Source organism: Mirounga leonina, unplaced genomic scaffold (genome assembly GCF_011800145.1).
Source record: "Mirounga leonina isolate KUSES-001 unplaced genomic scaffold, KU_Mleo_1.0 Mir_168, whole genome shotgun sequence".
NCBI lineage: Eukaryota > Metazoa > Chordata > Mammalia > Carnivora > Phocidae > Mirounga > Mirounga leonina.
In genome coordinates, this window is record NW_023270426.1 from 46,327,723 (window position 1) to 46,399,213 (window position 71,491).

A 71,491-nucleotide genomic window follows, 5' to 3' on the forward strand; every position below is an offset into this window, starting at 1 on the left:
GCTGACAGCATATGTAGTGCTTTAGGGCTATTAAAAAGAATGGAGATCTTAATCACAGATCATCCCAGCTGGGGAGGAAAAAAAAGGGGGGGAAGAAGAAGAAGAATAGGAGGAGAAGAAGAAAGTAATTTTTTAAAGAATGAACAATCACTTTCAAATTCTTTTCTCTCCCAACAAAGGACTTAGCCAAGGGCCTGTTTCAAGACCAAACAGAAAGGGGGAAGGGATCATCTTTCTCCATGAACGCAATGGGTAATTCATGAGGCTATGAAAAATACAGCTGCAGTTTTGCCAATAATTTCCTGTGCCTGTGTAAACAGTACCATAGTCTCTGAAGCTTTTTCCCTCCTTCAAAAAGGTAAACTTTTCTTTGCCAATTAGGAGAGACGGAACCATGTACTCGGTCTCCAAATTCTTTTAGAAGAGTATCTTCAGATATTAAAGGCTGTCCTACTTTGGTTACTTCTTCCCTGGAGAGCTGGGTTAGGAACTCGTTCAGTGCAAGTGGCCAGATGTAGTTCGCTGTCATTCCTGGGTAGCTGATGAAGACTGAGAAGGGGGACGAGGGTGACTCCTAGCAGCACCATCCTCCCCCCATCTCCCACCCCCAAGCATTTCCCTCCCTTGTAGTAACTGTTTGCCACTGTTTGAGGAAGATCTGCACCAAAAAGAAAAACAGAAACAATCAGTTGCCATCGAGTACGTTTGGGAAATACTGGACGCTACATCCTCGCTTGGGAAAATCACAAGAGTGAAGAAACTTGTTTAGCTTTAAGTCAGTGTCTTCCCACATTTATGTGACCCAGGAAACTTGTTTCCGCGGAGCTCTAGTTAGGATCTCACTGTCTTATGAAACACCGACGCATAGTTTGGGAAACCCTGTCTCCAGGGCATTCGGCCACCGGCCCGTTGGATCCCCTAGCTTCCTTCCTTCCTGGCATTTCTGTCAGGGTGACTCGGGGTTGTAAAAGGAGGCGCGCACGTTTCCCCACCGTCACAGACCTGGGGACAGGATCTCAGCTCTGGGCGGTCTCTCCCAATTTAAATTCTGAATCCGAGGGGGCCCAAGCAGCTGCCTCCCCTCCCCCAAACCTGCCCTGCTCCGGGAGGGATTCCTATGGAAGAGGAAGTGCACCATTTCCTGCCCTAACAGCGCGTCTGCTCAGGTGGGCCTTTGACCTGCTGAATCGGGGGTCTGTCTCTGGGATTTTTCCAGGACAGAGGAAAAAACTCCTCTTAGAAAAGATTCTTTGTCCTTGAGCCGCACACCTCTAGGGAAAAATGAAAGACGTACACAGTCAGATTTTTGTAGCCTTATTTTCTATCCTATATGGAAATATATGAGGTCCATGAGAAGTACTCTTAAAAAAAAAAAAAAAGCCAAAGCAAAATCCAGTTCAGGAAAAGTAAAAATGTTTATGACAGCTTTTTTCCTTTTAGATATTCTCTTCTATTTTATATCCGGAAACGCACCATCTGCATCTGTTCTTAAGGATTCTCTTTTTGTTTCCCCATCACCACAGATTCTCTTTTTTGGCTAAAATGTCAAACACTATAAACTCGCATGTACCTCTGAACTAACTGTGTAAGAGGAGACCAGTGGAGCTGAGGAAAAGTGCTTTTAGAAAACGGGAAGGTGGGAGGAATTGAGAAGGGGGGATAAATTGGTATCAAAGTTCAACCACGACAAATAAACACATAAATAAATAAGCAAAGCAGCCACTGCTCTGCCTTCATTAGGATATTCCAGGTGCTGGACACGTAGGAAGAGAAGAATGGAGTGAATCAGAGAATGGGTCTGTGAAGGGGGGCAGGGGTTGGGGGTGGAGGGTAGGGGGCATCTGCAAATACTGTATGAAGTTCTGACTCTTCACTCTCACTTACATCATGCAAAATCACTAGACTGCAACCTTCTTTGTGCATCAGTTCCTCATGTGTGTAGTGGAGGCTGGGAATTAATCTTTCTTCTTGGGTCTTTGACTTGTTCCTTTAACCCAAACTCTATCATCCACTCTGTGCTCAGGCCCAAATGCTACCTTCCAGGCTCACACAGATGTCCCAACCCATAGAAGACCCCCGGTGCCACAGTGGAGGAGGGAAGATTGACTGAGTCACTCAACTCAGGAAGACCTTCCTCAAGGCACCTATGAGTGTATGGGATTTATATGGATCAGTCAGGGTTGCACTCAGCTTCAAGTAACCAATTAAGTGGATTCAATACAAAGAAATCTAGAGGGAGGCAGCTGTTGGTTTTGGTCCTGTATCTTAACAAAATCAGTCTGATGTGTGCAATTTTTATGAACTTTCTCTTATGGTCATAAAACGATTGCCTCCATTATAGACATCACATCTGCATTGTCTTTCTTTTCGGGTCTAAGAAAGAAAAGGAAGTAGGTCTAACAATATCTTTTCCTTTCATCAGTAAAGAAATATTTCCCAGAAGCCCCCAACAAGTTTTGACTGAGAGTTCATTGGCCAAAACCATGTGACATAGACATGCCTAGCTTCAAGGGGGGCTGGAAAAGAGGGTATTAAGTTTTCCCAGCCTCCAAAATGGAGGCAACAATAAGATTGAGTAGGTCTGTTGCCTCAGCAAGATTGTCCATGAAAAAAAAAAAAAAAAGATTGTCCATTAATTTTACTACTGCTGGATGCTCATTCCTAAAATCAGATCCAGGGGCCCAGCCTGAGGCTAGTAAGGCTACCTTCGGCCCCTCACTTCACTTGACCACTGATAGTAGAGCTCTGGTATGAGTAGCTAATAACTTTGTTCCCATTTAAAATAAGAGCTTTTAAAGTGGTTTAATTTTTTTCAGGACCACTCATGACTTCCCAAAAGCCTCAAGTGTCTTTGGTTTACATCAAAGTCCTATCTAATTTTCTCCCAAGAGGAAACCTACCACAATAGTAAAGTTGTATATTTCCACAGGGATTTTCCCTAAACTGTTAATGAGTTGTGACTTCCTTATATGTACATGCAGACGAGACTGGTGCACTCCAAGCAGGTAGACAGAATTCGAACCAGATGGTTCAAGGAAAGGAAACTGGATTAGCAGATCATTTCAAACACCTCCATGTGTTGACTGAAATCCATAAGGGGAATGACAAAACATGTACCTTATTTTCTCAACAAACTGTGCACCATATTGAATGTTAAACATTATATTGAGGGAGGTATGGAGCAAGCTCTGTTTTTTCTTTCCTTGTCACTAGAAACATAAGCCTAGTTTTGCCTAATTCATGTATACAGAGGGAAAAAAGAAAAAAAAAAGTAAGAAACGCATGGCTGCTTCATAAACTCATACCATTGATCGACCCCCTGCTAATCCTATAGCAATGGCATTTGAATAAATTGGAGGTGGCAAGGGTGTGTCCAATTTCCATGAGTTCCTGTATGGAAAGCAAATCCCATTTTGCTTGATTTTCCAGTTTAACCAATAAACCATAAGAGTCTCTCATGCTTACCCTTAAACCAACTTCATTGAAACTGGGGCTGATGCAAATTAAGGCACTTTCCAGGATTCAGGCCTCCAATCCCCTACCCCCAGTTTAATTAAAGCCCAATTTGGTTGAGGAGTAAACTGGTATTTACAAATCAGGAGAAAATCTCGTTCCAGTAATTAAAGGGATTTTCTAAATCTTGTCCTCCATGTTAGAACAGCCGTTTTAATAGTTAATTAAAGACTCCTTAACCAGCCTTTGAAGGAAATTTGAAAAAGAAAGATTAGGGACCTGCCACAAAGACATTGCTGACAATGGGGACTGAAATTCTTTGTTAGGCCCTTTAGGGAAAACTAAGGTCTTCATTTACCTAAAACACTTTGGGTATGCAAACTTACCTTTTAACAAAAAGAGATACTTATTTGCCTTTGTACATAAGTATAATCTGAGGGGAGCCCTGCAAATTGTCCAGCTGTTCCACAAATAGAAGCCCACTTGCAATCACCCGCATCCACTGCCATTACAGTTAGGGTGGGGGGAGAGCACAGATGTCTTGTTCCCTTGCTTTCCCAAGCTACAGCTGGTGTGTCAAAATGTCAAACTCCTTACTGAGACCAGGGGGCTCTCCAGGTACAGGGAAGAGGGCAACATTCCTTCCTGGAGATTCTGTGTGCTTCTCCTATTCGAAATGGGTTTAAACTTTTTAGACTGATCCCAACTGACCAACATTTAACCAGCCCTGTGCTAGGTGCTGGGAGGAATACAGTTGAATACAGTGTAGTCCTGGCTGCTCAGGGATTTGACCCTACTTAAGTAGACAAACACTTGCCCATGTAATGCTAATGCAAGACATACAGACACAGAAGATGTGCCAGAGATACAAACAAAGGACAACGTGAGAATGGGGGGGGGGGGAGAGACTGAATGAGACTGAATGAGCAGCCCTCATGAAGGCATGAGTCAAGCTCTTTCTTAATAGGCAGGGAGAAAGCAGCTATCTGGAGAATAACTCTCCCTGACAAGGAGAACAAGGACACAGAGGCAGGAAAGGGCAATGCACATTCCAGAAAGAACCTGGAGGTCCCTGGGGCGGGAGCTTGGGGTTCTCGGGGCCTGGGGTTGGGAGGGGGAAAAGAAAGCATGAGGTTAGCACAGACCATATTGTGGAGGGTTTCCCACCTGGTCAAGAAGTTTCATTCTATGCAAAAAAAAAGGGGGGGGGTTTGGGGGGATGGAAGTAACTGTGGGGGGGGAGCGGAGTGGGCCATAAAGAGACAGGTAAGAGACCAGTTCAGATGATCCTGCTCAACGCTGTGGCAGCAGCCCCCGAAAGTGGGCACTAAGGCAAGAGGTTTTCAAATAGTGGTACTTGCACCCTTTGGGGATCCACAGACTTTCCAGGGGGCACAGATGCTAAATAAAATATTTGAAGCGAATCACTTTCTAGATCCTCAACTCCTATATGTCCTACATGTTCTCTGTGTCCTTTTCTAAAACTGCCTGGGAACCCAAATCACACTTGAAAAAGAAAGACCTGTCCCACTCCTAAGCCAAATCTTTCTGCGATGGGCTACTCATTCATCAAGGCACCTGAGGTGTCTGGGCTTCCTGTCTTGCCCTGTCATCTCACTTCCCTCTGTTAAGAATGAAATTTGACCTTTGAGGGACGTTCTGAATTCAGAATAATCAACACAGTATAGATTAATGACGTTGATCATTCAAATGTTCTTGGAATGTTTCCTAGGATTATCAACTTTTTAAAGATGAAACCCGTAAGTAAAGATTCTATTCAAATTCTTTCTGATTCAAACAGCATTTCAGGAAGTCACCTAAAATCTATTTTATCAAATCTGTCATAAAATATTTCTTTTAATTAGAGTGAGTTCTCATTTCAAATTATAACATGTTTAACGTTTTCTACTTCCTATTTACATATACTGTACTTCTTTAAATCCAGGATGAAAAGTTTTACATGTTTACTAGAGAGTACGTAGGATTCTTTTTTTCTTTGTCTTTCTTTTTTTTGTTTGTTTTTTTGTTTTTTTGTTTTAAGTAGGTGCCACCCCCCAGCATGGAGCCCAACACAGGACTTGAACTCATGACCGTGAGATTGAGACCTGAACCAAGATCAAGAGTCAGACACTTAACTAACCAAGTCACCCAGGCACCCCACGAGTATGTAGTTTTTGAAAAACCTTTTGGGAGTGCCCAAGCAAATGAGTTTTTAAAAACCAGTTTCCTGGGGCGCCTGGGTGGCTCAGTCAGTTAAGCATCTGCCTTCGGCTCAGGTCATGGTCCCAGGGTCCTGGGATCGAGTCCCACATCGGGCTCCCTGCTCAGCGGGAAGCCTGCTTCTCCTTCTCCCTCTCCCCCTGCTTGTGTTCCCTCTCTTACTGTGTCTCTCTCTGTCAAATAAATAAATAAAATCTTTAAAAAAAAAAAAAAAAAAGAATCTCAGTCTCTATAACCTCCCCCAGCCACCACGCCCGAAACATAAACTGAATACCCACAGTATGAGTGCTGTGACCCTGAGCTTTAGTTAGTCCAGTGCTAGAACCCGAACGACCGGGCTCCCACCAGCGATTTAGGCACAACTGGCAAACACGATGTCCTCTGAGAAATAGGTTCTGGAGCAGTACTTCATATCGATCCTGATCATACTAATGTCATGCAGGAGAAGCAGGCATTTGAAGCAAATGTGAGGAAAATGCCAGACCCCTAAAATACCTATGTATTTCTCTATAATATCCAGATGTGCAAATTGGATATTTTTCCTCTTGAATTATCTGGAAATCTGCTTCAGTTCTTAATATCATTTGTATGAATTCGTGCAACTTCTTGTCATAGGACACTTAGATCGTTCCTGATTTGGGCCTTATTCGTGACATAGTCTTCACACCACAAAGTGTGTAGAAAGAAGCAAGTTAGCTAGAGGCATGGACCAGAAGTAGAGACAAGCCCCAGGACAAAGAATTCCTTCCATGTCTCATCACTTAATACTACAGATCAGATCCTATCACCTGTGTCTGTTTCACACGCTGTGGATCTCCAACATAATCCAGAATGCTTACAAGTATTGTCTTCGCCCCTCTTGAACGACATTCTAAAAGTTCACTTGGTTGTCTATATAATGCTCCCAAACACCTCCAATTTAGTTAATTCTCTGAATAAGAGGATGTCTTTTCAATTCCAAAGCTAATAAAATTTCTTGTTTGGTATCAATTTAACAAGATAAACCAGGGATTGACTGAATCTTTGACTTCTCAACAGACTATTTTGCGCCTGATAATGACATACGTCATTGTGCGAAATGGAAAGGCCACGTGGCAAGAGCTGTTCTGCTAGATAAGGAAGAACGCCTGTGTTCTCGCAGCACTCTTGCTCAATACTGAGCTATGTTGAATGCTATAAAAATGAGTTTCCCCAACGAAAAATGTCCTTCAGATGCCAGCTTCGTATCTCCCTTTCCCACCTGTCGTGTCTCTGCACGATGATGTGTGATTCTGACCTAGACTTCCTGTGCCTCAGAGTCCCAAAGAGCAGTGTGAAGGATTTAGCTAATTCTCTAATGCAGGGTAAGCAACATATAATTTCAGAAATGAAATGGAAGCCCCTTTTCAAAAGACTGTGATCATCTATGAACATTCTTTTATTATAACACATCATTACGTTATTTTGTAAATACGTGTTTTCCAAGCCAGCTGTTTTGTCTGCTTAACCAAAACCTCCTCAAGGACATGGGCAGCGTGGGTCTTATTTATTTTCATATCCTAAAGAGCCAGCCCAGAGACTGACCCAAAGTGGACACCCGATAAATATTTGTTAAATGAATGAGTGGAAAATGGAATGAATGAATACTGAAGGAAGGAAGGAATTCAAGACTTGAGTTGCCTTCGGGATGAAGCCATCTGATAAATCTAAGAACCATGTATGATCATGACCTTGTCTGCACCACAGTGTGACAGGCAACAACCAACATTTCTAGGTCTTAGAACCGTGCTGTGCCCTATATGCTCTGAACAGTGGGACTAACATTTGCAGCCCATTCAATACTGAGCTGTCCTAGGCTTAGTTGCACTTTTTGTCCTTTGATATTTAACCTCCCTTTTTTCCAGATACTATTTTATTTCCGGTGATGAGGATCTTGCTTAAATGTGCATCTCTCCCCAATTTATCTTCTCTGTCACTTTTAAGACATGCCAACATTTTCTGTCTTTACTGCCTGTATGTTCTGTATGTTCTTCTTTAGAAAAAAATATGTATATCCTTTTTGTTTCCTTTCTTTTCTATAACTCGTTCCCAAGTCCTCAGGTCTAAAAGCTGAGACCTGAACTTGCCCTGAGTTCCCACGCCACGTCCTCAGCTGGGCTGCCTGGCACTATCTCTAGAACATTCCTAGAATTGCTCCTTGCTGAGATCGAAGCTCATGTGCACACCTTAATCTTGATTTCTCTTGACGGTTCCGACTCTTCCATATATGGCCCACATACCTCCCTATTGTCTAAAGGTCTACGGAGGAAAATCCTGCGTCTGTTCCATATCCAAAAAGTGCCTATATCACTTCCTCGGTTGTCCTCATCTTCTCTGACATTTGGGGACTTTGCTCGGCTAGCTTCCATCTTCAGACCTGATACAGTTCTTCGTTATTTCGTGACAGCCAAGGATCACATGTGGAGCCATGCGTTTTGTTTTTCCCTGGTTCTGGTACTGATGTGATAAAAAGCTGGAGACAAAGTATTGAACCTGACTCTCTCAGTGAGTAGAAAGCAGGGATTTAAAAATATTTGGCGGGCTCCTGGGTGGCTCAGTTGGTTAAGCGACTGCCTTAGGCTCAGGTCATGATCCTGGAGTCCCTGGATCGAGTCCCGCATCGGGCTCCCTGCTCGGCAGGGAGTCTGCTTCTCCCTCTGACCCTCCTCCCTCTCATGCTCTCTGTCTCTCATTCTCTCTGTCTCAAATAAATAAAATAAAATCTTTAAAAAAAAAAAATATTTGGCAACCATCCTACTTTGGAGTGTAGCTCTAAGGCTGAATGAGTCTATAACCATAGTAAAGAATTTATTATTATGGATCTCTATTAGCAGGACTATAATTTTACTGGTGATTGTAACGGAACTCATAATAATATAAAGAAATAAATTAGCAGGCATGGAAGCTTAGAAAAGCTCTATTGTCGTCTTGAAGAATTGTCTACCCACTGTGCTCCCTTCCTTCTCTAAACCCTACTGGATTTTTTTTTTTAGCAAGTATAAAACTACCCCGCAATTAATTCTTACCTTACCATATTCTGTGGGTTAGCTTTGTCCTGAAGAGGTCATAAAACCTTTGGAAATAAGCCTTATGCTTGATTCTTGTCCTGAACATCTGCAGTACCAGCTCCAGGACAGGTCATATAAGTTCTCACCAACACTTTTTTAAAAAAGACTTATTCATTTATTTGAGACAGAGCGTGCGCAAGCGGGGGAAGGGGCAGAGGAAGAGGGAGAGAATCTCAAGCAAACTCCCTGCTCAGTTCCAAAACCAGCACAGGGCAGTGCTAGAACCCACGACCCTGAGATCGTGACCTGAGCTGAAATCAAGAGTCGGAAGCTTAACCCGAGGCTTAAGCCACCCAGTTGCCCTCATGAATACTTTTTGATTAGCAATATAATCTCATCCTAATGATTCCCTTTATCATAGTGAATAAAGGGTGGTTGATGACTTCTAATGAGATTGAAAAGTTGAAAAATTATTAAGTTCAATACCTTTTTTTTTTTTTTTCTGTTTCTGGAAAAGAAATTGCTCCAAACCCTCCCAAAGCCCTGAACGAGTTCCCAACGATCCCTGAGTACATAACAAATTCCCCAAGAGATCTCCCTGCTCCCCAGCCCCCTGTTCTCAGGGGCTGAGACTGAGCAGGAACTGTCTCTTTTCAACTCACCCACATTTTCCTGACCACATTCCTCCCCAGCCTCCTCCCTTTCATAGGCCAACCCCTGAAAATGCCACACTTACCAGAGACAAGAGACCCAGTTGGCGAAACGACCTACACACACACACACACACACACACACACATCTCCACATACTGCTGCCTGACCCTGTCAGAAAGACCCTGTGGTCTTTCTCCTCTTGTCTGCCACTAAAGGGAGGGAGGAATTCGAATTGACTGAGCACCTGCTCTGAGTAAGGGACTCCTGTAGGCTTGCCTTACAGTCTGTGTGTGTGTGTATGTACATGCACATCTCTTTCCAAATCTCTTTCACCCTCCCTCTCTTCCTCACCCATCCCTCCTTCTCTCCCTCAGAGGTGGGTTTGGGAAAGTGATAGGCAGGTTAATGTGTACCAACCAGTCTGGTGGAGGGAGGGAGCCCTGGTTTGTAGCACTGGCAATTGTCATGGTGTAATGAGTCCCCCCCTGGTTGATTTCACATCATGAATGTGACGTCACTGAATGTGGAGGTGAAAAGAGCATACACAGTCAGCTCCAGAGAGCAGGATGGAGTAGGCTCCGCTTTGGGGTAAGAGTAGGTAGCTCTGCAACTCAAAACTCTCTTTCCCCAAGTTTCTGCGAGACCAACTCCAAGATGAAGCATAAATTTGGCTGCTTCTTTTTTCTTTTTTCTTCCGCATCTCACTTCTAAAATTTGATGCGGTTCCCTTGTTGTACATGAAGGTCCAACTATTTACCCCGAAGGGCAGCAGAAAGAATATGCTACGGCAAAATATGCCATCCGCTGCTTGAGTTTCCTTATGGAAAAAGGGCTGCCTTCACGTCCAAAAAGGATTTTTCTCTCGTTTCTTCAATACAAAGCATGCAGGGCAGTTTTAATAAAAAATTACTACATTAAGACCACTCATGCGTATGACTTCCTGACATCGCCAGAAGTGCCAACTAGCCCATGAGCTAAGTATCCTGTAAATTTCCTTTTCTTTCCCAGTGTGGAGGTGAGATCTAATTTGAAAGATTAAAATCTTTGCATGATTACAGTATATGGTAATTGTTAAGCTCTGTAGTTACATGCTCAATAGCTACTAAGTGCAAAGAATTACAGGTGATTTGTGCTTGTCAGGTAAATTCCAAGAATTTTGCTTTTACAAAAGGCAAGGAAATGGAGATGGCAAAAAAATGATGTGCTAAGTGGAGCAAATCCTGGTGGACTTCAGGAAAGAGGGGCTGAGGGGTCTCTGGATTCACAACATGCCTTCTCATGCATTTCTTAGGTTGTGCTAAACTTTATTTACATAAAAGCACTGCTCCGGTGGGTCAAATTATCTAAGGAGCATGTAGCCTAACTTTTGGAGGAGTGCCAAATGTCTGCTCTTCTCACAGTCGAGGAACCAAGCAAACTGTGTCCATCACTTTCAAAGACAAAAAGCCAAGTCCGATCTTCTTGAATTCAATATTAGGGCAATGATATGGTATTATTCATATATACGTGTATATTTGTTTAAGAAAAAATAAGAAGGCTTTTAGTATTTATGCTTCCAAGTCCACCACTGTTTGGTTTTGTGCCAACCATTCTTTCCCTACCTTCATAGACCACACCGGAAAAGGCATTCATTAAACTAATATTTATTCAGCGCCCAGTGCATACCAGGCTTCTGTTCTTGGCACTGGGGACATGATGATAAATAAAAGAGATAAGGTTTCTGCTCTCATGGACTCGGAGTCCAGCAGGAGAGAAAGATTACTAAGACTTACAAGGACTACTTCTGAGTCCTGGGAAAGAGAGCAGTACATTAGGGACAGTCTGGTGTCTATCCCAGTTTAGGTACCAAGGAAAGCATCTATGCAGAAGCAATGCTTAATTTGAGACTTTAAGGATGAGTAGGTATGATTAGCTCAGAAGGGGGGGAAGAGCAAAGCCAGTCATTTCTCCAGGCAAGCAATACAAAAAGAATTTCCAAAGCTATTAATGCCTTTCTTTTACTCCCTCTCTCCCTCCAAACCATAAAGATCCCCAGTGCAGTTTGCTTGTTGTAGCTAAGATATCTTTTATTTTTCTAGTTCTAACTCCTGACGTTACTGGTAGCTGCAGGCATAATTCTAAGAGAACGAGAAATATCAGACCTGATGAACCTGGGCCTTTATGTAGACAGGCAATAGTGAGTCATTAGAAATTAGAACTCAGAACGGCCTGAGAGTGGCTTGTCGCAGCATCCATTCTGTGAAGGTCTCCTGGAGTCTGGTTTCCCTAGCACAGAGAAGGGGACACAGGAGTGAGCCAAAGAAGGAGGGGCCGGTGGACAGGACAGAGTCAGACTGAACTCACAAGGCACAGGATAAATGGCGGTTCCAGAACCATCCAGTCGACCGTAAAGTGTAAGGCAGAATGGGGCGCTTGGGCTCAGTCGTTAGTGTCTGCCTTCAGCTCAGGTCATGATCCCAGGGTCCTGGGATCGAGCCCTGCATTGGGCTCCCTGCTCAGCAGGAAGCCTGCTTCTCCCTCTCCCACTCCCCCTGCTTGTGTTCCCTCTCTTGCTGTCTCTCTCTGTCAAATAAATAAATAAAACCTTAAAAAAAAGGGGGGGGTGGTAATGCAGAATAAACTCCTGTCCTTGGAAGTTCATATATGCGAATGATAACTAGATAATTGTCACTTTTATGTCTGGTGCTTTATAATAATGACACAACTTAAACCATGTTGACACCCAGAATTTTTGAAAAATTCACCCATCTCCCTTAATGTAACATTTTTCATCTGATACTAGAATAGGAGCCTTACCATTTACTTACCTTAGTTTACAATCCTAACATGCTATTAATAATTTTTAAATTTGTACTTTTTGAAGTAGGTTTTGTTTTTTTAAAGAAAATTAGAAAAGTAGGAAAAAAGGAAACATATGACACATGGTCTATATCATCTTCCAAATAAAACCAGAGTTTATATTTGGGTTTTTTTTTTTTCAGCCATTTGTCTTATACGTCATTTTTAGATTTTGCTTTTCCTCCTCCTCCTCCTCCTCCTCCTCCTTCTTATTCTTCTGAGAGAAGGAGAATGTGAGATGCAGAGAGAGAGAGAGAGAATTTTAAGCAGGCTCCATGCCCAATGTGGAGCCCAATGCAGGGCTTGATCTCATGACCCTGAGATCATGACCTGAGCCGAAATCAAGAGTCAGAGGCTTAACTGACTGAGCCACCCAGAAGCCCTTTTCCTTCCTCTTAATATAACTAAATACTCCAGATATGACTCTGAGAGCTGTTTTATTTTTATTTTTATGTTTTTGTCGAAGTGTAGTTGACACACAATGTTACATTAGTCTCAGGTGTACAACATAGCGATCCCACAAGTCTATACTATGCTTTGCTCACCCCTTGTATAGCTACCATCCGTCACCATACATGATCACAGTACTAGTGACTATATTCCCTATGCTGTACCTTTCATCCCCATGAGAGCTGTTTTATTTTTATTTAACATTCTAACAAACGTCTTCTTCTGTTATGACATAACTTTTGGAAACATTACATTTAAGGGCTTCACAGTATCCTATCAAGTTGATATGCCACTGTTCACTGTCCATAAGTCTTTCACTGGACAATCAGGGCCTGATGAGTGTTTGTTTTAATCCGAATCTTTTTTCAATAATGAGGACTATTTCCGGGGTGCCCAGATGGCTCAGTCGGTTGAGTGTCCGATACTTGGTTTCCACTCAGGTTATGATCTCGGGGTTGTGGGACTGAGCCCTGTGTCGGGCTCCACACATGGCACGGAGTCTACTTGAGATTCTCTCTCTCTCTTCCTCTGCCCCTCCTCCTGCTCGCTCTCTCTTTCTAAAAATGAATAAATAAATCTTTTTTTAAAAAAGATAATGAGGATTACTTCCATAGTAAAGATTGAGATGTGGCATAATTGGGTCAAAGGTATCACTATTTAAGGATTCCTAAAATTTGTAGTCTAGATCATGTCTTACAATATTGTACCAATTAATACTCCCGTTGAGTATGTATAAAAGCACTTGTCCTATCACACCTTTGTCAGTTCTCTCTCGTTCTCTTTCTCTGGGTCTTACCTTTTACTAATTTGTTACGGGGAAAAAAAGATGTCTTAATTTGCATTCCTGTGTGATTGATCTTTTTCCCATATTTTTTATTAGTTTTATTTTATCCTTGATATACTGTCTATTCAATGTTCTTTATCCATTTTCAATTAGTCCTCTTTTATGCTTCTGAGGGAAAAAAAATCACTCAGTTTTTGCCTTAAAATTTTTTGACATATAAAACCTTTTCATTTTTTTGCTGTTCTGTACCATGATACATTATATGACTTCCATTTGAGATGCTATTTAAATGCAGTTCCTTTTTGGGACGCCTGGGTGGCTCAGTCGGTTAAGCATCGGCCTTCAGCTCAGGTCATGATCCCAGGGTCCTGGGATCGAGCTCCATGTCCGGCTCCCTGCTCCGCGGGGAGCCTTCTTCTCCCTCTGCCTGCCACTCCCCCTGCTTGTGCTCTCTCTCTCTCTCACAATTAAATAAATAAAATCTTTAAAAAAAATTTTTTTAATATTTGGTTAAGTTATAGGTATCAATTACGTATCATATCCTTGTCCTTAGAAGCAGAGAAAGTTGGTAATTGAACATAAAATAAAAATATTAAGTAATGAGAACTTTTTTTTTTTTTTTTAAAGCAAGCATGTAATTTTTTTAAAGTAACTATTTGGAAGGTTGTGTCTTAATTTCACTGAAAATATCCTTTTAGACTCTTCATTTGTAATTGCCTTCAGAGTTAGTTTTTGAGTCTCCTTCATTTTACCACAAATGGTATCACCCAGGTTGATTACAATTCTTATTCACCTATTTTGATTTAACCTACTTTGAGAGGGTTCCAATGGTAAAGTTTCTGTCATCGCAAGGACTAGAGGAGTGCCATGATGCATCTGTCCATTTCAGTCCATATTCCCAAGAATCTAAGTGCAAATCAAAGACCAAAACTGGGAGGAGGTTTTGGGTAACAGAACATCCTTGTAATAAGCTTATGGCATCTAAAGGTGCCACTTTGACCAAGTCCAGGTTCATCTGCAGACCCTGGTTCCGGTAGAGATCTTCATGAGCAGGTACACTGTATGCAACCAGTACCACCAAATGTGATGGTCCTGCTTCTTGAATGTGCATTTGAAAAGTCCATTGTGAGTCTAACTTGAAGCTCAAATACTCAGAATTGCTTTTATTATGTTTTCAAAAACTAAGAAAAGTTGCATAAAATCAAGATAAACCTGAAATTAGGCTGCATCATATCAGATTTAATAAGGTTTTGCTACAACTAACTGTGTGCACACAATTTTGAGCATTGCTTTTTCTAATGAAATGGAATGAGTCAAGTCTACAAAGGTGTAATGCCATGATTTAGAAAATTATCACACTGCATGCAGTCCTTTGAGTATGGAATGGCACTTAGGTCAATATGCATTTGTTCAGAAATTCCTAAGATGCTCATATTTTGAGGTAGCATCAGCAGCGTGATTGATTACTCATTTAAAAAACACTCTTGGCCTCCCAGCAATAATGAACTAATGTCTTCAGAAGATCAATAATTTTTCTCTCTAATCACAAGAAGAAACCCAGTGCATCAGAAAAGTCATTGGCAAAATTATGAAAAGGTATGGACCAGCTGTTTCTGGCAGCCCATAGAAGAGGGGACAGGACAAAACAGTACGAAATGTTTGCCATATGTTGAGAGATGAGTGGTGATGGAAAATATTCACAAACAAATGACTGACACTTGTCTGTATGTTAGGTGCACAAATAAAACACATCGATCTCCTTAGCATAGACTCTTCTGGATGCAAATTACTCTAAGGCTCCAGCAGTCATTTCCAGAACCTTGTAATTCTTTATACAGACTGAACAATCATTGGTGTCAGCAGTTTTGCTACATAAGCACTTTACAATGAAATCCTAACATCTGAATTAGCATAAAACATTCTGCATAAAATAACTCACATTAAAGACTTTCCTTTTCAATTTCCCAATTGCTATTGCTATTGTCTTATATGTCAACTCAGCCTGGAAATATTTCTCATCTTTTTTTTTTTTTTTTTCCCTTAGAGAGAGAGAATGTACTGGTCTATGAGCAGGGGGAGGGTCAGGGCAGAAGGAGAGAGAATCTTAAGCAGGCTCCACGCCCAGCACAGAGCCCAACGTGGGGCTGGATCTCATGACCCTGAGATCACGACTTGAGCCGAAATCAAGAGTCAGTGATTAACTCACTGAGCCACCTGGGCACCCCTCTCCTTATCTCTAATTCCATTTCCACAGTCCTTATCCTGACATTCCTCATCCTTTCCCTTAGGCAGGCTGCTTCTGCTGTTTGCTGGGGCCAATTGTTTGATGTAGGAGGAAAGGAATACACAGAGTCTACCCCACTAAGGGTCAAATCAAGCTTGTGAGAAAACAACCATTTCCCTTGCTTGTATATAAGCAGGTATAATAGATTTCTCCCCCCCATGAATCCACTGTCTTCTCCTGAAATTCAGCTTTGCCAAAGCAAGAAATGATTGAGGAAACACAGTGGGCAGTAAAAATCCTCCTAAGTAAAGGGAACCCAGGATGCACACAACCCTTTCCGCCTGTTACCCAGTGAGTCAGTTATAGATAAACTAAATTGTGGCTTTGACAATCTGGTTGGGGTTCAAACACTTGAGGGTGACATCCCAGGGCTGATGGGAGAGCCAGGGGGCCAGCACTCAAGGCTGTGGGATCCCAAGTGTGCACAGAGCTGTGCAGTCTCTTTAATTTGGACTGCTTTGTAGAAATAGGGACTTAGCAGAGCTTGCCAGATCTCTTGCTTTAAAACACCTTGAGAAGGGAAAACAATTCTGTTCAGGCTAGAAGCAGAGGACTAATTGAGTTCTCAAAGAAAGGGATATTACTCCTTGGGGAAGTATGGAAATTTGTGTTTTTGATTGGGAGGCACCACTAGCATTTAGTGAGTGGGGCTAGACATGGTAAACACCCTACAAAGTGTGGGGTATGGTCCCCATGACAAAGAATTCTCCCGTATCCATCACTAAGTTCAAATAAATGCCTGATTATGTAAGTGAAAAACTTGATAAAATTATCTGAGCCTCATATCTATTCCATTTAACATATAAACACAAAATATTTTTTTCACAGCTTTAATATACATTGAATTTTCCAAGAATGCAACCACTGTATATAAATACTTGTTGGGAACTTTACCAAGAACTGATCACCTTTTCAGTAAACTTCCAGTGACAGTGTATCGCTCTGCATATGTAATTGTCACCATTCCAGTATAGATACATAATATCCTTACCTAGCCCTTATTCCAAAGTGCCAAATATAAAGAGAAAGTGTTGACAATATTCAGTGGAGTACTGTCTTCTCTTAAGCCCAAACAAATTCATTACAAACAGTTGTAAGTATCGGACCACTTCACAACGTCTTTTAGTTTCATCATGCCAGAAATACATATGCTTTTATTATGAATTGCTTTCCTATTGTTTTTCCTTTCTATTACAGTTTGTGCTGGACCCTGGGTGCTCCCTCCAGGTCCCTGCTGCGGGGCTTCCGCAGCTACTGAAATGTTGACGGCTGACAGCCCATAGCTGAGTGACACCCTTTCCCAGCAGCTCTGGTCTCCAGGGGGCTGACTCCTCCCTAGGAGCTGCCTGAATCCACTAACTGTCGCTGGGGGGGTTAATAAGGCTCTGGTTGGGCACAATTCTTCAGGATCACCCCAGCTCCAGAGCTCCCTGTGGGATCTGCTGTGTCATTTGTGAGATTGCATCCTCTTCCTCTGCCCAATCCTGCTTCCCTCTCTTTCCTACATGGGTTGATCCTGAGAGTATGTCCGATATACTTCTCCTGCCCCCTAACGCCATCTCAGCTTCTGTTTCCTGGTGAACCTGACACAGAGCACTAACGTGGTTTTTGGGCCTTGGGCGCTATGTTATCTGGCAATTTTAATTTAGGGTTAGTAAAGAGGAAAATTATATCTGTAGTAGTAAAAAAAAAAAAAAAAAGAGGCACTGTATCTGATTGGCATGAGAACCTCTGGACTAGGTGATCTCTTCTGGGTCTCTCCACCTTAAGACCCTCTCCTACAAGGCAGAAATACTGCTTGCCCCAGATGAGCTGCAAGTTCCAAAGACCCAAAATGACATCTGATGTGACTGTTTCTCACACATGTGAGGAAAACAGTGGTCCCATACAGCATTGCAGCACCTCCGTACTTTCCTCCATATTGTCCTCCCGCCATACCACGTGTCCCTCAGTAAGTACTTGTTAAATGGGAGACACGGACGCAAGCTGGCAGGGCCTACCCTTCTGACTTTCCTGCTGCCTCCACATCCAAGTGGCTACGTGCATCTTTAGCTCTGAGAGACATCGGCTGCCCAGGAAGATAATAAGCTGGGTCAATAGCACCAGGCACTTTGTCCTCTGAGATGTTTTTTAGATGAAATATGGTTTTAATTTAATTCTTAGTATCATAGTATTGTGGTCCTCCTTTAACTGTCAACTGAAAAAGACCCACACAGCCAGAGCAGAGCTGGAGTGTGTGTGTGTGTGTGTGTGGTGAGAGAGAAAGCGTGCGTGAGCAAGCTTTTGCTGGCCTATGGGACTACAGAGGAGGACAATCCAAAAACAAGACCAGTGAGCACTCATTTGGTCTAACTTTCTGACCAGGCTACCCCAAACCGGTGACTCAAAATCCTCTGAAGGTACTTAGTGTCCCCTTATACGTGCAGTGTTCTTTTTTACTCTGTAAAGCCAGAATGAGGATTATGTACCCGGTTCTTGACTCCATTCAAATCCAGTGTTGATATACTACCTCAGGGTGCCTCAGGCTCATCAACTATCTTAGGCACTGGACGTTCAACACAGAAACACAGACCAGTATCTGTAAGTCTGAACCCAGCGCCTCAGTGCGGGCACGCTTGCTGTCTCCAGGCCTTGGAGGCTGCCTGTCTAGTCACTCAGTAGCCCTTCCTTTTAACTCCTTCACCTGTAATACTGGGATGCTCGTCAGAGTTTCCACCTCTGGTTCCTCCTAGGGGTGTGGTGATAATTAAAGCAATAATGTTTTTCAAGTCCAGAGATATTCCAGATTAAAGACACTGCATAATTGAACACCTTCTGCAGCTAGTGACAGAGGTTGATGTAATTGCAAGCTAGGAAAATCAGATGAAGCCAGGGGTCCCTGCTACGGCACAATGATGCTTGCCTCCCTCTCATGACTTAGAGCCTCCCTGCCACAATATTAAAAAAAAAAAAAAAAAAAAGCCCTAGTCCTCAAGAAAGACATCAGTTTAAGAAAGAAATGCTTTTATCCACTCAACTTTCATTTCATCAGGAAACAAATGGGTACATTTTTATTGCAGTCACTTAATTCAAAGCGAAAAATAGAGTTAAAAAAGAAATGGCTCATCTCTTTGTTCATCACATCATTTGTACTTCAGAGAGAGCTTTTATAAAAATATTCATGTTGCTGTTAAAAGCAGGAAGACTACCCACGGTCTACCAGTTAACCTAGGTGAAGGCTTTGCACGTTCGTTTCCTTCTCTCCCATGTAGGACTGGCATACTGCTCGGCTGCTTGGGGCTTCAGCTCTTAGCCATACATCTTACATCCATGACCACAGGGATCCACAGAGATCCTGGCACATCCCTGGGAGAGGCTGAGCAGCACCCAGGCTCCACACCACAATGGTGGTGTCAAATGCATTGCAAAGGTATCAATAGGGTGGCTTTGAGGTCTGAGCACTTTGCCAACAGACTGCTTCTGTAACATAAATCTTATGAGAGTTCGTATCAAGAAGTTCTGTCCAGGGGCGCCTGGTGGTGCAGTTGGTTTAGCAGTCTGACTTTTGGTTTCGGCTTAGGTTGTGGGATGGAGCCCCACGTCAGGCTCCTCGCTCAGCGTGGAGTCTGCTTGGGATTCTTTCTCTCCCTCTCCCTTTGCCCCTCCCCACTGTGTGCCCGCTCGCATGCTCTCTCTCTCAAATAAATAAATAAATCTTAAAAAAAAAAAAAAGTTCTGTCCATAGCCAAGCCACTGAGACTATATTTGCTGATTGCATCCATTCAAATATGTTTAGAACCTGGATCTAAACTGGCAAAGGACCCAATCGAGGCAGTTAGAAGTAAAGCACAAGCATTTACAGGGCAGCTGGGATTGAGGCGGCCAATAGAATATGAAACAGGAAAGAACAAGGACTGTTTCTGGTTGGATATATCTGCTGATTGAGTAATACATAAGCAAGGCCAGGCCGCCTACTTATTCCTAATGTCCAAATGTCCAACCCCCTCTCAGAGGAAACCAGAACAAGATTCAGAGAACGTTCACAGGGAAAGAACCGAATGACATATTAAGAGAAAAATGCAAGTTGCAGATTAATACGTATAGTATGATTGATCCTCCCCGCTCTACCCCTACACCAAATTCATCAGAAACCAAGCGTGTGTGGTATTAGGGATCAACTACATTTCAATCACACGATTTTAGGGGCCAGCACAAAAACTACACCCATCAAGGTTAACACCCTCTCTGTGGAAAGATGGGTCTCAAATTTCAAACAATTCTTGCTTATCAGCTTTTAAACGTAAGTCATTCTTAAAGGCTTTCAAAAATGTCTTACATAATAAATGGCTTAACTGAGGATCTACCCTGATTCTGATTTTTCAAAAGCTGGGTGGTTACTTCCTAGTGGCAAGCTACCATGCTCTCTTCTGTTTTCCTCTGGGCCTTGGGTGCATTTCTGCGGACCCTCCCATCATAGGTGCCACAGAGAGACCCAAGCCTCACCGCAAAAAATGCTTCTTCAAATTCCCTGGAAAGTATTCCCATCTGGAGTTAGGATTATCCAGTTAAATAACAGTGGAGTGTTCATTACTACTTAAATAAATCTAATTTTTTGAGCTGCGGTATAAAGGGAACAGCCCAAGTTATTTAGATATTTTAATTTTGGTAAAAAAAAAAAAAAGAGGCTTGGAATCATTTGTATCAAGCTGAAACATGAAAACTCTCCAGTCAACTTTCTCTGCATTTAAGAAACTTCTTCTTCATCAGCTGTCATTTCTCCTTCAGTTCAATTCTAAGGATGAATTTGCAGCAAGGCATGTGGCTGTCAGTGATTCTATTTTAGCTCCTCAGTAACACTTCAAGTGGGTGAAGGACAGCACTCTGAGTAGGTTTAACTTGTCTCCTGCTGTTAACATTTCAACAGAAGGGGCTCTTAGTGGGATCGTTTAATAACTCTCAAATTACAAATAACTTTATGACATGAAAAGGGAGGCCCCCAAACGTTTCTTTTCTTTTTTTTTTTTTCCTGTGACTAATTTGGTTTCTTCTCCTTCCTTAAGATGAAGTGAATCACAGAGATGAGCTCAAGGCTGAAAACAATGTGTCAGCTTTTTAATGAGCTCTCATTGTCACCACAGAAAATTAAGCACAGGCCCAGAGTCAAGATTCAAGGTCAACTACCCGCCCCAGACTGATGATCAGCTCTGATCCCATGATATTATGAGAGCTATGTCTCGGGGTAAGGAACCAGTTCAGAGAAAACCTGCATGGAGTGCTAAAAAGGAACTCTGTAGCCAACTTTTTGGTTGGGCCCCAGCTCGGATGACTTTCCGTCATTTCCTATCCTGTCAAGTCTGGCCAAAGGACCCGAAAGCAGGATGCGTACCACAGCCCGCAGTGAAGGCTGATGGGCTCCTTGCGGGCCCTGGCCAACAGCACCAAGAAGATGGCGTCAGTTGCTGTCTTCTCCAAGTCACTGTCCTTTGGTCATCCTCTAAAACTGTATACCAGAAACAGAGAGCTGACCTTGAAGAAAGACACTTGGTGGGGGTCAGGATATATAATAAACTGAAGATGACCAACCCGGGATTCCTGCTGCTTCCAAAGCAAGGAGATGCTTGTAGATGCATTCAATCAGCATACTTCTCCTGAGGAACATTAGAGCAGTTGGGGGGGCAGGGGGGCGAGAATGGGAGGAGAAATAAACTATGGAGCTCAGTGTGCTCCGTACCTACTCAATAACAATGCTCAAAGGTCTCCACTGGAAAATCTTGAATAGATGCAATAGCCGTGCCTTTTTAAAATGATCAGAGAGGGGCTCCTGGCTGGTTCAGTCGGTTAAGCGTCTGCCTTCGGCTCAGGTCATGATCCCAGGGTCCTGGGATCGAGCCCCGCATCGGGCTCCCTGCTCGGCGGGAAGCCTGCTTCTCCCTCTCCCACTCCCCCTGCTTGTGTTCCCTCTCTCACTGTGTCTCTCTCTGTCAAATAAATAAAATCTTTAAAAAAAAATAAAATTATCAGAGAGTGCTAGGCCATTGTGCTGGTACAGAACCACATTATTTTATTTATTTTTTTTTAAAGATTTTATTTATTTATTTGAGAGAGAGAGAATGAGAGAGAGCAAGCACATGAGAGGGGGGAGGGTCAGAGGGAGAAGCAGACTCCCTGCCGAGCAGGGAGCCCGATGCGGGACTCGATCCAGGGACTCCAGGATCATGACCTGAGCCGAAGGCAGTCGCTTAACCAACTGAGCCACCCAGGCGCCCCGAGAACCACATTATTTTAAAATCCACATTAAATGGCTCCCAAATCCTTTTGTTCAAAATTTCCAGATTTAAAAAAAAAAAAAGTTGTTTCTACTAAAGAAACCACTACTTCCTCCTCAGAGAATAAGCTTTTAGAGCTGGTAAGACATTAGCAAATCGCTCATCTGAGCTACAAAGAAAAATAATGGTTTTGTTTTGCTAGCAGGGAGAAGTGCCATTAGCTTTAAGGCTTCGTTATAGATGGCTTGGGGATGATTGCTACTGCTACTAACCAGAGTGTTCTAATTGGAGATGAGCTCATTTACAGGCCAGAGTGAGGAAGTTTTGCCCAGGTGACTTGTAACAAAATGAAATAAGCAGATGTTATGTGGCCTGAAATTACTGCCAAGTTTTCATGAGCTGTTAAATGCTGAGATGCTCTGCAAATTCTGCCTAAAATTGCAGCTTAGTTGTGAACAGAGCAATCATATCACTGTGCTCAGGCAGATCATTGCCAAATGCTAAGAAATTTTCAAAAACGTTTCGGCATCTCCCCAAATATAAAGAAGAAAGTGAAGAAACTGGACCTTTGTAAGGAAGATGCTAAAAGCCGGGCCACTGGGGCCATCACATCTCTTCCCAAAAATCTTCTGTCACCTGCACCTGCACGTGTCCCGCCCCCAGGAAGTCACAGGGCCACAGGGCAGGACGATAGGTGGGCCAGGTTTTCAATCTTAGCCTTCAACGGTAAGTCTCTTGAGTTTGTTTGGATCTCCAAGGGCAGACGTCAGGACGAGAATAGACCAGCAAGAGATGTCTAGAGAGAAAGACTATGCCGAATAAGGACCGGGCCAGAGAAGGAGGTCCTTCCTCCCTCATGTCACAGGGGTCCACCCACACTGTGGTCTGAGCCGTCTCCGGGAGACGGATGCGGAGCGCTCTTCTGAATGCTACTGTTGTCCCGTGGTGATGGCGCTTCCGTGCTGGGCATGAATGAGCTGCTCCGTCTGTCAGCTCTCTTACCTAACCTGCCTTGCAGGTTCTGTTCAGTCCCACAGATCACAGATTCTAATGCTATGTCCATCATAGACTCTCTCATGCCTTTCCATGCCCACCTGCGAACAGGGCTTGTCAGTGCATAAGCCAACCTGGAGAGAGCAGAGATGAGCAGATCTCTCTCTCAGATTCTCTCCCTTTTGCTCCCCCTTGGGGGCTCATGCCTGGCCCCTGGTTTCCAGGTACAATTGTAGCAGCCCCTCTCCTCCTCAAAGGTAGCTCCTTTCCTCCCTGGTTTTGAGAGCTCCTACACTCTCAGTGATGAAGAGAAAGGAGTCATGCCCATCCCTTGTCCTCAGAGGTTAGACAGGATCTACTAATGACAGCTATCACCCTGAGGAACACACCGAATGCCCCATGTCTGAGCACAAGCAGAGCCAACCAAGACACCTCAGGACTCCATGGTTCTCTGCCTTTATCAAGATTCTTGGAGGCCAGGAGAAGCTATGAGTGCCATTTGCAGATGGCAAAAGCAGTCACTGTCCTACATAAATTCCTCCTCACAACCTTCTTTCCAGTTTGCTGGAAGCAAAGGACAGCCCCCAGTGTCTGCCCCGTCCACCGTGCCTCCATAGCCCACCGCACTTCTCTACCCTTAGGGATACTGAGGCTGAAAGGTGCCTCTTCACAGAAAGTTCCAGGAGCTCTGCCCTAGCACTGGCCATCAAGGCCAACCTACTGACACCCAAGAGAAACACTCTGCTTCCCTCTGAGCCATCTATAATCAGCTCTGGTAAAACTTTGTGAAACACCCATTTTTCTTCCGAAATGGTTTGGTTTATCTCTTTGAACATTTCCACACTTGCAGCAAATGGAATTAATTTTTTTTCCCCACGAATGAACCAATTAATGAAGAAATGAATTTCTAGTCACACATGGGCATTTGTACAACCCATTCAGCCATTTACAAAATTAGTTTTCTGTTCCAGAGAAATACCTGAAAAGGGAAATTAAAATATATTACAGTAATTAAATTTTGAATGCTAAGTATTGTGGAGGAAAAACATTGGCAGAAATAAAGTCTCTGAATCAGCGTTTATACTGTGAGTGCAGGTATCATGTACAGATATGTACAGGTATTGGCCAAAATATAGACTGTCATTAAGTTATGACTGAGTTGGTTCCAACACTATGAGTTGTAAGTTGGCAGTTTAGAACAAGGGACACATATTCTCCCCACGGCGATGTTATAATTGGTGGTTGGGTCATGAGTAGCGACTATGATTCCATTTTCTGAGTCTCCATGAGTGGCAGCCTGATTCTGGGTCCTGGGACAACAATATATATACTGTATGCTTTATTAGATTAAACAACTTATTTTATACCCCCAAAAGACTCCTTTTGTTTCTAATGTAATTTTTTGGCATTCAATAAACACTTTTTAGAGCAGTTTTAGGTTCCCATCAAAAATAAGAGCAGAGGGGGGCGCCTGGGTGCCTCAATTGGTTAAGTGACTGCCTTTGTCTCAGGTCATGATCCCAGGGTCCTGGGGTCGAGCGCCACATCGGGCTCCCTGCTCTGTGGGGAGCCTACTTCTCCTTCTCCCTCTGCCCCTCCCCCTGCTTTTGCACTCACTCTCTCTCTCTCTCTCTGTGTCAAATGAATAAATAAAATCTTTAAGAAAAATGAGAGCAGAGGGTAGAGTAGGGTTCCCACCCCCCACACACACAAACACACACACACCCCACCCACATCTGGCACCGCAGTGGTACATCCCTTAGGCGCCTACACTGACCCATTATTATCACCCAAAGTCCACAGCTGCATGAGGATTCACTCTTGGTGCTATACATTCTATGGGTTTTGACAAACATATAATGACAGGTATCCACCTTTGTAGCATCATACAAGATAGTTTCATGGCCTTAAAAGTCTTCCATGTTCTACTTATTCATCCTCCTCTCCTCCCTAATCATAATATTTTAGGAGTAAAATGTTGTCTCTCTCATTCTCCCCCCTGTTACTACTACACATACAGGCTTCCTAACTCCTGGGGTTCTCCTGGGTATGCCTCGGGGTCTGAGTCCCACAGAGGCAAGGCCCCGCCCGCTTCCCTGAGGCAGTTTGTCAGCGCTCCCCACCTGCACCCACCCATCAGACTGGCCCAATTCATATAAATGTGTGAATGACAGCCCCCCAAAAGGGGCCTAGGTATTTTCATTTTGAAAGAGGGTGTTGGCTGACCCCCGACCATCTCCTCAGCAAGTGCACTCTCAGAAAGTACCAGAAAGGGATGTGAAGTGGGCCACCACCCACCAGACACATCTCCCTGGGCGTGTCCTCCACCTTCTTCCTCTTTCTCCCTTCATTTCCTTCACAGTGTACAAATGATTTCAAAATTCCAAGATTCATTCTCTCAGAACTGTTCTCCTGGCAGCAATGCTTTGGCCAGAATGTACGTGGGTGGCTGAGAGGGACCAGGGGTGTTTGCAACTTAGAGCTTGTGTATATATTACTTAGAACCTCAGAGACAGAGGCATTTTATTTATTTATTTATTTATTTTTAAGTCATCTCTGTGCCCAACATGGGCTTGAACTCATGACGTGGAAATCGAGTCACATGCTCCACAGACTGAGCCAGCAGGCACCCCAAGAGACATTTTAGTTCTCACTTTGCAGGTGCCTAGTTTGTGTCCACCGAGGCTGATTTCATCTTCTTTGTGGTTACAGTGTTATGTGGAAACATTCTCTCAGCCTTTCCAGGATATCCAGTAAACAACCCCCCAGTACCATCTAAAAAGTGGCTATAAAATAACTTTTTGTAACAAAACAAATCATTAGATAAGGCAGGAGAAAGACTAGTGAGAGTCTTTGCTGAAATTCCAACTGCCTTTCTTCGATGCAGACCTCCATCTTTCTTCAGATAAAGATTAGGTTGCTAAGGAAACAGGACGAGAGAGAGAGAGAGAGAGAGAGAGAGAGAGAGAAACTTTGTCTCCTTTGGTTCCCCTGGACTCAGAAAGCAAGCTGGGCTGTAAACAGAGCTGGACAAGATTATGGTAGATTTATAATTTACTTAGTCAAATTACTTTTAATTCATAGTCATGCCCCAGCATACATTTTTTCCCTCTGCAAGTTAGGTCTTAAACTTAGTGGTCCAATGTCTGACAAATAACAGAGCTTTAAAATTCATTGTCTATGATTAAACTCAAATGCAGGGCAGATGGCTTGTCTAAGTATGTGTCAGACAGGCAAAGCACTTAAGATTTGTGACAGGCACGACCAGGAATTAACTGCTAAGTTTTTGCATTTATTCATACATTCATGTGCACCATGAATATGGCTATAAAACTTCCTTAAGTGTTCTCGCTTTATTCAAAATATTCCCAAACAAAGCAACTGCTCTCCTTGTGGCAAACCAGATGCCCTAATCTCAACCCCATTAACTCAAAATCCATTTTTCTCATATTCTATGTATTGTGCACGTTTCATTCTATTCCGACATTCAGGATAAAAGAGCATCCTTCTGAAAACCCGGTTTACCCAGAACCCACAGTGTTGGTCCCCACTTCATTTTTATGAACCTTTTTATTGAAATATTTAATTATCTTATTGAACAAACATTTGTCTGTGGAAGTACACAAAGACCAGCCACATGAGAGCGGGCAAAGGCTGTTTATTCAGAGCTCACTATAGCAAGAGAGTCAGCCACTGTCTTTTGGCAGATACTCAAAGGCAGGCTGAGGAGTGGGAAAGCTTTATAGTGGAGAAAAGGGGACGCAGCAGATATGCCCTGACTGGAGGCAGGTGGCGTGGGGAAGCTGTAGGTGGGCTAATTAAAAGTAGGGCATCCTGTGTGATGGTTAGGGGGGCATATTGGGCTGTCTCTGGCTAGTCCTCAGTTGGAAGCAAGGACAAAAATTAGGGAAGTTTTCCATTATCAACCAAAATCCTGGCCATTTTGAGCCATTTATTACATGGGTTATTGTTTCGCTGAACCACTTGCTAGAGAGAGTGGTTTGACTTCCCATGAGTCTGACTTGTAAATTGCAGGCTGGCCACCATAGATTTTGGTCTCCTGGACTGGTTGCTGCAGATCGTGGGTCAGAGTTGTTCTCTTATTGTTATGCTCTGGCTATTGTCCATTGTATATTCAATCTCTCGGTAAATAAAAATTGTACAAATAGAAAAGTACACATAGCGTAAGTGTATGCAGTTCAATGAACTGTCAAATGTAACAACCACCCTGGGGGTGGGGAGCCCATTTATTTTTAAATTCTCCACAATCCTATCTTCAGAACACGGTGTCAAAGAACATTTTGAGTCACAATGTAGAGTCCTTCCATGTGCTTCTTTAGTTCTCATGTCTGAGGGCAGGACTCACCAGCTACAGCTTCCTTGGCTCTTCGAAAGTCAAGGCTTCCTGGACATGATGGACACAGAGAGCCCTGCATTTGCCACAGCCAAGCTCAGCCCTGTGAGTCACTTTTCCTCCACATTCCTGGACAGAGAGGAGCAGGTCGGAGAGCATGCCTTGAAATCCAGGCTCCACCACTCCCTTGGGCAAGTTAGATAATCTCTCAAAACCTGTTTCTTCATCTACAAAATGAGGGTAATAATAGCGCCTACTATCAGGGTTGTTATGAAGACGCAGTTAGGCGATGGGCATGCAGACCTTTACCACAACCCCTTGCATGGAATGGACACTCAGATTTAGCAGATGTATTTCTCCCAGTAGTGTTGAAAAAAACGATGGTTGAAAACTAGTGAGAACCTACTATGTGCCAGGCACGGAGCTTAGTGCTTTCTCTTAAATTTATGGTATTAAATCTATTAGAGAGTATGAATCCGTATTTTATAAATGAAGGAGCTGAGGCTTGGAGAGGTTAAGAAAGCTCTGCACAGGGGCGCCTGGGTGGCTCAGTCGGTTAAGCGTCTGCCTTCAGCCCAGGTCATGATCCTGAGGTCCTGGGATCGAGCCCCACATTGAGCTCCTTGCTCAGTGGGAAGCCTGCTTCTCCCTCTCCCTCTGCCTGCCGCTCTCCCTGCTTGTGCCCTCTCTAATAAATAAATTTAAAAAAAAAAAGCTCTGCCATTTACCAACCTTTGTTGTGAGGACTAAGAAATGATTGTAAAGCACGTAGTCCCAGCACATCGTAATCAATCAACTGGGTTGTGGTTTAAATTTTTTTTTTTAAGATTTTATTTATTAGCGAGAGAGAGAATGAGAGACAGCATGAGAGGGAGGAGGGTCAGAGGGAGAAGCAGGCTCCCTGCCAAGCAGGGAGCCCGATGTGGGACTCGATCCCGGGACTCCGGGATCATGACCTGAGCCGAAGGCAGTCGCTTAACCAACTGAGCCACCCAGGCGCCCTGGGTTGTGGTTTAAAGTGACCCTTTGATCATCCACCAGAAAAGATGCTGTGCAGTTGCCAATCCATCCATCCTTCCTTTCGTCCTTACTAGCAAAATCACATTTCTGTGTGGGTTGACAACGTGTCCCAATGAAAATAGCCCTTTCCTCAGTATCCCTTTATTTCTTTGGAAGTTCATGTGACCCAGTAGTGGCCAAGAGGTTAAGTGTACACCTCCTAGGCGGGTCTTTTAGGAAAACTATTACCGTCCCAAGAAAAGGGAAGAGCTTCATCTGGCACGTACTTATTCCCCTTTGTCCCCATTTTTGCTGACCGGAAAGCCATGAGTACAGCTGCTCTCCTGCAGGCATTCAAACCAAGACCCATGGCCAGGATGGCAAAGCAGGTGCAGCCCCGGACCTCCATGGCCTCGGGGGCGGGGGGGTGCCAGCCCCGGTCTGCCAGCTTCCCAACAGTTTCATCACTGCGGTTAAACCACCATCAGCGCCAGACTCCTCTTGCACGCAACCCAAGGCAATCCAAGCCAATACATGCACCGTTTAGGGCAATCGGAATGTCTGAATGAAATGACATTTCCAAATTAATGAAAATTAAGGATTTGAAGTCACTTCTTTACCCCAATCTGTCTATATGTCCCAACAGAGAGAATAAAAAGAGCTCCAAAGATTGAAAGGCGGATTTCCAATCATCTCTCTAGGAATCATTCTCAACCCTTCTGAAGATCAACATCAAGGCTTTTTCTGAACATCCAAGTCCCATGTGTCAACTCCTAGCTGCTAACTTTCCCCTCTTCCCAGTCATATGGTGTTGTCTATGGTGTCATCAACAGGGTTTCCATGGGTCATCAGCACTGTGCCCATGGGATCTGAAGACTCCAAGGCTTGGCCCTACACCAGACTCACCCAGCACAGAACTGGATGATGCTTCTGTAAAACCTGAGGCATCTGCTTGGCATTTTGGTCCAAGTCCAAAGGCTGTAATTGCATTCTGCCTGCTTGGGGGCTCTCCTAGAGTTCTAATTAGGTAGTATTTATTTTCTATCCAAAAAAAGATTATGCCTGACATCGCTGTACACATTAAAACAGCAAGGGGCCCAACTCAAGTGATAAGGGAGCATCTTAGTGTGACAGAAAATGATCATGAGGCAGGGGTGAGAAGCGTCCTCAGTCTTTACCCGGAGCCAGCCGGGACAGTGGCTTTCAACTTGGAAGAAGCTAAGTGTATCAGAGGGGCTAAACTTGTGGTTTTCTGTGCCATTACAGGGAAATAATACACATATATTCCCACTTACTTTAATGATTTCTAAGGCATGTCAGATGAAAAGGGGATTGAACTCCCGCCCCTCCTCTCACAGCTTTCCTGTCAAAATACAAGCCACATGAGGACGCTAAAAACTAAATTCCTTCTGTATATTACTATGCTGTCTTACCATCGCATGGTATATGACTTTTTATATCCCAAGCTATGAGTAAACCAGAATTGAGGTGTTTTGCTCTGCTTAAAGAAATACCCTACAAGGCCAAAAATTTTAATTATTCAACACGCAAAACCACTTTCCTGAATGTATGTGACTAGATGGTGAAAGAAACACGTTCAGAAAATATTTGAAATGATCCTCCCCTTCCTTAAACTAGAAAAGGCACCAGGTTTCGGTAGATTATGTTGTATTAAAATAAAGACTCACACACACAATGAAGAGAAAATCTCTAATAATTTATTTGACCTTCAGTTTCACATTGTGAAAAAAAAATAACAGTTTTACAAAACCTCAAATATGTAGTAGTAGCAGACAAGCACATATGAACATGAACACTTTACTTCAACTTACAGAGTTTTGTACGTGAACCACATATTCAACAGCCGCGAGGGAGATTATTCAGCTCTAATCACTCTTATTCAGACAGGTGTCAAGCCCAGAGAAAAGGGGGCTCCACAATTATACCAGAAGTGGAAGGCTGCCCTTTGTTATGCGTTTCCACAGCAACCAGTCCACAGAATAAGAAGAACCTTCTCTGTCTTATGCCAAGGTTTTTGTGTGCACTGTGCTGTGAATTGTATTTGCTTCAAAGTGGGGGGACGTTTCACAGGGTGAGAATGGTCAAGTAGTGAGCCCAAATGCCTACATCAATTCAAAGAGTGGGAGTCCAGAAAGTTCCCTGCAGGCTGGGGGCCCACCCTGACCACGGCTCCCTCTGGCTCGCACACAGTAATTAACAGAGGATTCAAGGACAGACCACAACTTTGAAACAGCTGCAGAAAATTCATCCTGCTTGCAGAAGTCACGCAGTGACACACACATCTCGGCAGATTTGCATCATAAACTAGAGAGCCGGAGCTGCTATAATAGAACGCCACCCCCACACCGGCGGAGTACAATTAGACATTTGCATTGCTTAGAACACATCTAGGAGCGAGGAACTGCCTGCTGGATAAGTATTGTGACGCTTCTATTCCAATGGCTCATTTATTTTGGTCCAACTATAGCCCACTTATTCATGGCACGAACGGACATGTACAATTAGTCTAAAGTATGCAGGTAAAGAGAAATGTTAAGGATTTTTATCTGTCACTAGACAATGCAAATACACTCACAATGTAGAAGGTTGTTATCAGTCTTAAGCCCTATTTTCTAAACTACAAGTAATGTGAGAAACATCGATGAAAGCGGTGCGAGTTGCAAACTCTGGTCTTCCCCAGACACCTGTGAGCAAGCACCTAATTGAGTCTAGCACTAATACCTATCACGGCACACGGTTAGTAAACAAGCACTCGAACTAGCAAAGAATGTATTCACAACAGATTCCCAACGATCCCGGAAAACCTCTCAACAGGGGCCACTGCTCATCATTCTTTGGTGTTTCCTGGCCAAATGGGTCACTTTTGCGCACCAAAGAGTTCTTTTTAGAGACTTACCCAAGGGTGAGCACTAAAGTATACATTGTACCGATGTGAATATGGTCTTGGAGAACTCTTAACACTTGCTAAACTGTACATCAAGAAGACAGAACAATGAACCCACCAGGCCAAGCAAATCCGGTGAGTGAATTAATTTACATCTGTGACAACTCAGCTTTTTCCTGTTAACTGTGGGTATGGCAAAGCATTCTCACAGGGTAATAAATAAATAAATAAACTTTGGACAATGCCTTTAACCTGGGCCCTATATACAGAACTATTCCATAGAATTTTCCAGGATTTCAGGATATTACACAAAGGAAAAAAACTGCAAAGCGACTTGGTCCTTTCCAAATTTCAGTAGCTGAGACTGAAGTAGGTGACTCAGATGGGAAGGAACAGGGTAGGGAAGCCTTCCCTCACCCCATGAGCCATCAGCATGACCAGAGCCCATGAAACCCCATTAAAAGTTACTGAGTCTAAGAAAAGTGACCTCCATGCTTTCTCTACCTCTACAATGTAATCTGTTTCTGTCTTATACTCCTTCCCTGTCTTGACATTTACAAAATACCCCCTTCCCAACCCACCCTCCAGTTATACTCCAAATTGTTAACTGCCAAGTTTTCATTTTTGTGCAGCAAAGCACTTCACAACAGCCACAAAATTGTGCAAAACATACAACCATTCACACACATCCATACACGTGAAGACAATTGTAAGCATTGTTTCAGCATGCAGGCATCAAACAATAAATAGCTAAATCTATAACAAATTTTTTAACAGCCAAGGGAAAAGTTTAAAGTCACTTATAAATAGAAAAGAACATCTACCAAATACCTACCAACAATGTCCCCATTGTTCAGAACCTTCCTGGGGAGCACAACCCCTCAGAGATTAGCAGGGAGTCCAGTGGTCCTCACTCAGCAGCCAGCCAAGCCAGCTTCCCTCCTGGCCCCACAGTTGGGCTTTCAATCTCCAACAGCAGCTGGGGTGGAGGCTTCAGGCTTGCTCCTCAGAGAGGTGACAACCATTTCAAATTTTACACATAAATGGTAGAGCCCATGGAAATCAAATGCTGAATGCGGTACAGCAAGGGAAAAGGGCCGGCTTTTCTCTCCCTTTGAGGGGCTGATTAACGCTGACATTAATCCACAATTACAAGACAAGGACTAGATCACAGGTTCATTCATTCATATTTAAACCATGTGCTACTTGCACTGAAAATCCCCTCCCCTCCCCCACCCCCTCCTTCATGTCCAGTTAGAGAATTTACAAGGTGCAGTGCATTGTATCGGAGCCTTGTAGCAACTTCTTTTCCTTTTTCTTTTCTCTCTCTTCATTAAATTTGGCCTCTCCAAAGTAGAAATCGCATTTTGTCTCACCAAGTGATGGAGTGAGCTAAAAGAGAGAGAAAAAAAGGATACTTGTTAGTAGCCTCGAAATTTAAAAAAAGAAAATTAAAATCAGGACAGAGCTGGTCAATACTGCTTCTAAAAGTCTTAATTACATGTTCAGTAGCAAGTGTGCAAAATTTAAGTGCATCCATGTGCGTGCACGGATACAGATGATTGGCTCAACAGAAACGATGGTGTCCAAAGGAAAATCTTCATTCTCTACTACACTGTCAACCAATGTATGTGCAAATGTAAACTTCTACGTCTAGGTGCTGCTATGAGTTGCCACCTTCCGCCTCCAACATTCATACTTCACCTCTGTGGTTAAACAGCCATTGTGAAGCAATCACCAGAGGGTCAAAAAAGATTCCTGTGCAAACCCTCCTTGGCCCATTTACCATAAAGGATTCCAAATTCAATTTATTCGCCATATAGAAGGCAGACATATTAATCCTCTTACTGAAATGCATCTCTGCTATTCATTATGGCAGAAATCAGTCTCGCTTCCTTTCACACGACAACATCGCAGGCCTCCACAGCCCAAGGCTGGAGTTTATTCTCCAAGTTCATCAGTCCACACCTGGGAGATGCCGGCTATGCTATGCAGTTATCATCTGCAGAATCCACCAACGTCGAGCGTCAATATAAATTCAAGGTGCCCTAATCACAAAGCCTGCACATTTCACGGGAGCTGGTGTTTCCCCACATGACCCACCATTTCCATCCCGTATGTCTACTTTGATACAGGGAAACTCTGCAGATGGCTTTTGTCTCTCCAACACTCACCCTATCTGTTCATAGAGCACATTTCCAGCCCTAGCGGAGGAATCTCATCCCTGCTGCTAGAACTCTAAGTGAAGACAAAGGGAATTCAGGAGGGGCCGCTGGTTACTTGCACTGAATTCTTCTTGCTTTTGTGTGTTCAGAAGTCTGATTCATTTCATTAGTTGTTTCTTTTGGCAGTTTCATAACAGTGATTCAAGCTTGCAAGGCATTCCTTAGACTACAGTGTCATTCTCCCACCCCCACCTCCCAGGAACCTATGTATCAACAGTAGGCCAAAAGAATGTATTTTGTAACTGTAATAATACGAAGATTCATGATGGTGCATATGCAAACAGGAGAAAAAAAAAAAAAGAAAAACTCTAAAAAGGGAAGGAACAAAAGCACATGGAGAGCCAAGTGCTGTCAGGTTGGGGCCACACAGCACCATGAAAATGGGAGAGTAATCAAAAGCAATTTCCTTTTTGTCCTTCCCACCCACTGACAGAACGTCAGGAGACAGTTAAAATCCCCCTGGTGAATGAGCTTCTAGACCTTAGGGAAACTTGTTGTTAACGCTGTATTAACTTGGTTAGCACCTACGTTTGGAGATCAAAGAGATGTCCCGGAAGTTTCTGCAGCTTAGGGCTGATACCTGCACAGCACCTCTTTTAAAGTCACCCCATCCAGCTGAAGTGTTTTAACACTGTCTTGTGTGTAGAAAACTTTGGACGTTTAAACCAACATGCTCTCTGTGGGAAACCGCACGAGTGGCTTTGATCAGGTCCACCCCGCCCTTTGCAAAGGCGAAGGAGCATTGTCCAATTCCGTTGTTCTGTGCTCCACTCTGGCTGGCGGCACCCAGGGTGGGGAGGTGGGGTTTCCCATACGACCGAACGCTTTATTTGCTCGGTTCCCGGGGACCGGAAGTCTGGGATTAGGTTCAAACACCCAGGATAGGGCGAATTCAAGTGTTTGCCAACATACTCTGGGCTGCAAAAGGAGGCACCAAAAACGAAGAATTAAGATAACAAGCAGAGAATAATCAAAGAAGCTTCACCTTCCTGCCACACACAAAGCTAATTCCGTGGTGGCTGAGGTCTCAGTTGAAGGAGGAAAGAAACCTCAGAGTATATAGGTCAGACACTGGGTAAGGTATTTTTCGTCCCTTTTCTCCCCTCATTTATCAATTCACCCAAGTCTGAATGTGGATAGAGCTCGGAGAAGCCAAATTCAAATCAGTCATTGGGCAAAGGAGGGATCTGAAGTCCAGAAAGGTCCACAGTCCACAGCTTCGAATCCCGAATCAGAATGCACACATGGTCTCTTCCTGCCTCCGCTTCCTTACCTTGCTCCAAAGGTGCCAGCCCGTCTACCAGTCACCATTTTGTGGTACCACCACCATCACTGGTGATTTTTCTGCCTCTCCTATGCAAATATAGTCGGCTCTGGACTAACACCGAACTTAGTGTACTCTTAATTGATGCTTTTGCCCAGAAGGTTCTTCAAACGTGCTTTAGAGGTGAGTCATGCGCTCATATCGCAGACGAAATAACCACGTTCAGAGCATTTGTTTACTCAGGATTACTGAGATGCCAGCAAGGCTGCAAAAACCAGTTTGGTGTGGGACGCTGTCAGCCCAGTCGCTCCCCACAGGAGGTTTCTGACTGTTGCAGCTCCTTTGAAGGAGTTTCGTCCCAAGGTTACATTCTATTACTAAGAACTGTACTAACTGTTAGAGGCTGGAGGAGACAACCGAACCAATGAAAAAACAAGAAAGATTAATTGTAACAGGGACGCCAATTTTAGCGGTGTCTTAAAATAAGCTGGAAGAGAGGTGGAAAGAAAAGACAAATGAGTCAAAATCCCTCTTTGCTGAGCTCACAAAGACCCCTAGATTCCCCTTTTTTCCCCTCTGAAAGTCCTCTTCCAAAGTGTGAAACACATTAGGGAAAACAGAGCCAAAAGTCTCCAGGTAATGAGCTGGTTTTCATTGTACTTCCTCCAAAGCCTAGTTTTAATTTTATTCCCTTATTATTAGTAATAAGCCCATGAATTACCAAAACAAAGCAACACATCCCACGTGCTCCGTGCTACACTCAGACGTGCTTAAGTGGTTCCTGGGGCCAATACTAAAGATGCTTAATGGCAGCAAAACGGCCATTAGCTCCACGAACACTGAACTGTGTAGGCCTATTAATTATTTGAGCCAAGAGTATTATATACTCTTAAGTACACAAGACGACCATTATGGACTCAGATATATGACACAGAAAGACAACTTTTGTTTGCCCTGACAATAGGGTCAGCCTGTCTGATTAACTCTGAAAGGCTGCAGTGGAAGGCCGTCTAGAGGGCTCAGTGTGCCACGCATCTGACAAATGTATACAATGCAGGTGCACCCTTTTACAAGGATAGACCTTGATTTCCCTCTGAAGTTAATAAATGCCCTAAAGGGGGCTATTTTTTTTTTTCCCCTCAAGGAAAAAATTTTTAAATAAGAAATAAATAATTTGGGAGGGAACAAACTAAACTTAAGCATTCTGTTTTTTACACCCTACTTCATTCCACAAAGGGTTTGAGGCATCTAAATTTGAATATCAACAAATATCTCCTGGGGTGAGATGAATATGAAGCTCAGGTTTCTTAAGGAGCAGTTCAGCATGATGCTCAAGTGCTTCCTCTCTGGAGCCAGAGTGCCTGGGTTGATTTCTTGACCAACTCTTCCACCTACGAAGCTCCATGACCCTGGGCAACTGCCTTAACCTCTGTGTGCTTCAGTTGTTTTCATCTATAAAATGCTCTAGTAATACCTCACGAGGTCGTTGTCAGGATCACATGAAATGATCCATGTGAGACACATGGCCCAGCTCCAGGCGGGCAGGGAGGGCTCAGTAAACATTAGTTGGCATTATTAACCCAGGGCAGGGGTTCTCAACCCAGCTGTAGATCAGAATCACTAGAAAACTTCCAAAGAATGCTGCTGCCTGGGACCCACCCGGACCAAATGCAATCAAATCTCTGGGATGGGCCGTTTTTGAGAAGCTCTTTGGGGGAGTGGGAGGCTCAGTCAAGGCTGAGAACCGTGGGCTTCTGATACGGGGTGGGGAGCTGCAGCTGTGGTCAACACAAGTGCTTTCAGTTCCGGGGTGCCAATCCTCTTAATAGTTTTTGTAGCACTACGTCCATGGGGTGAGCCACATCGATCACGTCTCAGTCCCCACAGGCACTCGCACAGCCAGCTTAATCACACGCTTACTTACAGCCACACTCACCTCTTACCTCATGCTCACCTTCTTGAAGATGTACTGCGTTTAAGAAGGCAGATGCTTCCAGGTGCTGACAAATGCAGTAGGAATCAGCGAGTACGGGACCGTGGTGATGCTGTTCCACACATCTAACGTCGGGTCGTAACAGTCCAGGGTTTTGCAGCGCTGAATGCCGAAGTACCCTCCCACCACGTAGAGCTTGTTTCCGGAGGCCACAGCGTGGCAGCTCATGCGCTTTGCTGTGACGTCTCCCACCTTGGTCCACTGGTAAGTCTCACTGTTGAATTTGTAAGCAGAGCAGGCAGAGAACTCCGTATCTCCCCCCATAATGAAAATCTGGTTACCCAGAACTGCTGCTGCTGTGTAACGCCAGGGCTGGGGACAGGTGGCTGGTACCGTCCACCTGTTTTCACACTGATCGTAACACTGAACCTTAGGGAGCTTGTCATGGCTGACGCTGGTACCTCCGAAGGCGAACAACTTGAGTTTGGCACTCACCACCGCAGCATTGCTAACGCCTTCTCGGAGGGGGGCCACCATGGTCCATTTGTTGGTCGTGGGGTCGTAGTGTTCTACTTGCTTCAGAGAGACTGAGGGGGAGGCTGGGAGACAGCCCGTTGCAGCTGTGTGCCCCCCAACCACATACAGGCAGTGCTTCAGTTCAGCAGAGCCATGGCCGAACCTGGCCACCAGCATGGGGGCAGCTTTGGACCACTCTTCATGCAGGGTATCGTAAACCCAGACATCTTTTGAGACTCCATTTTCAGACCCCCGCCCCCCCGTAATGTACACTTTGCAGCCAATTGCACACGCACTGAACTCTTTTCTTGGGCTGGGGATGTCAGCCTTGGGAATTATTTCTTTGGCCTTCTGGTCCACCAGGTACAGCTTGTCGCACATGAAGGTCTGCCCTCCCAAGAGGAAGAGAGCATGGCCAGTCTTCCGAGGCCGGGCACAGAGGCTGGTTACCACGCCGTCGTTCTGCAGGATCTTTAGTTTGCACCGGATGGCCTCTTCCACAATCTCCTTGCTCTTTCTCTGCTTGGTAATGAGTTCCTCCATGGCCACATTCTCCATGAGATAGATGGCAGGCAGGAGAGCCAGCCTCACTGTCTGCAACAGCTCTGGGAGGTAGCAGTAGCGCTTCTTCAGGTCGTAGCTGATCCAGTTAATTGCAGACTCGTACACAAGCCTTTCATCTTCTGTCTCCAGCTCCTCACTGGACAAGAGCTGCACTACCATGTCCTGGGGCAGCTGGAGGAAATCCTCGTTCTTCCTGATGGTTTGGAAATTGCTGAGGCACATTCTCCAGGAGAGTTCGTACAGCTTCGTGCACTGGTGCGCGTCGGAGAGCAGGAGCATGCCCAGGCAGTTGGTGGGATGCAGGTTCTTTTCCAGGAACTCTGCACACGCGTCCCGGATGTCCTGGAACTCCAGCATGTCGCCGGCTTCCAGAAGCGATTCTGCATTTTCCTCGTTGATGATGACCCGGGAGGAGTACGCATAGTCGAGCAGCAGCTCCAAAACTTCTGGGTGGATGGAGTTGTCGAAGTTGACTTCACTGTCCTGGCTCTCTTTCAGGCCACCGCTGAACATGGCTTCAAAGTAGCGGCTGCAGGCAGCCAGCACCGCTCGGTGACAGGGGAAGGTCCTATTCCCGGCATGGAGAAGGACGTCCGTGAAGAGGCGCTGCTGGCGTAAAAGGTTCAAGTGTGTGAGGACACTGTCGGCGTAGGAAGACTTGTGAAACAGATAGATGTTAATGGAGCCACTGCTGGCCCTGGACTTGCGGTTCTCATGCACACTGACTGACATTTTGTTTCCACTCCTAAAATGAAAACAAAACAAAACAAACCACTGAACGTGATGCTCCCGATGTTCAGAACAGCAGAACAGAGCCACACAAATCGTTGTGAACAGAGAAAACAGAACACTTTGCCCTCAGCCCTGGCGCCTACTGCTCGGAATAATGGATGGCCGAGCCTGTACAAAGTCAGAGACAACCACCTATAAGGAAAGGCATTCACTGTAACACTGCTGGGCTATTAGAACACTGTTTAAAAAAAAAAAAAATCAAGGCTTGCAAGCAGGTTCATCTTGGAAAACCTGACTGCCAACTTTCAGGATACTGAAGTCCTTGAGAACGTAAGCCAGCAAAGCCCAAGACGAGGGAGGTCTCACCCTCATAGCTCCCTGCCCTTGTCCAGCTGATTCACTGCAGGCCACTTAAAATGCTGGGCTTCCAGTTCTCATAACGCCAGGACGGGCACCAGCCTTTATGCCCCAGCAACATAAAGCCATGTGTAAAACAAGTACCTACTAATTAATTCCAGTTAGAATTCCTTTAGTAAGATCCGGTTTCTCTGTGTATCGCAGTAAATGGGCAATGTAACCTTAAAATCATAGGCTTAAGCCACCTTCTTCCACGATTAGATCTTTATTGGAATGTTAACAATTTCTAACCAGACAATTCTACCACGCCCTCAAAGAGTCCTCAAAGAGCACCAATATAAACATTAGCATATATTGATCAGCAGGCTTTTGTGAAAACACAGAACAGATTCTGGCCACAATCACCACCCGTATCTTTCTTGCTCTGGACAGCTTCCAAAACGAGGATTTGCACACATAAAAGGAAGAATATTTTGAGTAGCATACTCATCACTGCTGTTTTTCTTTCTTCCTGCTTTATATCAGTTCCTGGAAAACCAGATGCAGGAACAAAGGATCTATCCATCCCTCTCTTTTGATTCAACAGTGCATCACCAGGACCGTTCTTGTGTACCTGCAAACACGGACAGGTGCACAGGAGTTCAAAACGCAAACCCTGCTTTATGTAAATCAAATGCACTCACACCTGTGTGTGTGTGTTGTGTGTGTGTGTGTATTTTGCCAGCCATTGTTAATTTAGGGCCACCCTAGAATTTATTTGCTGACTAAAGTACTTTCCTCTGTATTACTGAAATTACAGCAAAATCTAATGCTGTCTTTGGCTTTTTTCAGTAAGTAAACCGTAGGTTAAAGACATAGGACATACCTATCACCTATCTTCAAAAACTGAATCACATGCTTTTCATTTTTTTTTTTTCCTTTTTTAATCCTATCCTTCTGTTACTTCAAAAGACTAAAGCCTTCAAGAACCCGCCTGTCAAAGGATTCCTAAGGAAGCTGTTTATGCCAGGAGGGTAAACAACCGTGTAAGTTACAGTATCTGTTCCCAACACAGAACAGTTAGTTTTTACAGGCAGCTGAAGCCTACCGCCTCCTCGTTTCCTTCAACAGTTCAGATATTTTTTTTATGTATATTGCAGTAATTACTAATAAACGCAAAAGAGCCATTTTCCACAGATCCACAGGCTAGCCACCAAGCTGCACTTCCTGCCCAGCCGTGGCACAGCACAGCACACAACAAAGGGCAGGTGCCAACTCTGCCTGGACACACCGGCCACAAAGCCTTAGGAGATGCAACTTGTTTTCTTTCAGTTTTGGAATGTTAACTCTTCACTAGCAGTAAACATGGCTCGGTGGAAGAAAGTTAGTAACAACGTTCTAGGGCTCTGGTGTTAGGACGACAACATTCGGTGTCCACAACAACTTTAGGATAGGACAAAGGGTGAGGAGCCCCCCATGACCCGTACCTCAAGCAAAGCCTTTACAGTCCAATCCATGTGAAGCGATGTCCAGTGCTCTGGAGAACCAACTCCACGCTATGTGAACGCACCAAGTCTCCCAAGCCTTAGAACACACATTAGCATCCCTGATGCTCTACCACTATAGTTGTGAATTAGTACATTCAATCTGAAGTACTTTGAGGAAGGTTTTAAGCTTAAACCTCAAGAGATGCTATGAATACTCTGATGCCTTATATAGAAACTTACAAACATTCCAAATGAGTAGTTCTGCTTTCTTTTTTAAGCAATGCTTCCAAAGCACTCTCAAAAAGCTGCCTTCTCTCAAGCTAAGAGTGAACACACCTCTAGCTGAAGAATGAGGCGCCCTGCACAAGGTACATGACACCGAAGTGCCTGCACACTGAATGGGAATCACACCGGGGCCCAGAACATGTTTCCCTGAGCATTAGATTCCAAACAGGGTAAAACAACATTCTCACGAGGCTCACCCTTAAGAAAACAGTTTGTTTAGAAGACCTTAGGATATAGGATCTGCATCCCTATGCCTCCTGTGTTTATGCGCCTGCATTTTCCAGGCTGCCCCACAAAACCAGAAGGAAGAGGCTAGCCTGTCATCTTGGATACCATCCAGATGGAGAAGCATGTCACAGGCAAAATCCAACATGCTTGCAGCAATACTTGCTTAAAATAAAGGGTAAACTTAAAGACCCAAGGGAAACGACTTACTTTCTGGTTTAAAATTATGCAAACATCAAAATATCAGAAGCCATTTATACAGTCACCAAACACACCTTCAACATAAAACGAATCACCCTTCCACTATTTTTTAAGCCCCCAGAGAAATATTTGCATGCCAAGTAGCCCCCCCCCCCAAAAGCATACATATACTTAACCTGTGTCTACAAAGAAGACCGAGAAAGGGCTGCTATTACCGTGAACATCAAAAGGGCTTCTAGTTACAATAACTTCAGTTCACTTAATGCTCTTTACTCAAGCTCCCTGCTGCCAATACTTTGCGTCCCGTCACATCTCCTTAGGTTTTGAACCTGGTCTCAATGCACTCAAAGGAGAAACGAGGCAGATTTTCTCGAGCATTTACCTTACTGATAACAATGGAACGACATTAGAAGACATTGTTAACAAGGAAACCAACTGACCAGACAGCCCTCTGTAACACTTGCAACGCTCTTCAGCACGCTGGCCGTACCTGTGAGGGCAACACGAAATTACACGCCGAACAAGTTTCAAGGTTCGTCTCCACCACGCCCACCAATTCCTATCCTTTGAAACTCCTAATGTCACACCAAAGGCCAAATACGTGCACGAGAAGAAATTATTTTTCAGAAAGTTTTCATTCATTCCCCGCAGACATTCCACCGCAGGGAACGTGCCGTCACGAAGACGGTGTGTCGCGTGGCCGCGGCGCTCCCCTGTGCCGGGTGGGGTGCAGCGTGGGCCGACAATCCCGGGCGCTCGGCCCCGGGGGCTGCGAAGTGCGAGGCCGAGCGACAGCCACCCCCAGCGAAGCGCCGCTTTTGGTGGAGGAAGGAAACCCCGGCTCGGCTCTCCGATCCCCAGCAGCTGGCCCGCGGGCCGGCGGGCCGGACCAGAGGAGATCCCTCCGGCGCTGGCCAGCGTCTGCACGCTGTGGGAGGGCAGCGGCGGCCCCCGAGGTCTCCGCCCCGAGAACAGTTCCCCCACCTCCGCCCAAGTCGGGGTTCGGGGCTCCGGGGCGAACGCACACCCCCGGCGAACACCCCCCGCAGGCCAAGCTGCCCCGGAGAACCGCGACAGCCTCAACAGGTCCGGGGCGGCGGGGGAAACTTACGGCGGCGGCGACCGGCGTCAGCGCACAACCAGCTGGGTCCTCGCCTAGGTCACCGGGCGGGAGGCGACAAGGCGGACGTCTCAGCCCCGGGGAGCGGCGGCGATTGCCGGGGCGAAAGGAGCGCGCATGGGGCGCCCGCCGGGGAGAGGACAGCGCCTCGCGACCCCCACGCCGCGGACTCCGCTCGCGACCCGCAGAGCGTCTCCCGGAGCGCGTCTCGGGAAGAGAGAGCGAGCCTGCAGCCGCGCAAGGAGGCGGGCTGTGCACTCCGGAGAGGGAGCTAGAAAGCGCTCGAGCGCGCCGGCGGCCGCCTGGCGTCTGGACTCGGTCTCCGCAGCGCCACCGCCGCGCCGCCTCCTCTCCGGCTGCTCAAGCAGTCTGCGCCCAGCGCCCGCGCGCCGGGCTATAAGCGGCGGGGCGAGGCGCGGCGGGAGGGGAGGGGAGGGGAGGGAGGGAGGGAGGAGACGGTGCGGATGTAGAGTGACACTAGGGGAAGGAGGGAGGAAGCGCGTGAATGCCGCCCGCGGAGGAGGAGGAGGAGGAGGAGGAAGGGGAGGAGGAGGCGACGGGGAAGAGCTGGAGAAGAGCGTGTCGGGGGAGTTAATCGAGAGAGGAAGCGGGGGAGGGGGGCTGCGGAGAGTGGAGGGAGACAAAGCGGACACGGTGCCTAAGCCACCAGCAGCTGCAATCCTCAGGGCCCGCGAGTTGAACAAGTTTGGCCGGGTCGGAGTGCCTGCGCCTCTCCGGCCCAGCCCGGTTTAAGGACAGCCCCGGAGCTGAGGGACCCTCGGCGGCGGAGGCGCCCGGCTGTGCGCCCCGCGATGCCGGAGTCCGCGAGATGCTCAGGAAAGGGGAGCGAGGGGGCAGCTGGGTGTCCGCCGCTCGCGCCCTGGGCGGAACACCTGGAGCGAGGACGGGGGCAAGGGCAGGGGCACAAGTTTGGTCACTGCGGGGACACTGCGGGTTGGGCATAGGCGAGCCATCGGGTCTCTCGCTGGCGAGGGGTGCAGACAGACTCCAGCGCCTGGCGTTCCCCCTGCGTCCGCCCTCCGCCCCCCCCCCCCCCGGGGCGGCCCCCCCCGCCCGCCCCCCCCCCCCCCCCCCCGGGTGCGGCACCCGCTGCCGGACTCTGCCCCACGCGGCCGGGAGCAGCGGCTGCGGGGCGCAGTCCCGCGGGGCGCGCACCACGTGCTTGGCAGCCAATCGCGGCCGGCGCTAGATTCAAAGCGAGCCGCTCAAAGGAGCGGCCACGCCGCCCCCTCTCCCTAGCGAGAGAGCCCCAGTCGCCCTCTCGGGCTGGGCCCTTCCTGTCTTTTATCGCTCTGCTGTGTTGGTTTGGGGTTCGGCAAAGAAATGGCCCAGCACCCGGGTTTGAGGCGTTGCGTGCCAGAGGAAAGGAAAGCGATTCGAAAAACAAGCTCGAAGGGCGATGGCTCTTGGCCAGACCCATTTTGATCTTTGCCACTAAGGGCTGTATTTCCACTGGGACCTAAAACGCCTGTTTGGTTTTTATTAGATATTTGGAATAAAATCTATGAATGAACGGTAGAGATCACCGTCCCAGCCTCCTCGTTGTGCAGGTTAGGAAACTGAGACCCAGGGAGATGTGAATTGTCCAGCTCGAGGTCACACGGCCCCTTAGCAGAGGCTCCGCTCTGCAGCTCAAGTAGGGATCCACCGAAGAGTTCTCTCCCTTCCCCAACTCCCCCACCTCCTAGCTTTCCTCTAAACACTAGATGCAGAAATGGTTTAAACAGGTTGAGGGGGTCCACCTAACGCTGCCGGTGTCCAGACACTGCCTCAACCAGGACTGTTGGTTCTTTATTCTAATCCCACTCGCCCCTCCCCAACCTCCCAGCACCCCGCGCCCCGTCCCTCCTGGTATGCGCTTGAGAAATTTCGCTCCCTGCAAGCAAGGAAAGACAGTGCCCTCTGAAGTCCTTTGTTAGCATTAACTCGTCAGCCTCACCGTGAGCCTTTACAAATCTGTTTCATATTTTAATTTGTGATGCAGACTCAGGCCCAGACTGTTAACAAAGCCAGAGACAGCTGGATCAATTCACGGTGAGAATCACGTGCAGCGTTTCTGGGGCTGCCAGGTGAAGAGAGGAGCCCAGCAAGCCGATCCTGTTCCTGAAGGAGGTGTGGATAAAATGAGCCAAGACCAAACGCAGAGCAACGCTGTAGATACCAGAGATGGGTGCTGGAAAGAAGGGAGGTGGAAGTGTGGAGCTAGCGTACATCTGTCTTTTGAAAAACGTGTGTCTGTAGCCTGTGGCAAGGTGTGGAGGCAGCCCATTAGGGCAGCCTCAAAGGCACCTCCTAGAAGTGCTTTGTCAGTCCATGTTGTGGGCTCAAAGTGAGTCCGTTGCTTTGGAAGACCAGACGTGAATGTCTTCCTCTGGGAAAAAATGTTCTGTTTAAACGAAGAGATTAACACTTTTTCTCACTAAGGAGAAGTATTTCTTTCTTACTTTAGTCACTTAGCAAATCTACATGGAACTGTAGGTAGATGATCCTGCCGAGAAATAAAACATGTGGGGGAGCCTGGGTGGCTCAGTTGTTAAGCGTCTGCCTTCGGCTCAGGTCATGATCCCAGGGTCCTGGGATGGAGCCCCGCATCGGGCTCCCTGCTTGGCAGGGAGTCTGCTTCTCCCTCTCCCACTCCCCCTGCTTGTGTTCTCTCTTTTAGGGGCGCCTGCCTTCGGCTCAGGTCATGATCCCAGGGTCCTGGGATGGAGCCCCGCATTGGGCTCCCTGCTTGGCAGGGAGTCTGCTTCTCCCTTTCCCACTCCTCCTGCTTGTGTTCCCTCTTTTAGGGGCGCCTGCCTTCGGCTCAGGTCATGATCCCACGGTCCTGGGATCGAGCCCCGCATCGGGCTCCCTGCTCGGCGGGGAGCCTGCTTCTCTCTCTCTGTGTCTCTCTCTGTTGAAAAAAATAAATAAAATCTTAAATAAAACGTGCACAGCTCGTTTGGTTGACTAGGGATTTTGTCACAGGAAGCCACTGAGTTAGGAACAGGCAAGGCAGTCTGTTTCTGTTGCATCTTCACCACCTGGAAACTGCAGTGTCCTTAACCATGGGGACAGCAACATTTGTTTCTCCTTGCCGGGTACTTTGCTAAGCAGGAGGGGGATCCTCGACGTTGGCTCATCATCCTCGGATGCCATTTCCCTGCTCTGTTCTACCTAATGTTGCCATCTTTCTGGGCTTCAAGAAAAGAGAAGGAAAAAACGTCGTAGCTTTGGGAAATCTTGAACTGTATTCAGTGACCATAGACGTTTGCTTCATCTGCCTCAGGGAGATAAGCAACATGAGGCAGAGGAAAGAAATTAGCTTCTGGAGGGTATAAAAGTGGAAAACATTTTCCTGCCGAGAGAGAGAGGTTGCATTTGGGGGAAAATGTGTGTGCTTTCAATGACCTCCTGCAAACCACACTGGTTTGCTTGAACCAATGTCTGACAAGCTTTCAGGCCTCTGTGCCCTTTCTACTGTTTATTTTACAGCTGCAAGTGATTTGCAAGTTAGCATATTTCTGATCACAGCAACTCAAACTGTTATTACCCCGGCATCTCTCAGCCAAGCCTAAGGGTAATTCTTACCACTCTCCTCACAGGATGAGAAGGTGAGCAAGTCGTGGATGTGTACATGAAGAACTCTCTAGACAGGCCTGTGATCCAACTGGACAAGCGTACACATAGTCGATGTCTGAGTCATAAACAAGTCAGGAAATGCTGTGGGTCTGTGTCGTACGGTGACCACCACCCGACTCAAGATGTTAGCCCATTCCCATAGGCCCCCGGGAGCTGGTCTTCGCCTCTGCCTTGTGACACCAAACCAAGGTCTCATTTTTAATGCTATTAAGAAGCTGTGCCCAAGGCTTTGGCCTTGTTATCTCCCTTAACAACGTTATTTTGTTAGGCTGCAAAATAAGCAGCATGGGGTTAAATGTATTAGCTGCCTTCCAACCTAATTTATCTTCATTCCTTCCTAATTTACACTCGGGCTGAATTAATGAGAATGATTTAATTAACACAGTGCGACCATGGTACCAGGGACAAGACAGCTCGGGGGATTAGACCAAACAGTGGGCTAAGCAGCTGCCATCCTGCCTCCTGTGGTTTCCCCAAAGCCCCACCCGAATTTCAGACATGTTCCCTGCCAGGCTTCCAAGGGTCTTCTTTGTTCTTTGATCCACTTCCTGAATCTGTGTGAGGAAAATGGCACTGCTTTCCTTCCTCGCCTTATTTCTAAGAGGGGCTTCCGGGCTGTGGTCTGTAGAATAAGGATGGCAGAGGGGCCCGGCGCTCACTAGAGAGGTATGCTCTTCCTCCCCCAGTGTCAAGTTTGTGCTGGGAAATGGGACACTGAGCCAGGGACGGGAAGCCCCTGGCTGCACTTGTCTTGGGATCAACACCTGTGGAAGGAAAGGGAGGGAAGCAGGATGGGCAAAGGGAGCTCAGCCGGGATGCGGTCTCAGCTGAGGCCTCGGATGGCCCCCACGGGGAGCCCTGGAGTGGAAATGAGCCTGCAGAGCTGTCCGCAGTCAAAGCGAGAAGGCCAGGTTTTATGTGGCTGCATCAACCAGTTGCTGAGTCCAGGCTACCCAGGAAAGGGACCAGGGCTCGGTCAAGGCGGCACTCTTCCACAGAGTTCTCAGTTCGGAAGAGGGCGGGTGGCTGAGCGCCTTCTGCAGCCAGCGCTCCGGCCGCTGGGGGAAGAAGTCCTTCGGTCTCGCAGGAGGAGTCGAGGGACTTAGCTCAGGGCCCACGTCAACACCACTCCTTGACAGAGATGCAAACCTAGAGAAATGAGACCTCAGCTCTTACTTTCAAAAAAGGGGGATTCTTAAAAATCCGGCTATTTATTAAAAAGACAAGGAAAAATAAAGAGTTAAGACAGTATGCGGAGCTATCAACGTTGTGTAAGTCAGTTGTTTTTCTCCAGGAACAAAGAAGAAGTCTGAACTGATAGTTTCCTAAATTTTGATTTGCTGCCTTCTGCATTTATGTCTTTTCGTGGTATTCATGTTAAACATTTGTTATGATAAACCTTGAGAATATTCCTAAAATTGTATCCAAATTGACACGCTCAGATTTTAAAATTTCAGTTGCTTCCTACATCCATTATATGTGTTTCGTGTATTTTGTGTTACAAAATTACTTTTTAATTTCCAGTTCTAGTTGTTCATGGCTGATCTATACAGATACAATGGACTTTTGTATTATGACTTTTTTTTTTTAAAGATCTAGTTATTTATCTGAGAGTTTGGACGTGTGCACGTGGGGGGAGGGGCAGAGGGAGAGAAGCTCTAGCAGCAGCCTCCACGCTGAGTGGGGGCTTCATCCCACGACCCTGAGATCATGACCTGAGCCCAAACCAAGAGTCGGTCACTCAACCGACTGAGCCCCCCAGGCGCCCCTGTATTATGACTTTTAATAGAAAGTCGTGCGTGAACGTGAATTTGTGTCCTTTCAGAGCTGGGCCGGCCATCCTGTTGAACTCCATTCAGAGTTGTTACAGCGGGGAAATTCACTCTTCCTTTGAGACTCTGTCCATCCCCTCATAGGGCCCCAGGTGACATTGCAGGGGGTAGACAGTTTATTGATGGCTCACAGGACTGCAGAGGGATCCATCTGAGTCACTTTTTTCCTTGGTGTTAGTCTATAAAGTCTGGTCATTAGTGAATCGAGCAACCAGGGCTACGAGCGCTATTTCTACTCTGGGGCTCTTCAGCACAGTGATCTTCACGGTGATAGATTTTAGGGTCAGAATTTTAAAGCAGCATTTTATTATTTTTTTCTCTGATTATAAAAACAATACACGGTAGAAATTTGGGGGAAAGAACAGAAAGGTAAAAGAAAATTAACCGCAAACCCGCCATGTGGAGGTAATGACACTTAGCATATCGGTTCCAGTCTTTCTATATCCACATAGTATCTGATTTTTAGCAGTTAAATGCTTCAGGGCAGGGACTAGAATCCAGCTGGAATTTCTGCTTCTACAGGCCCCAGCTGGGCATTTGAGGGACAAGTATTGTATCTTGGTGCCTTGGTTTCCCGGTTTGCCAAGTGAGGTCAGATGAGCACCTGGCTCCGAGCATTGTTTTGCTGATTAAATAAACTAGCATATGTAAAGCACACAGGACAGTCCCCGGCTTGTGGTGAGTGCTGCGTAAAGCCTGCCTTTCTGATTCCTTCCTAAGCTGTTTAAGGAGAATGGTATTCCTACAACCCTGTAGCTCTGTCCTCTTAACCCTCCTAAGTAAAAGTACCTTGAATCTGTATCAAAGTTCCTATTTCTACATTTGCCCAGCGGCAGTGGCTTAAGGGACACTTCCTGTCTTGAATGAAATTACAGACTCTCTTTGGAGTCAGTATTTGAGGCTCTGCTCTTCTTGCACACCTAGGAACCTGACAGCTCATGCGATAAAACTCAAATTCATGGGATTTGCCTTTGTGCCTCCTTCCATCTCTTACTGATGCTGTCTTCATGTTTTATACTGGGGCCGTCGGTCTGCAATTGATGATGGAGAAACAATTCTTTACTCTCTACTACCTTAAGAAACTAAGCTGCTGCAAAGGGAAGAGTATTGAAGAAGTCACACATTTTAAAAAGAAGCAGCTAGCTATATGTAGAAGAAGGTAGCCTGGCCAACACAGAGCGTGGATGGAATATAGGCTCTTACTTTTTCCTGCCCTGAAGATCCTGTGGGGTGTACTTGGTAAAGCCTCTCTCGTATGTATCAGAATCACACCAGGCTCTGTGGGGTGTGGCTTTTTACAACTCAGAGGCATCTTAAACCATTCCCCACTCCCCCTATTTTCCATAATCTTTGATTGCCCCAAGGCTCTTGGATCTAAACTCTTAATTTGTTCTAAGTAATTACATTAAAGAATTGACCGTTGTTCCAAGCAGTGAAAATGAGGGTTTTGTTTGGCCTATATGCCTTGCTTCCAGGGCAAGATGCCAAGTCCCCGAGCATGCCTGGATATGAAGAAGGGACCAGAAGAAGGGACCTTTGTGGTCCAAGAGCTTGTACCTTCAAATGAATATTAAAAGGATTTTATGGCCCTCTGTGAGCACAGACTTTACTCACTGCATAGAATTCAGCTGGGACAGGAGTCTGGAAGGAAAAAAACAAAAACAAAAACAAGAAGCTGCAAGTTAACATTACCAGTATGAAGAAAGAATGAAAACAGAGAAATGCTGTTGAGCGTGCTGTCTTAAAGTTCCCACTGTTTCTCATGATTTTGAAAATATAACACAAGCAAGGATATAAACTCACATATACACGTGTACACAAATTTCCTTTAGCCTCATGAGTAATTGTGAAAAAGATTCACTATCAAATCCCAAATAAAGTTGAAAGACTTGCTTTCCCTTATCTGAGGATACCTGAAAATATTTAAATATCAGGAGGAAATGGTAACATTAAAAAAAAAACACGTACATTCAAATACTTATAAATCAGTTTTCACACCCACAATTATCTTCAGAAGTTAGTGGTTTCATTGAGCCAATCAGTCATTCACCCAGCAAATATTGATTTACAGGCATTGTATTAATACTTGGTGCTGCGGATATTCTCCAATTCCACTAGATTTTTTCAGCCCTACCCTGTGATTTTACACTGTTGTAGGTTTGGCTGGCCATCAGCGTACTTGTATTTGCATTTCGAAGTCTGTCGTTGCAACTCTAAAGCCATGGAAAGAAATCACATATAGGTAAACTTGAGTGGGGGGGTGGGAGAACATAAATATAGGCCAAAGCAGAGTTCAGTTTCTGTCACCCTTATTAGACTGCTAGTCTGGAAGAGAACCACGAGAATGTAGACCCCCTGGGTTGTGAAATGGTCTTCTTCAAGTGCCATTTTTCACCCAAGGATTATAAATAAAGCCATTATTGCCTCATTAAAAATTGGCCTGTTAAAAATGGTAAAGGGGTTGGGCGCCTGGGTGGCTCAGTTGGTTAAGCGACTGCCTTCGGCTCAGGTCATGATCCTGGAGTCCCTGGATCGAGTCCCGCATCGGGCTCCCTGCTCAGCGGGGAGTCTGCTTCTCCCTCTGACCCTCCCCCCTCTCATGTGCTCTCTCTCTCAGTCTCTCTCTCTCAAATAAATAAATAAAAAATCTTTAAAAAAAAAAAAATGGTAAAGGGGCTCATAATGGCACTCGCCAAGAAAGGAAAAGGCAAACCTCAGAGGCAGAAGTAGGGGGTGAGAGTCAACGTTGCGCCCACCAAAGACTTCTGTTTTCAGGAGATTATGAGTTTTGCCACCATAGGAGGAAACATCCCAGAGCTCCCCAAAACTGCACAGTTGCTTCTATGTCTTTTTCAATTTCTTCTACGTCTTTTCTGGGTCACTTATGGTGCCACAAATGAGCAGGAACGCCAAATTGCCCTCTAATTTTTCAGACCGTGGTTTCAGAAAGTTGAAAACTTGATCAATTTCAAAGAACGCATTTTCTCTGCTGCACTTGTGCATTTTTTAAAATCCCATACACGACTGTACGTGATTTCAAAAGTTTTTAGTTTGTCAGGTATCAAGTTTTTGTATATGTCCTGCAACAGACAAAAGGTTGTTTTGTTTTGTTTATTGCCCTGCTAGGTACCTAAGAGATGAAATTGCCACCCCCAACAAAGCCAGGAATGAGACTCTGTAGCACAGGACAAAGACGCTCGGCCCTGCAGGCCACAGTGCAGAATTTGGGTAAAGCAGCAGTGCCCTCTTCTGGCTACAGTGAAGAACTAAGTACAGAAGAGTGACAAAATCTAAGGTGAATAAATCCTGGAGATCTACTGTATGCATAGTAGCCGTAGTTAACACCACTGTATTGTGTTGTGCCAAGAGGGTATGTCTTATGTTAAGTGTTATCATCACAATAATAATAAATAAAGAAGGTGGGAGGAAACTTTTGGTAATGGATATGTTTATGGCCTAGATGTGATGATGTTCCCACCGATGTATAATTATCCCCAGACTCATCAGCTGTATGCATTAAATACGTACAGCTTTTTGTATGTCAATTACACTTCAATAGAATGGGTTGTTGTTTTTTTTTTAAGTAAGAAGGTGGTTTTTTCCCAAGACCCAGCATATCGAAAAAGAAAAAGTGAACACGGTGTGGAAGCTCCTTGTAGAAAATTTGTGCAGCTACATAGCCATAAAGGTTTTGCCTCAAATGAGCAATGCCAAGTGTAATGCGAGGTCTGGCCAGTCTGCAACAATGTGATGGTACTCCCGTGCCCTACAGACGGGCAAGCCGAGGGCACCACTGAACCATCTGTCTCCTCAGCACAGGCTGGGCAATTCCAGGGCCATTCCCCCTTCTGCATACGATACTAATAGAAGTTGTCCTCAAGGCTGCTGGACAGGGACCCATATGTCCACTGGGCTAGTCTTGGAGCTAATAAGAACGACTAGAAACTCTCACATTTATTTAGTCTGATCAGATGCTACGTACCATACCCATCTCATTTAATCCCCACAGCAACCCTAGAAGCCTGAAGGTCTCGTGGTTGAAGCCAGAACCCAAAGTGGTTTTTACCCCACCAGAGTTGAGTTCCTAACTACTGACCTACACTGCATCCTCTAGTTTCCTGATTAACTGGGGCCTCTGCTTTTCTGTCCCCTGGAATGGCAGCCTCAGACACCCGGCACATATATGGTAAATTTACAAGAGAAGAAGAAATGAATTGCTCGGTTTGTTTTGCTTTGTGTTGACAGGTCTGATAAAGGTGTGACAAATGAGAAGCTGAAATCAACTGATTAAAACTACATGGTTTTTCTTAAATCAATTTTTACCCTTTGAGCATAGTTGATTAAATGTCTCACCAGATCCTTCTCTCATTCTGGCACACTATACCCACTAGAGTTTGCTACATCAACTCACAAGCAAAATAGTGTCCTAATCAAGTTTTCTCTGTTCAATTTAGTTCAGACATTGTTTCTTAACAATGGAATGAAGCACTGTTTCCCCAGCTATGATGAAACTCTGAATATTGACAGTCTCATCTTCTGCGCGCTGCAATGTCTGCAGTCCAAATGTCTGGGGGAGCTTCAAGCGTCCTCCTGGAAGGATTTGGGGAGAAAGTGCAATGGAAGATAAAGGAAGCATTTCATCTCTTGGCTGTATCCAGCAACTGTGACATTATGGTTAAAAAACCTAAGATACACAGATTATGCTAAAGTTTGAAATCTTCATATTGCACGACGGTTCACAGACAGGAGGGATGTTGTAAGTTTATTTCCCTGCTAGGTACCAAAGAGATGAAATTGAGCAGGCGTGCAGGCTCCTTGAGCATGGGATGGTGGTTTTCAGTCCTTTAAGAGGCCAAGCACAATAAAATCTCAGTTGCGTGGGAGCCAACTCACTAAAAAGATAAATAAAACATTTTTCCTATACTGAACTTTTAGAGGAAAGATACTAAACCCAAGAAAAGATGTCCCTGTTGGAGCTTTCTTTCAAAAGTAAACGATATCAGGGCGCCTGTGTGGCTCAGTCGGTTAAGTGTCTGCCTTCGGCTCGGGTCATGATCCCGGAGTCCTGGGATCGAGCCCCGTGTGGGGGGCTCCCTGCTCAGTGGGGAGCCTGCTTCTCCCTCTGCCTCTGCCCCTCCCCTGCTTGTGCTTGCTCACTCTCAAATAAAAATCCTTAAAAAAAAAAAGTAAACGATATCTACCTAAACATCAAATCAACAAGTAATATCTCAAATTTTAAAAGCAGCAGTTTGATAGGGTCATACTGACAGATGTGGGGTACAGCAACAGCTCCACAGGGCTGCCCCTGCCTGGCAGGCACGTAGGAAGGGCTTACTGAATAGGGGACTGCTGCTCTTCTCTCATCTTTCTGTACTGCCTGTGTTTCCACCTGTATGTACTACTTCAATTAATATTAGAAATATTTTGAAGTCAATGGCAAAAATAAAAACGTTTGAAAGTGATACCCATGTAGCATCTCACAGTGGGTCGGAAGTCCCAGCAAAGAGTGTCTCAAGTGGGTCCTCTGCTCAGGGCCTCCCAAGGTTGAAGCCTGGGTTCGGCCAGCCTGGGGTCTTCCCTAGAGGCTCTGAGGAAGATTCCACTTGCAAACTCATTTCCGGTTGTTGACAGAATTCAGTTCCTTGCGGTTTGGAGCATGGTGATCCCCATTTCCTCGACACACGACCCCCCTTCATCTTCAAGCCAATGATGGTACATAGGACCCCTCTCATGCTTGCCATCTCTAACTTTGCCTTTTGCTACATCTATCTGATTTCCTCTTCTGGCTTCCTTTTCTGCTTTTAAGGGCTTGTGTGATTACTTTAGTCCTACCTGGATAATACAGGATAATCTCCCTGTCTTAAGGCCAGCTGCTTAGTGACCTTGATTATATCTGCAACATCCCTTTTTCCAATTAATATAACCATGGGCATGACATCAGAGGGCAGAAACAATGAGGGCCAAAATTCTGCCTGCCACGCAAGCTCAAATAGAAAGTTAAAATCAACTGTTCTTGGAAATGGATCGAAGGGAAAATAATTATATTCTTCCTTGAAGACAGATTGAAGTGAAGAGAAATTACTGCCCAATTTCAGCGGACAGCCTACTGTCACTCATCAGCTCGTATCATTCTATGTTTTGTAGGTAGGGGACACAGTCTGAGTGATAAGACCTGGTCAGAGGGGGCGCCTGGGTGGCTCAGTTGGTTAAGCGACTGCCTTCGGCTCAGGTCATGATCCTGGAGTCCCTGGATGGAGTCCCGCATCGGGCTCCCTGCTCGGCAGGGAGTCTGCTTCTCCCTCTGACCCTCCCCCCTCTCATGTGCTCTCTCTCAAATAAATAAATAAAATCTTTAAAAAAAAAAAAAAAAAAGACCTGGTCAGAGGAACAGGACTGACTGAGCTCTAGTCCCAGCTCTGTGCGTTGTTAAAAACAAGACAACGGGCCCACAGTGAAGTTGTTTATGCTACACCCCATGTCACCAAACCAAGACTTAACTTACTTAGAGTTTCAACTCTCCCAGCAATGGACTCTGAAACCAGTCAATCAGGAATCTGCTGATGAGCACTAGTTAGGTCATCTGCCTGATAGACCCCTGCCATCCCCTAAAGGAAAATAACTTTGCAATAACCAGCCTGCTTTTTGCTTAGTATAATTTCTTTGTTCCTGCTCCCTTCTGTCTATAAAAGTCTTTCATTTTTTGTTCAGCATCTTACAGCTGGCTTTTTCCTACTGGCTAGATTGGATGCTGCCCAATTTGAATCAACTTTTGTTCAAATAAACTCTTGAAATTTTTAATATGCCTCAGTTTATCTGTTAACCGAGTCAGTTGAGCAGGTCAGTCCACCTCTCGAGGCCTTGGTTTTCTAATTTGTAAAAGGAAGGAACTGAACCAGATAGTTTCTTTCCCCCGAAATGTTATTTTAAATACAATATAGAGTCCACATAGAAATGACTTCATCCCTTAATATAATGGTTTGGGCCATTTAGAATGATTTTCATAAAGCAAGGCAAGGTTCTCAGTCATCAAATGACATGACCATTCAGAGAGAACTGCAGTTTTTAGAGCGTTTTATGCTTTATAATCCTCAAATGTTCTCGGCAAGCTAAATATTAGAGTTCTTGGGCCCCATTTTCCTGATGAGAAACTGAGTCAGAGAGAATAAAGAACTTGCCTGGGATCACATGGCTGCTAGGTGGTGGTGTTGCGGTCTGAACACCATTCTGTTGGCTTCCATTAGACGATTAGACCATCTCTGTCTTTTCGCGGCCATGCGGCCAGCCCCTAGCCCAGAACTCAGTAGTAATACAATAGATATTTGTAGAAAGAATAAATGAATGGTTTAACAAATGAATGAATGACTCTTTCAACGATCTCACAAAGAAATATCCAAAATACACTCACTGCCCTGTACTTGTGAAGGCAAGAAAGTCTAACAAAGCCTTTAAAATAGATTTTCAAGTTGGGCTAAACCCAGATGATTGCCTTAGCTTACCTGGAAAACCCCATTTCCACGATATTTTGCATAATCAGTTTCACTGGATACCTTAAGAAATAGGACCACATTCAGAGCGACAAACTAGAAGAAACTTCCCCCAAACCTCCAAACAGGAACCGTCATTGGTCTACGATGAATGCCTCTTTGCAATAACTTGGGTCTCCTTGGAAGCACGGACCATTCCCATTGTGAACTAACCAGCCCCACTGGGCTTTTCCTCTTGAGATAAGAAGTGCTAAATCACCCAAACAGCAAGTCACCCAAAGGTAAGGTAATTTATTTCTGCTCCTTGGTGATTAATTGGTCTGTATTCTTTGGTTCTAGAAACGATAAGACTTGGGTAATGGAAAACGAGAGTACATCTTCCTGGTGGGAGAGCTCTGTGGCAAGTAGTGGGTTGTTGATCCGAACGTGCACAAATCCTCCTGCAGAACCTGTGGTTTGGTAGGTAGTCTCTTCACCAGCTCTGTGTAATAATACTCTCGTGCCACACAGACTAGGAATTCCCTAAAAAGTCTAGCCCTAAATTATTTTGCTTGGTTTAATACTTAACTCTGGAGTAAGGAGTCTCCACAGAAATTAAACTAATGCCCACTTTTATGTCTGTAGATAATACATATACAGGGAGCATCTATGAACAATAATTAATGTCCATTTATGATCGCACCATGGCTTACGGAGCGGGTTGAATTCTCTCAATCATCCTGTGTGGTAGATACTATCATTATCCCCCATTTTGTTAATGAGGAAACAGGAGTAACAACACAATTTGACTTGTCCAAGAGTCCACAGTTAGTAAATAGCAAACTCTGGACCCCAGACTTTCTTATGCAGAACCTGTGTTCCTCCTAGTCTGTGGGCCTACTGATCAGCAAATCTAATTGTGAGGGAAGCAAGCACCTCCCGAATGCAGGTTAGCTTTTGCCTTCAGGTCTTTTCTCAATCTGTGGATGCTTAAATTGCAGCAGTTCTCATGCTTGGGGACATTCTGCAAAATTTTACACATTGAAAAAGGGCTTTATACTTGGGTAATAATTATGTCTCTTAGGACACAAGCTTAAAAGTATAAGAATTATGGGGCGCCTGGGTGGCTCAGTCGTTAAGCGGCTGCCTTCGGTTCAGGTCATGATCCCAGGGTCCTGGGATCGAGTCCCGCGTTGGTCTCCCTGCTCGGTGGGGAGTCTGCTTTTCCTTCTCCCTCTGCCTGTCGCTCCCCCTGCTTGTGCTCTCTCTCTCTCTGTCAAAAATAAATAAAATCTTAAATAAAAAAAAAAGGAAATGTAATTTTATTTTTCTAGAACAGAACTTAATTTTTATTATAAGTTCCTAATCCGCTTGTTTGGTGGAAAATTCTTTTGAGTCATTTAAGTGATTCCCTCCCTCACCCCCGTCCACGTTTCCCCAGGGCTTGTGTCTAAGTTCCAAAGTGCTTTTGAGCAGCGAAAAGGTCAAGGATGGATCACACCTGTCCTGCCTACCATCTGCCCACAGCATCGCTCCTAGGAAAACCATAGCCCCTTCTGATCATCACCAGGTGGTTGCCAATGAACTTGCAGGCCCCTCTCAGTTACCCTGCATCATTTTGCTGCCCCAGTCCTTGCTGGAAACTCTGTGAGGTTGTCTAAGACCCTTTCTCCCTCCACATACCACACAGCCTTCTCCCTCTAGGGTCTTGCCCAGGCCCATTCCCAGGCCCATTCTGCGAGGAGCAAGGCAGAGTCTTCTTCTTAGGGAACTACCCACATCTACACCAGTGACACAATGTCCCTTTTATAGCAGTCATTTTTAATACCGCTTTGCCTTCCAGAACTGGAATTTATAGACAATATAACCTATCAAATAGAACTTCAAAAAACTCAGTAAAATTCCCTCACTGTAATATAAAGGAGAAACAAATGGACAATTGTAATAAAATCATATGCCCTTAAATATGTGAATGCCCTAAGGTGACCACACTAAAAGACATGATAAAGAAGTCAGTCACATGAGAACACAAAATCATCGTGAGCTCATATCTCCAAATGTAGACTGAAACCGAGGCGCCTGGGTGGCTCAGTCGGTTAAGCGTCTGCCTTCGGCTCAGGTCATGGTCCCAGTTCCCGGACTTCTGTGGAGACGGAATTGTTTCTGTTAAAATTGGTGGCATTGTACACAGTGCTGACTGGAGAGGTGTGAGAAGGCACAATGCACATCACTGAAGCCCACATCCAACCGTAAACATTGAGCACCCACCGTCTGTCTGGTTGCAGGGGCCAATAGGACACCTTCGAGGAACGCAGAGAGACACTCGTAGGGTGTGCTCTAGTCCAAGTCTGGATCAGCATAAGGCCACCTCGTGCCAAACCTCACAATTTCCTATGCAACGAAAGATGGAGCTATCCTGCAGACCGCAGCTCGGGTGGCTGCAGGAAGAGACGGTGAGCCCTCCCAGCTCCCTCCCGCCGAAGCTGCCTTTGCCACCCGCCCCCCCCCCCCCCAGGCGTCTGCTTGTGGACCCGGTGCCACTTCACAGGGTGCCCGGAACTGAGTGCCGAGGAGCCGATCCATCTCTGGAATCTAGTCCGCCTCAAACACGGCTCCCCAGGAACCAGCAGGCATTCTATACTTTCTATTTAAACTCTTGGCATGAATAATCCTTATGCCAGTGCTTGTCAGGCTTTAGCGTGCAAGCAAATTCCTTGGGGATCTTATTCAACTACAGATTCTTATTCAGAAGGTCTGGAGTAGGAACAGAGATGGTGCCATTCTAACCGGCTCTCGGGTGATGCCCGAGCAGCAAGGTCTTACAAGATACGATGTCAAGGAAGCCAGCCATGAACACGGGATCTCACAAAGACATCCCCCCACGAGCCAGATGAACGGCTCCTCAATCCCGTGGGACTACAGGTCCTTGGAGAGGCGGTTAGCTTTCTTTCCTTAGTTAAGGGGGTCTGACATGTAAATAAATATATTGCATGGAATGTAAGAGAACGACAGACTCCCTATGGAGGTCAGGGAAGGCTCCCAGAAGGAGGTGATTTCTGAGCTGGGCGTATAAAGACAGAAGTTCAGTCAGTGGATGGAGAGAACGAGCAGGCACCGAGGGGTGAGTCCCTACAAGGCACCCACAGCTACACTGAAAGGTTAAACTGGAGAACATGTGTTGTGATGTATTTTCGTGTCATCCAACATGTATTCTAGAGCACTCTGACCGCTGGGTAGGCAGTCGGCTAGGGAAGAGGTAGGCCAGGACCAGGGAGATAGCCTAATTTAACAGATGGCGAGGGTCTGAACTAAGCTGAAGAAAACAGAGAAGCAGGGCCCCACAGCCTACAGCTGTGGTACTTGGTGCCTTTGTGGGGCGGCTGGGGAAGTGGGAAGACAGTGGGTGTGGTTGTGCAGATGCCAAGGCTGAGCGGGGAGTGTGTGTGTTTGGTGGGGGGCAGTTACAAGGACAGGACATGCACGCTGGCGAGCTGAAGCTGGTGTCTGACCTAGAGCATGGACCTTGATCCCACAGGCACGTGGGGAAAAGGGGGTAGGGGGATATGGGGCATGAGTCCTCCCAGGGAGGCAGAGGTGCGGTGAGGACCCCAGGGGAAAGCCTCCCTAATGGTTCTTTGGCTCTGGGTAGCCTTTTCCATCAGCGCTGACAACACCCATTAAGATAAGGGGAAGAACGGCATGACTGTTTCTGCCAGTCACTAAGACGGACTGTGACAACATCAAGCTTTCAAGAACGTTCTAACCAACATTCAGATAAGCATGGACATACTAGCTGTTAAAGTGTTGAACATTTTTTTTTAACTTTGAATAGAGTCTTAGACTATTGACCATTGATCTCTCAGAGTCTACAAGACCCTGCCTTCATGACTGTGGCAAAGCCAGTTAGAACTAGTCAGCAATCAGTCTTTATGCTAATTCACACAATTTACGTACTGCACCCCATTATCAGATGCAAATGACTTGAAGTGATGAAAAAATAAGAGTTCACTATTTTTACGGGAGACAAATCTCCTTTTCACGACAAAGCCAGTTTTGTACCAATGATTATTCTTGCTGCTTTCTGTGTTATTTTCCAGAACTTCTACCTTATAGAGTCTTCATATAAATATATATGAACATATATATATACATATATATACACACACACATATATAATAAAACTGGTGTTTATTTTTAAGTTGCAATTTCAATAATCATTATGTGACTTCTGATATATAAGTTACAGTTTGGGAGAATTTATTTTTACTACTAATAAGGGAAATTTATTCTCAGGATTGCATACTCGGAAATATAAAAGAGAAGCAACATTTGCTATGTCTTTCTTGACTGATGTAGGATAAGAAAGAGATTCCAGCAATTCGATAAAATTTATTACACCCTGATGCACACATTTTGTCTCCTCTGGTCAACTGAGTCTACACATTCATTTTAATTATTTTAATTATTAAATTCAAATTAATTATTAAATTTATTAAATTAATAAATGTATTAATTTATTTAGTGAGCACATGTTAGTATCCAAATTGGTCATTTAAAAACAGTAATCAGTTAAAATAGTGGCTGTCATTTGCAAATGATACATGCAGAGTATCATTTCATTCTTGAGATTCTGTATAGAAATTTTTTAAAAAATTAAAAAAAAATTTTTTTAAATTACCTCTGCTTACAGATAAGACTCCCTGAACCTAAAAAGATCAGGTGACTTACCTGAGATAACACGGCTGAAAATAGCAGATTTGAGACTCCAACTGAGGTTACCTGTTGCATAAAGACAGTCGCATAAATATTCTGAAGTGAAACAGAGGGGGTTTTTTTAATTGCTTAAGAGAAAAAAAAAATCAAGTTGACGAGAAAAGGCTATAAAACAGCTAGTTAATCAATCACTTCATGGGCACTATCCATAGAAATGAAACCTGAATAAAGCCAGGCCACCTCGGAGCTGGTCTCAGTAGAATGTTCATTCAGAAAAAACACAAATCCAACTCCAAAAAAAGCCTTGCAGCTTCACGTGAGAAAACTCTGGGAGAAGCAGCAAACAGGGAACCATGCTGGGTAACATACAGTAGAACATTCTAAAAATTTCCATTTCCCTCATCACAGTAGCTGCTTTCCTTAAAATTGTGCTTCCCCTAAAGAATGCTTTCAGTAGCCCCTCTCTGCCCCCTTGCTGCCCCTTTGCTGGCCACCCCACCCCTAGTGTCTTCCCAGAATGCATATCTTTCCATGTTCATTCCACATCCTTTCTTATAGGAATCAGTTCAACCTGTTATCTGCCTCTAAGACTCTTCCACAGTTAGCCCTGCTCAAGATGATGATGGAACCAGGAGTCTACACAGAACCTGGACAGTGAGATGGGTGGGTGTGTGCATACCTGAGCTTTCGTTGCTCCCTGTCACATAAACTTACAGTGGACATCCTCCAGTGGCTTCCATCTCCTTTCCACAACCACAAGGTGCTGTTTATCTGGCTTCATCTCCACTCTAGCCACACTGGCTGCTCGTTCATCCCCAATACGCCAAGCATTCCCCAACCACAGGATCTTTGCACTTAACTGACCTACCTAGAAAATTTTCCATAGATATCCACATGACCAGGTCCCTCCTTTTCTTGAAATCTCTGCTCAGATATCTCCTGATTAGTGAGACTGTCCCTGAGCTCCTGGTCTAAAATAACAAGCTCCTCTCTTCCCTCTCTCCATCCCTTCCTCTTGCTTATTTTTTCTTCAGCACACTTACCACCACCTCATATTGTATGCTTATTTATTTATATCTCCCATTGGGAAGCAAGCTCTGTGAGGGGAGGGATTTTGTCAGTTTTGCTCTCTGCTGAATCCTCAATACTTAGAACATTGCATGATACCTGGTAAATGTTCAATAAATATTTGTTAGATAGCAATTATTATTCAGATTTTTATTAGAAGGTTAATAAATCCTTCTTTTAGTGAGGAATGTATTTTCCTTTTGAACTTGACACGGAGTATTTGTGTAGTCATGTGTCTTCCAATGAATCTCCATGTTCTGTTTGCTCCTTGGCTGCTTTTGTTTACTGAGTCTGTGCATCACATGTTTGTGGGGTCTCCCACCCTCAGCCTACCTCTCCCATCTGTTGCATATAAAGTCCAGGTTTTTCTGCCCGCTTTCAAACTCCAGCTGCTTGATGTCTTTGAATCCGCTAAGCCTTTGCTCCCCCAAATCTCCAGGTCAGGTGTTCTGACCTAGTTGATGGCAGGTCACTAACTTCCAGAAACGTCAGCTGTCCTTGAGCCCCCAGGGCATTGGCATCTTGAAACACAGAAGACTCCAGAGCCCTTGCCTTGCCAGCATCTCTGATGTCTGAGCAGCAGAGAGAAGCAGCCCCGAGGGCTTTGGGATGTGTGCCCCGCAGTAACTGGGATTCAATGCCAATGCCCACTAACACATGGGGTTCTCCAGGATGCTCCACATGCCTCTCTCACGTTGCACTTTCCTGGGGGCACAACCAATGTCAATAATGAATAAGAACCCAAGCATCCTGGGGCGCCTGGGTGGCTCAGTTGTTAAGCGTCTGCCTTCGGCTCAGGTCATGATCCCAGCGTCCTGGGAACAAGTTCCGCATTGGGCTCCCTGCTCCGCGGGGAGTCTGCTTCTCCCTCTCCCACTCCCCCTACTTGTGTTCCCTCTCTTGCTGTGTCTCTCTCTGTCAAATAAATAAAATCTTTAAAAAAAAAAAAAAAAAGAACCCAAGCATCCTGCGCAGTAAAGAATTTGCCCCAAAAGAGGTCTGGCACTTACACCCCAGCTTCTGGGATGTAATCTGGGTCATTCCTGACAGAAGTGTCTGTTTAAGGCAGGCTCTGGGTACACCAGATCTTAGGGTGGGGTTAGCTACACCTGATCCTTTTAGGGTGAGAACTGGCCATGCCAGAAAGACAAGCCGTGTGACTTAGGTGGGAGACTTTGGCTGGAGGCTGAGATCAACCAGTGGATAATCAATCACTCAATCATGTCAAGGTAATGAGACCCCAAAAACTTCTGAACATCAAGGCTCAAGTGAGCTTCCGTGATGGATAATGTTCCATGTGTTTTGCCACACATCGATGCCAGGTCAGAAGCTTTGCATTTGGAACCCTCACACACTCTGCTCCATGTGTCTCTTCCTTTGGCTGACTTTAATCTGTATCCTTTTCCTGTGATTTAGTACAACTGTGGGTAGAATAGCTTTCAGCAGGTTCCGTCAGTCTTCCTTCTAGTGAATTATCAAAACTCAGGGTGGTTTTGTGAACTCACACCCACAACCTTGCAGTTGGTGTCAGAAGTGAGGACAGTCTTGGGCACTGTGCCTTCCAACCTCATAGTCTGGCTGACCCGAGGGACATCCCCAAAGCATGAGAAGAACTAGGGCCTCTTATCTCAGGTATTTTGAGTCCAATACAGTATGCATGTTTCCTTTCTCCATTCATTCATTCATTCATTCATTCATTTAAAGATTTTATTTATTTATTTGAGAGAGAGCGAGAGCACGAGCGGGGGGAATGGCAGAGGGAGAGAGAAGCAGGCTCCCTGCTGAGCGGGGAGCCCGATGCGGGGCTCCATCCCAGGACCCTGAGATCATGACCTGAGCCGAAGGCAGATGCTCAACCCACTGAGCCACCCAGGTGCCCCTCCATTTATTTATTTTAAAAGATTATTTATTATTTATTTATTTAGAGAAAGAGCACATGAGAGCACGAGTGGGGGTAGGGGCAGAGGGAGAGGGAGAGAGAGACTCTCAAGCAGACTCCCTGCTGACCACGGAACCCGACGCAGGCCTCGATCTCACAACCCTGAGATCACAACCTGAACCAAAGTCGAGAGTCGGATGCTTAACTGACTGAGCCACCCGGGAGCCCCTCCTTTCTCCATTTAACTTTATCTCTTAATATTTCTCTATGTTTAAAAACTTTTGGAAAGGAAGCAGACTTTCAAAACAGGAGAAAAATGTGTCACTGATATTTATGTAATATTTATGTCATTAAGTCCCAAGAGACTTTAAAAATGTTGAATTTCAAAATGATTTGCCAGCGTGGTATTAATTTTGCAGTATAATTAAATCATCTGCCTAAGAGCTCACAAGGCTCACAGCAGAACTGAGAAAAGAATGTGCCGTGCCTGATTTCTCACTGCCTGACACCATGGTCAGGGCTGGAGACGCATTATTAATCTTAGAACACACGAGAATGCACAGGATAGCCAGCAAGGAGCAGGTGGGTGGCTGAGCCAGGAGAAGACAAGGGAGCTTGTGTGCCTCGGGAAAATCACGGAAACAATGAAGGGGGAGCCACAGGCCGTCCTGACCTTGAAGGGATCACAAGGTGAAATATGAGCTCTCGGCAGCAGGAGACAAGAAAGCAAAAAGAAAGAAGGAGGGGTAAAGAAAGACACAGAGCTATTTCAGAGATGTGAGCACAGAGAGGAAGGGAGTGGGGTATCCTAGAGAAGACGGGGAGCATGGTGAGCGGAGGCCCAAGCCCAGCTCTCCCCTCTCCAGGAAAAACCTAGAGTTGCGGAAAACTCCCTCTCTCTTATCTTGTCAGTTAGCCAACACTTAAACCCCGGGGCCTTTAGCAAAAATTAGCATTGCTTGGCTGTCAGCTGAGCATGAGTGTTTCTTCCTCAACCCAGGAAATTGCATTTGGGTGAGAATAAATGGAATTTAAACCTTAAAAGCTCGGTAAATAGCTCGGATTTAGTATCATAGCTCTGAAGTCAACTTAGAAATAATGACCTTTACTTCAAAAGAATGGCCTTAGAAATAAAGACTTTTTCCACCCTGACGGTGAAGGAGGAGGGGGGAGTGACCAGCAATAGTCCATCCATCACTGATGGGACGGAGAAGTCAGTGAGGAGCCCAAAGACAGGAGGAAGTCGCCGCAGGAACAGAGCAAGAAGCACAGGGAGAGGAGACAAGGAAAAAGATCACTTGGCCGGGCACGTGTGGTGCAGAGGCCCTCCAGCTGCGTGGCCCATGCCTCATGCCCCATAGCCACCCCACACCATGATCTAGCCCTACGTACCGAGCCGTGACTGGGCCAAGCCCATCATAGCAAGCCTGTGCCTTTTACTCGCCAGGGGATTTCTAGGCCTCCCTCTTAGCCAGGACAGCTGTGTGACTCCTTTGGTGTCACTGAAATACAAAAGGAGGCCTGCTAGGAGGTTTCTGGAAAATATTCTGCTTTTCGGTTAGAAGAGATCAATGAGGCTGATGCCTCCTCTTTCCCTCTCCGTCCTGCCTCCGGCACAGGTCACGATGCCTGAAGCGGTAGCAACCAACTTGCAGCTCCGAGGGACAAGAGAGGAGGATCACAGGAACACCAGCCCTGACATCATTAAAGCCCTGAACTGAGCCGGCAGCTGCCCGCTGCCAGACGTGTTGGTCCGTGAGCCACGCTAGCCGTGCCCGCCCTTCCTGGCAGGGGCTGAATGCAGCTGCAGTACAAAAGTCTCATCCTAAGAAAATGTCCTTCAGTTTGGGATTGCTGCCTTTATAACTGGTAAAATCATATTTTAGATTACCACTAGAGAAACCCTACATTTTTTAAAAGATTTATTTATTTATTTGAGGGGGGGTGGGAGGGGCAGAGGGAGAGGGAGAGAGAATCTCAAGCAGACTCTCCCCACTGAGCGTGGAGCCCAACGCGGGGCTCGACCTCATGACCCCGAGATCATGACCTAAGCCGAAATCAAGAGTCAGACTCTCAACCTGCTGAGCCACCCAGGAGCCCCTAACTTTTTTTTTTAATTGTCTTAGAACTCATGGATCCCATCAAAGAGGTCGCTGATCCTCTGGCTCTACAAGCTTCAGTTTGAGAATGGAGCCAGGCCAGAGACGCAACTACGGGGAGAGTAAGACAGACAAGGCGTTGACTAGAAGAAAAGGGTCAATTCAAGAAAATAAGAACACGGGGACCGGAACGTGGGGACATCCAGCATCCCTGTGGCCGATGGAGAATGGTGGCAAGAAATCCGTTTCTGCTCAGCCTCCACCCTTGACGCCAGACTGCTGCAGACCGAGCCATAGGGAGCCATGTCTGTTGGTGTTGCTGGGGCTGTCGCTCAGCAATTGGTCCCCTCTCTGGCTCCCAGCAGGACCAGCCCGGGGCTTTAGCTGAGGCCAACTGTGCTTGTAACAAGCACTCATTAGACTCCTATAGCATTCTGGAAGCTGAACATGAATTGAAGTCCACAGTCCTTGACCCCAAGAGTTACCCTCTGAATGGCAATGAGGACGGGGGAGATCAATAGGATGCATAGAGGTGAAAGGCGAAGCAGGTGGAAAAGGAGCTGGTGCTAGACAAACCATTCATGTCTTCCTCCACCTTGAGAAGTCTTTTCTCTTGCAGTTCTGAACTTTGAAACTGAGTTCTACTTAAAAGAAATCCAACACATAAACATCCAAACCTACAAAACAAATTGGAAGAAGATCGTTCACATTCTGGATGGACAGTTCATTTTACAAACTGCAGGGTTTCTTCATAAAATGAGCTATCCTGCGACCTATATTTCCAGGTAGGAATTCAGCAGAATGCTATAGCAGTATGTCCGTGTGTCATCCCAAACCCTTTCATGCGTGCAAAGAGCCTCATGCCTCAGACATGTCCACGACCTGTTTGCCCTCAAGATAACTGTATCTAACCCTTATGACAGTGAAGTGATTATGAGAGGAATAGATATTACTTTCAAAATCATATGTTTTTGCTCAAAGAGCAAATATTCATTTGAAAAATAGGTTTACTTTTAGCTGATTGTAAAATTTGTATGTGTTCATTGCAAAAAATTAGAATACGTAGAAAAGTAGAAAAAAAGGGAAAAAATCTTCCACATCCCCCCCAAAACCACCATGATCTTAAGGGTTTTGTTTAGTTTTTTTTTTTTAAGATTTATTTATTTATTTATTTATTTATTTATTTATTTATTTATTTATTTGAGAGAGAATAAGAATGAGACAGATCACGTAGGGAGAAGGGAAAAGCAGACTCACCGCTGAGCCGGAGCCCAAAGTGGGGCTCGATCCCAGGACTCTGAGATCATGACCTGAGCCAAAGGCAGATGTTTAACCAATTGAGCCACCCAGGTGCCTCTGAATTTAAGTTTTTTAAATAATCTTTTAATTGAAACATAGTTGACATATAACATTCTATTAGTTTCCAGTGTTCAACATGATTTGATATTTGTATATATTGCAAAATGCTTACCATAGTAGTCTAGTTAACACCTGTCTCCACAGTTACACATTTTTTTTCTTGTGATGAACACTTTTAAGGTCTATTCTCAACAACTTCCAAATATGCACTACAGTATTATTAACTATAGTCACCATGCTATGCATTAAGTCCCCATAAGGTTTTCTTTTTCCTTTTTTTCTTTTTTTTTTTAAGATTTTATTTATCAGAGAGAGAGAGAGGCAGGCAGAGAGAGAAGCAGGCTCCTTGCCGAGCAAGGAGCCCGATGTGGGACTTGATCCCAAGACCCTGGGATCATGACCTGAGCCAAAGGCAGAGGGTCAACCGACTGAGCCACCCAGGCGTCCCTCCTTTTTTTCTTTAAAGATTTTATTTATTTGTCAGAGAGAGAGAGCACAAGCAGGGGGAGAAGCAGATTCCCCACCGAGCAAGAAGCCCGATGCTGGGCTCCATCCCAGGACCCTGGGATCATGACCTGAGCTGAAGGCAGATGCTTAACAGACTGAGCCACCCAGGCGTCCCATCCCATAAGGTTTTCTTTTAGTCTTTGTATTGCGCAGGTTATTTTTACTCAGGCATTATACTGGCTAAACAATTTATTTTCTGCCTTTTTTTTTTTTTTTTAACCTAACATTATAACATGCATATTTTCTCAGGATATTATTACTCTGTCACTTTTTTTATACTTGCACACTGTAGTTGACTTAATTATTACCGATAAGGAAATATTTTGCCCATTTTGTTTTGGATTACCTTGTTGGGTCATTCAAGCAAAAATCTAAAAGAATTTTGCCATTATAAAATCTACCAGGCTAGGGGCGCCTGGGTGGCTCAGCCAGTTAAGCGTCTGCCTTCAGCTCAGGTCATGATCCCAGGGTCCTGGGATCGAGCCCCGCATCAGGCTCCCAGCTCAGCAGGGAGTCTGCTTCTCCCTCTTCCTCTGCCTCTCCCCACTGCTCCTGCTCTCGATCTCTCCCTGTCTCAAATGAATAAATAAAAAAAGTTATTAAAAAAAAAAATAAAATCTACCAGGCTAATCACTCTTCCTACCATTGCGGTTTTCCTCCTATCATTCGTTGTCTCATGAACACCCTTACGTAAACATCTTTTTCTCCACCTATGGCGGACTTTTCCAGCCTAAATTATCAGAGGGGGAACTGCTGCTCCCAACGAAAAAACTGGTTGAGGTGCTTGACTGCAAAACTGCCTCCAAAGCATGGTCCCATTCTACACTCCCAAGGTGCCTGGGTAATCACACCCTCACAGCAATGAGTGGGTGCTTTAAAAAAAACATTTACTGGGAGACACCTGAGAGGCTCAGTCGGTTAAGCATCTGCCTTGGGCTCAGGTCATGATCTGGGGGTCCTGGGATCGAGCCCCGCATCGGGCTCCTGCTCGGCGGGGAGTCCGCTTCTCCCTCTGTCTGCCGCTCCCCCTGCTTGTGCTCTCTCTCTCTCTGTCTGAAAAATAAATGAATAAAATCTTTAAAAAATATATTTATTGGTAAAAAATCCTGTCTCCGTATTAGATTAATTTACATATCTTTGATGACCACTGAAGTTGGCACATCTTTCCAGCAATTTATTAACCAGCTATATTTCACCTTTTATGAAGGATTTTGTCCTACGTCAGAAGCAAACCTCATTTCACTGCTAAGGGGAAAAAAATCTGGCAGAAGTGAAATTATTTCCCCAAGACTACACGATTATTAAAATGGCTAAATTGAGGAACCAAGCTCAGGGTTTCTGAGGCCTACTTAAGTCATTTCCCACCTCCCCACCCCCTTTTGTTTTTAATTCCTCAATCCTACCTGCAATACCTAACAAAACAAGGATTTTTTAAAGGACACACTGCAAGCTCATCACTTCTCTGCCAGTTTACAGATGAGTAAACTGAGGCCCACAGACTCACATGGGCATCTGTTACAGACTTAGAATCAGTTGTCCAACTACAGATGACCCTTTTTTAATTGTGTGCTAACTGACTTTTCTTCGGCTTAAGGCTTTTGAGGCTCACATCACAGAGATAGTTTGCATTGAAACTTCCTGGGCAACCTGGGAGCCAAACCAAGAAGACTCATGTCCAAACAGAGCTGTTGGGAGTTAAGGGTTTCAAAGTCAGGAGGAGTTGTGGTTTATGATCGGTGAAAATAGATGAATCCTACCTTCAGGTGAGACAGATTGACGAGGGGAAACTCAAACATCAGTGACTTATCTGTGAGAGCAAACCCGTTTTTAAAAGACCTAGACAGAGAAATAACACAACCTCTGCTTTTAATTCTTAAAAGGTGGATTATTTTACAATGGAATATTGAATACAAGGTACTGATACAAGCCGTTAACCTTTTGGCAAAGACTAAATTAGGTCCCGGCTTCACGCAATACAGCAAAATCAGTTCTGGTTAGATTGGCGTTCAATCTAAAAATGAAACCACTGGGGACACCTGGGTGGCTCAGTCCTTAAGCGTCTACCTTCGGTTCAGGTCATGATCCCAGGATCCTGGGATCGAGCCCCGCATCGAGCTCCCTGCTCCTCGGTAGGCCTGCTTCTCCCTCTCACACTCCCCCTTGCTTGTGTTCCCTCTCTCATCGTCTCTCTCTGTCGAAATAAATAAAATCTTTAAAATAAATAAATAAATAAAAATGAAACCACTAAAGAACTAGAAAACCACCAATTTAAGAAAAGCCCACAGGGGCGCCTGGGTGGCTCAGATGGTTGAGCGTCTGCCTTTGGCTCGGGTCATGATCCCGGGGTCCTGGGATCGAGCCCCGCGTCGGGCTCCTGGCTCAGCGGGGAGCCTGCTTCTCCCTCTCCCTCTGCCTCTCTCCCTGCTCATGCTCTCTCTCTCTCTCTGTATCTCTGTGTCTCAAATGAATAAATAAAATCTTAAAAAAAAAAAAAAAAAAGAAAAGCCCACATCTAGAATCTGATTTCAAGCTGGCAAAACCTAAGAGCCAAAAAAGGGAGATTCCACAAAGGAAAAGATGGAGAGAAAAGAAGGTTAAAGCATCTAAACAAGAGAGGAGCAAGGGAAGGAAACGTGGCCAAATAAATAAAATTCTCCAGCTCATCATCCACATTAAAAAGCAAGTATCAAACCAGGAAAACACTGGCAACTCAAAGAGCAGGCAGAGATGGTCTCGGTCACTGGGGAACCGTTACTAATGGGAGGACGCGGCGTGCAAACCGGCCACCCGTGTCCCACAATGGGCAGGTGTGGCAGACATCACCGTGTCCTTTCTGTGGAACACTTGGAACAGCACGTATTAAAATACGTTATTAAAATACAGTCTTAAAAAACTCCTATGCTTTGCTCCAGTAATTCTACCTCCAGGAAAGAATCAGAGATCTGTAAAAAGATTTTTACATCAAGGTGTTTATCATCGATTACTTATGGAAGTGAAAATTTCTGAAAAATGTAAATGTCCCCAAATGAACTAGTTCAATAAAAGAGGCCTGTCCATCAAGACTCCTATTTTAAAGGGATATTTAATAAAAAAGGAAAATGTTCGTGGTGTCTGAAGTGACAAAACACTACAGAGAACATGATTATAATTTTATAAAGTACATATATGAACAGTTGTAATCACTGGATAGAGTTACAGAGAATTTTTTTGGGTTTACTTCTTGTACTTTTTTGTGTTTTCCAGACTTTCTAAAATAAATAAATAATGTGTGTTTGGTGGTGTGGTGTTCGTTTGGGGAGATTTGCGGAACAGTAGCCCAGGCGACAGTGTTCTAGATAGCTCCGTGCCCCTCCCCCACCACACACACACACATGTTTAAAACATCTTGTTGGAACCCCACAAAGGACTATAAAATCGAGACTACACAGGTGGGTTACCAGCTAAGCTCTCTTAATGAGAAATTGGGAAGAGTGAATAGCAAGTTTGATGAAATCATTTCTTCATAAAGCTGTAAATATTACAGAAGACACATAAGAACATAAACGACTGCAAGATCAAAGACTCTGTGGAACGAATCCACTAGGAGTGAAGGAAAATTTATAGGCTAAATTCTTTTTCTTGAGCCATTTCCCTGTGAGTGTCCAGTTTAATGACTGCTTAAATTATATCTGCAATTTTCTGAGCCGTTCACTTAACTTTTCAAGTTTGTAAACCAACTAAATCAACAATTTCCAATCAATGGGATAGCATTTCTCCAGGGAGCTATGAAAATATACCTTGCATTTTAAGTGTAATAAAAAGCATGACTAAATATGCCTCTGTTCTTCATAACATAGAAGTACAACATCTGGTCATAAAAAAATGCATTATACAGAGTTGTAAGGATGCCAGATACTTATTACAGAGAACTGTTTTATCCATTCAGCTCAATCTTCCAGATGTTTTATTACTTGGAGACAGGAGAATTGTTGAAACTAGTGATTGAAGCCCATTTATTTCAGGGGGCTCATCTGCAAGCCATAGGAAGCATTTCAGGGACAAGTGATTTATGACAGCCACAAGGCAATGCTTGAGGAGGGCTGTCATCTCATCCAGTCACAAGTAATCCCAACAAAGGGTAAAATACCCTATTTTAGAAACACCCAGCTTCATTTGCAAAAATTGCCTCTTAGGCAAGCACTTAGTTGTCATTTCACATGCAAATGTTATGCACATGCACCAGTAATTGGAACGATTTCCATAATAGTAGGTCAAGTTGGCAGTGACAATGAAAATGGCCCAGGCTGGCTGTGACCGGAGGCCTGGTTCTCATGGTCTACATGCAGCAAAATTCTCACTCGGACCAGTTGGAAGCCTTGTCCTCATAAAGACAATGGGATCAGGCTCAACAGGGGCAGGTGTCACTTCCCCCATCTTTTCACCAACAAGACTCCACCCCCTACACACACACACACACACTTAAAGCTTGCAGAGCACTAGCCTTGGGGCTTTAGTGGAACTGGCCCTGGCAGCCATAGTCATTGCAGCTAATTAGAAGATACCAAACTGTGGTCCATCCTCTCTACTTGTCAATCAAAGTAGGGATTTGAGGGGGAGTGGAATCTTTTTTAGCTTCACATCTCTGAACTTTGCATCCCTGCCTTTGCTTCACGCTCACAGGTAGGAAAAAGCTCTCAGGGAATCTTGGAGATGTATTCTCAGGCTAAAAGGGCCACAGTTGCAAAATGATCCAAGTCAACGTGTCTACAAGCAAGTGTCAGGTAATCTATTTGTTGTTGCTCTTGTTACTCTCCTAAATCCTGGGAGCCTCTGGTATTAGATACAGTGGGGCATA

General features: G+C 45.1%; 2 protein-coding genes across 3 annotated transcripts; both read right to left on the reverse strand.

Annotated features, from left to right (window-relative positions):
- Positions 1 to 29,995: 29,995 nt before the first annotated feature.
- Positions 29,996 to 42,436, reverse strand: ENC1 (ectodermal-neural cortex 1). Of its 2 annotated transcripts, none has more exons than XM_035014647.1 (3): positions 42,084 to 42,436; positions 36,648 to 38,451; positions 29,996 to 32,596 (listed from the first exon to the last, which is right to left on the reverse strand). In XM_035014647.1, exon 2 carries the CDS (start codon positions 38,436 to 38,438, stop codon positions 36,669 to 36,671), a length of 1,770 nt encoding a protein of 589 aa, XP_034870538.1. In that variant the 5' UTR covers positions 38,439 to 38,451; positions 42,084 to 42,436; the 3' UTR covers positions 29,996 to 32,596; positions 36,648 to 36,668. The 2 variants fall into 2 exon arrangements, with proteins under 2 accessions (XP_034870538.1, XP_034870537.1); XM_035014646.1 differs by having other exon boundaries at positions 36,637 to 38,451.
- LOC118017133 lies at positions 38,949 to 60,526 on the reverse strand. Its single transcript, XM_035015064.1, has 4 exons — positions 60,460 to 60,526; positions 59,761 to 59,811; positions 41,413 to 42,078; positions 38,949 to 39,408 (listed from the first exon to the last, which is right to left on the reverse strand). The coding sequence occupies exons 1-4, from the start codon at positions 60,524 to 60,526 to the stop codon at positions 39,386 to 39,388; spliced, it is 807 nt and encodes a 268-aa protein (XP_034870955.1). The 3' UTR covers positions 38,949 to 39,385.
- Positions 60,527 to 71,491: the final 10,965 nt, after the last annotated feature.

Bases quoted from the DNA above. Each gene is read 5' to 3' on its own strand.
- ENC1 (XM_035014647.1), bottom strand. From the start codon at position 38,438: ATGTCAGTCAGTGTGCATGAGAACCGCAAGTCCAGGGCCAGCAGTGGC.
- LOC118017133 (XM_035015064.1), bottom strand. From the start codon at position 60,526: ATGAAGCCAGATAAACAGCACCTTGTGGTTGTGGAAAGGAGATGGAAG. The intron at 59,812-60,459 runs GTAAGTTTATGT...TTTATGCAACAG, and splicing joins GCCACTGGAGGATGTCCACT to GTAACCTCAGTTGGAGTCTC. The intron at 39,409-41,412 runs GTCAGTTGGTTT...CCGTGTTTGCAG, and splicing joins GTGTTACAGAGGGCTGTCTG to GTACACAAGAACGGTCCTGG.